This window comes from Eumetopias jubatus, unplaced genomic scaffold (assembly GCF_037043125.1).
Source record: "Eumetopias jubatus isolate StellerSeaLion01/CBP00866 unplaced genomic scaffold, mEumJub1_p1.0 scaffold_8, whole genome shotgun sequence".
NCBI lineage: Eukaryota > Metazoa > Chordata > Mammalia > Carnivora > Otariidae > Eumetopias > Eumetopias jubatus.
Window position 1 is genome coordinate 77455582 of NW_028274814.1, and position 72089 is coordinate 77527670.

Consider the following 72089-nt stretch of genomic DNA (forward strand, 5'->3'; position numbering starts at 1 on the left):
ATGGCTGGGTTTCAAAACTCCAAGTTTTAGGGACCAACTTGGCTGGACCCATGCTGATCCTCTGGGGGAGGGTCTCGCTGCACTGTGGCTGGTGCTAGTTTGTCCCAGAAAAGCAGTCACAGGACTGCACAGGGTCTGGGAGTTTATGGTAAAGCAGAGCCAAAAGCTGGCTTCTAGGTTAGCTGCCTTCAGCAGGTGTCTCTGCCACTATGCTAATTAACAGGTCTGCTCAATAGTGTCTACTGTCTCTTTTGTCCCCTGAGAGGCAGTGCCACCTCTCCCAAATGCACTCCAAAAAAGGGAACTGTCTCTCTCGCTGCAACCCAGGAGATCCTCAGATCATGCAGTCTGCTCCCAGGCCTCTGCCCTCCTTCCCCACAGGAGCACCCCTAAGCCCTCCAGCATAACCCCGGTGATGGCATGAATTTCTAAAACCTCAGACTTTGAGCTCTGCTGCTTGTTAAAACTTATGATAAACAGCTCACCTCCTTTTCCCAGTCAATGGTTTTAGGGAAGAGTTTTTCTTGTGCAATTTCCTGCATGCAGCTATCTTTCTTTATTCTCTCTCTCTCTCTTTCTCTCTCCTCCTGTGATCAGGGGTCCCCCCCTCTGCAGTACCCACAATTCTTTTCTCTCCCAAATCAACTCTCCACAGCTCCTATCTTCCACAATGTGGCTATTTTTCACCCTCTAGATGTGCAGTTTGTTCTCTCAGTCCTCAGATCAATTTCTTAGGTGTTCAGAATGATTTGATATTTATCTAGCTATGTTTAAGGGATGAGGCAAGTATAGGGTCCCACTATTACTCCACCATCTTAACTCCCCCCTGGTTTTACCATTTATTTATGTATCTGTTTGCCTTTAGTTGACTTTTATATGAACAGAGTAATTTTTTACATATCATTTTGTTCAATATTATATTTGAAATTCATTCATGCTATTCCATGACTATAGTTAGTTCATTTTCAGTGATTATATTCACTTCACAGTATGTATATATAAAATTTTATCTTTCTATTTCTATTGTACATGGCCATTTGAGTTATTTCCCGATTTGGGTTATTACGAACAGTGCTACCATGAACATTTTGTACATTTATTTTGGTGCAGTGAGTATGAGTTTTTCTAGGATAAATACCTAGTATGGAATTCTGGGCTGAAGTAACTTTACCACATAATGGGTAGCTAAAATTTTTCCCAAAATGAGAGTCCTCATTGTTCTACATTATTGCCAGTGCTTCATTTTATTGGGTTTCTTAATTTTTGCCATTCTGATACCCGTTTAATGGTACTTTTCATTGTGGTTTTAATTTGTATGATTACTATTAAGGCTGAGGAACTTAGAGATTTGGATTTCCTCTTCTGTCAAGTTCTTGTTCTATTCTTTTGCTCATTTTCCTGTCAGAATAATTTTTTTCTTTTTATAATGTAGGATACTAGGATTTTGCTGTTCATGTGTGTGGCAAATGTTTTTCCTATTTTGTGGCTTGTCTTTTCATTCTCATGAGATTTTCGATAAGGTTCATAATTTTAATACAATTGCATATATATAAATTACATATATACATATAATTGTATTTATCATTTTTTTGTAGTGAGTGCTTTTCATATCTTGTTTTTAAAAATCCTTCTTTACCATCAACACATTGTCCTATGATTTTATTTTTTAATTTATTTTTAAGATTTTATTTATTTATTTGACAGAGAGAGACACAGTGAGAGAGGGAACAAAAGCAGGGGGAGTGGGAGAGGGAGAAGCAGGCTTCCTGTGGAGCAGGGAGTCCGATGCGGGGCTCGATCCCAGGACCCTGAGATCATGACCTGAGCCGAAGGCAGACACTTAACGACTGAGCCACCCAGGCGCACCTGTCCTATATGATTTTCTGAAAGATTTATAATTTCCCCTTTCATATTTAGTACTTTAGTCTAATGGGAGTTGACTTTTGCCTATGGTGGGTGAGGATAAAATTTCAATAATTTTCTACCTGGATAGCTAATCATCCATCTGTATTGATTGAAAAGTCCACCCTGAACAAATTTATATGTCTTGCCATCTCAGTATTTGGGGCCCATTTCTGAGTTCTCTTTCCTTTTCCATTGCTGTATTTGTCTGTCTCTGTGTTAGTAATAGAAAATCTTGATTAGTTTTATAATAAATCTTGATATCTAGTAGAACAAGCTCATCTACTTTGTTCTTCTTAACTTCAAGAGTAGCTTGGCATTTTTTGGACCATTTTACTTCTTGATAAATTTTAGAATGGACTTTTTAAATTTATAAAAAGGGTACCTTGTCTGGAATACTATTCCAGATTTTTGACTGACATTATTCTGAATATATAAATCAACTTGGAACAATTGACATCTTTAAAATACCCAGTCTACCAATTCATAAGCATAGTATATTAGTCTCCATTTATTTAGGTTGTCTTTAACATTTCTCAGGAAGCTGCTGTTATATATTTATGTTTATTAAGTAGACCCAACAGGTACCTTGTTGATCTTTTAATTTTGCTTCTAGAATGATTTATATCTATCCCCCTCTCCATGTACTGGTATACAATATGTATTTGGATCAAATTCACAGACTATATTTTTATATTTTTATTTTTCAAAATTTTATTTAAGTTCAAGTTAGTTCATATATAGTGTAGTATTAGTTTTAGTGGTAGAATTTAGTGATTCATCATTTGCATAAAACACCCAGTGCTCATTACATCAAGTGCCCTCCTTAATGCCCATCACCCAGTCACCCCATCCCCCCATGCACCTCCCCTGCAGCAACCTTCAGTTTCTTCCCTATATTTAAGAGTCTCTTATGGTTTGCCTTCCTTTCTGTCTTTATCTTATTCTTCCTTCCCTTCGCCTATGTTCATCTGGTTTGTTTCTTAAATTCCACATAAGAGTGAAATCATATGGTATTTGTCTTCCTCTGACTGGCTTATTTTGCTTAGCATATACACTCTAATTCCAGACACATCATTGCAAATAGCAAGATTTCATTCTTTTTGATGGCTGAGTAATATTCCAGTCCATATACATACCACATACTCTTTATCCATTCAGTAGCTGATGGACATTTGGGCTCTTTCCATGTTTTGGCTATTGTGGATAGTGCTGCTATAAGCAATTGCACTAGTAGGTATTTATCCAAAGGATACAAAAATAGTGATTCACAGGAGCACATGCACAAACTATATTTTTAGATGTAAGCCCCCAGGTAGGAGAGTTTAGGGCAAATAAAATAGGCACAATATACTGATCTTCAATCTGACAATCTATTAATTTTTCTTTTTCACTTTTCCTTGCTGTATTCGTTGCTCTTTTCCAGAAAACAGAATGAATAGACTAGACTAGACTAGAATAGAAAAGAGATTTATTATGAAAGATTGTCTGGCATGGTTATGGAGGCTGAGAAATCCCATGATCTGCTGTCTGCAAGCTGGTGGCCAAGGAAAGCCAGTGGTATAATTCCAGTCCAAACCCAAAAGGCTAAGAACCAGGGGAGTCAGTGGTGTAAGTTCCAATCTGAGTCTGAAGGCCCAAGAACAGGAGCACCAATATCTGAGGGCAGGAGAATAAATGTTCTGTTTCAAGCAGAGAATGCAAATTCACCCTGCCAATCCAGTTTTGTTGTATTTGGGGCCTCAACAGATTGGACAATACCCACCCGCATTGGTGAGGGCAATCTTCTTTACTCACATCATTGATTCAAGTTTTTTTGGAAATACCCTCAAAGACACATCCAGAAATAATCAATTTGGCCAGACACCGTGCTGTGCTCCAAATACACTTCACCTGCCATCTTCTCAGATGAAGCCAAGATCCCGAGATTATTTTGCAAAGCGCTGCTAGATAGAAGCCTATACATCAAACTCTTTCCCCCCAGCGCCCATTTTTGTTATATTCGCTTTGAAGTCCAGACAAATACTTGAATTTAATTGAAATGAAATTTCCCCAAGTGCTCTAGGCCTATAAAAATCTTTCTTCTTTAGAAATAATTTTGTTCTATTTCCTGAGCAGAATCACACAGGTTTTTTTCTACCCTAAGGCACACTTTTGTTGTTTCAGCATCCTCTGCAGAGCTGCCTTCACCTCCTGGTTCTTGAGGCTGTAGATGAGGGGGTTCAGCAAGGATGTAATCACACTGTACTGAATGGAGATCACTCGCTCCAAAACTGAGCCTGAGGCGGGGCTGATGTACCTGAATAGAGCTGTCCCATAGAACAAGAGCACCACAATGAGATGGGAGGAGCAGGTAGAGAAGGCTTTGGCTTGGCCTTTAGAGGAGCGGATGCTCAGAATGGCAGAAATGATTCTGGAGTAAGAGAAGAGGATCAGAGGAAGTGTCAGCAGCCCTAGAAATGCACATGACACTGCTAGAAGAATCTCGTTGACAATGGGATCAGTACATGACAGAGGAAAGAGTGGAGGTAGCTCACAGCTGAAATGGGGGATGATGTTGGACTCACAGAAATGTAACTTGTGGATGAAGAGACTATTCATCAAGGAAATCAGAAATCCCATTGTCCAAGCTATGCTCACAATCACAATACAGAGAGGTCTGTTTATGACCATGGTGTAGACGAGAGGGTGGCAGATGGCAGCATAGCGGTCATAGGCCATGGCAGAGAGCAGACAAGCTTCTGTTCCCCCAGAGAGAGTGAAAAAGAAACTCTGAGTGATGCATCCCCACACCGAGATGCTTTTCTTCTGAGATAGGAAGTTCTGTAGCATTTTGGGCACAGTGACTGAGGAGAAACTGAGATCCAGGAAGGATAGGTGTCCAAGGAAGAAGTACATGGGGGTGTGGAGGTGAGAATCAACCCTGATCACCAGGATCATCACCAGATTACCCATCAAAGTCAGAAGGTAAATCCCCAGGAACAGCACAAAGAGCACGGTCTGGATCTGGGGGTCACTAGACAATCCCAGAAGGACAAACTCAGTAATTATACTGATATTTTTCATGGTTGCTTAGAGATTCAGTCCCTCAAAAGAAATGAATGACTTTTCCACTTGGTAAGACATCAATCTGAGTCTTTCTCAGTGAACAGGAGTTTCCTACTCACAGACAATATACCTCCTTACCTATAGACCAAAACAGGAAACTCAGGATAAGGAAGTGTCTTCTCAGATACAATCTCTTCACTTGCCCTTCTTTTCTAACTAGTAGCACTATCTTGTCATGATCCCTATACTTTCACCCTACTTCATCACTCTTTTAATAAAAAGACCATGCACATGCAAGTCAGGTATGTCCTGGAGTCAAAAGAAGGGAGAAGAGCCCTAGTGGTTAAACCTGGAAAACCTTTTATGGTTAAAGGCTAGGAGGCCCATGGAAAAGTGATTCCTTCTCAGAATAGTAAGGTCATAGACTCACAGTGAGGGTGGTGTCATAGTGGACTTTAAAGTCTTTATTTTACACATGATGAGAATGCATTGCCTAAGGTCTCATAGCAAAATCATGTTGAGGTAGGTACTAGACCAGATGTTCCAACTAGTCTGGTATGCTCCCAGTGCACAACACTTGGCTTTGAATTGATTGTTACAAGCTGAGTTTTGTGTGGTTTTGGGGTCATAAACAACTTTGCTAGTAGGGAGTTCACCTAAAATATATTTCAATATTCCTTGGCTCTGATACTTAGACAGTGGCCTCTACAGTTGTGTGTCAGCTGCTATTGAAGTGGAAAAAGAACCAGTCTTAGAGTAGTAACCTTAGTTTGAATCTTAGCTCTAACATTCTAATAGTATCATCTGGTTAAACATTACTCAGTTTCTTTAAGCCTTACTGTATTCATCTATGAAATTGAGCAAATGAAACATAAACTTTTATAAACCATATAGCTCATAACATGCTGTGCAAAAATCAATTTTTGTATGTATGAACAAAGATTGATATAGAATACTGAAAAATAGAAAAGATGTATCTATTGGGTAGTAGGCTTATGGGCCTTTTTTCTTTTAAATAGTTTCTCTAATATTGTAAAATTATTTTTCCATTGAATACTTCTCTTTTTTTGTAAAGAAATGACTTGGAGACTTTCAGGAAACTCTCAGGCTAGCTTTGTTTTCTCCAGAGAGGATGGCAAAAAGAAAACTGGACTGAAGTGAGAGAAAAGCCCCAGGGCACAGGAAGCTGAACTCCTAAAGAGAAATGGTTTTGTGGTCTCTTCCCCATCACTGCTGGGCATCCCAGTAGTTTGGTTCTGCTTGGGTACATGGGACTGAAACTGATGCCCCCTTGAAATCCCTCATACCTAGGATCCCAGAACACTACCAGGGCTGTGTTTTCTAAGTGTGTTGAATGAAATCCTATATATTCTGTTGTAGTGCCTTAGGGGCCACTCTAAGTGTTGAGGGGGTGAGGAATTAGAGGCATCTTTGGGCCCTCACATCCATCTCAATTGCCTCATCTCTTCTTTCATTTGTTTATTTATTTTTTACATAGAAAAGCAATTTATTCCATTATAAGCACTTACACAATTAGTCATGGAGAGTAACAGGCCTGCTGGTGAAACAGGTCACCCAAAATAGAGATGGTACCAAACTGCGGTCAAAGACTAACTCCTAAAAAAAACAACTCTTGTCCAGGATTAATTTAATTTTAAAAACAAATACAAGCTATCAATTTACTCTTCTCAACTCAACTGGACAATCTACCTGTGGTGGTATAACTGTCAGGTAAAAACATACATCTTTACAACTTGGTGGTCCCAAGTTTTTTAAAAAACCATTTCACAGAAAGGAAAGAAATATGAAAACAGCTCAAGAAATACACTAACAAGCAAAAATATATGGGGAAAGAGGAACACATAGTTTTGACTTAACTGAAGAAACTGAGAGGAGACTGGTCTACATAGGAAAATGTGCATCCTGGAAAGTCAGGTGTGAAAAATTTAGAATAGGAATTTATATGACTTGAATCTCCCATTTCCTGAATAAAAATGACATCTTGTGGTATTTATACTTCATGGCTCAGACACCTACCTCACTTGGCTTTACTCCTTCCTTACTTTAGCCTTTACTTAAAGGAGTCTGAAAAACTCGGGGATATAGCCTAAGAAGAAAAATAACCACACATAATATTCCCCTTTCTGTGGCTATTTAGACCTTTGTTACTAGAAAATTCCTAAAGAAAATTTAAATATAAGTCTGTGGCTTTACTGAATCAAGTCCCCCAGTTAATATTTAGAAAACACCCTCTGTTTGGGCTAATAACATTGTTGATGCTACCTATCATAGAGGGATAGCCAAACAAAGTCTGTGTCTCAAAACCAGTGTTAAATCTATCTCAGGGTTGAGAAGGAAAAAAAGGGGAGTCTAAAAATCACAAGAAGTACAGACATATCTAGGACCCTTGTCCTTCTGGATCCACGCTTCCTTCAGGATCTTCATCATTATAAATGTTCTCTGCCATTTGCCACACTTCCATGATATTGTCTTCTGATACAAAACAAATCACCCAAGGTTCATTGGGATTCCAGGAGAAATCAGGTATCTTGGCAGTGTGACCCACCATGAAAAAACAACAATTCTGGTAGCCCATCTTCTGCATCTTCCGGGGATTGTTCCTCTCCAATTTTACTTAAATCCCAGACATTCAGTCTGCGATCAGTACCACTGGAAGCCAAAATAGTCTCATTGTGAGGCAACCACTGAACCTGGAATATTTCATCCTTATGTGATTCAAAGGAATGCAACTTAAGTTTCGGATTTCTCAGATCCCACAAGGCAACAGTCTTGTGGGCTGATCCTGTGGCCAGAATGAACTCACTATAAGGATTGAAAGATAGGCAGTTCACTTCAGCAGTGTGAGCATCAACTGAGTGGCTTGGTTTGGAAGTATTGTTTGAATGAGTGAGTATCTCAGATCATAAGTTTCTGGTCATCAGCAACTGGCCCAAACAGAGACTCATGGAGTAGATGCCAGGAAACATCTACTACCGCTGTATGTCCTGTAAAGATGGTCTTCGCATCCACCACTTTTCCTTCCTTTGGAACAGCACTGATGTCCCAGAGGCAGATGGTTTGGTTGTCTGAAGCACTAAGTAAGTGCCCACTGAGATTTGAGTTCCAAGAAAGTCCATAGCCTTCCTTCTGATGTTCACACAGACGCAAGTCTGGGTTGCACTCTCCAGAAGGGTCTGGTTTGGAAGGATGTTTTGTATGGTCAAAAACAAGAACATCACTGGATGGAGTCTTTGTTGCAATGATGCAAGGGTTCTGGGGCATATAATGCGCCCGGTTTACTTCTCCTTCATGGTTGATCTTGATTTCTATTTCATTTTTTCCACTAACTGAGCCAAAACCTCCAAATTCTCCTTTCTCACTGTCATAGTGTGAAGGATCAAACCGAGCATCATTGTTAGGGACCTGCACATGGCTATCACAACATGGTTTTGTTCATCTGACGTGTGTGTTCCCAGGACAAGTTGATGAATGCTGAAGTCTTTCCCTTCTGGTCTGGTTATATCTGGAAGTCACTGCGCAGTTAGGCTAGGCCACTCCAGAGCATGTGTCATCACCAAATCATAGAGAAAAAGGGTATTCTTTTTCCCTATTTTTTACTCTTCATTGATCACATGTTCTTCTACTGCATCATCAAAGGCTGTTTCCTTGTTGGCCATGGCAGGCAGGTAAGTCAGGAGGATCCCAGTGTTGAGTGTTGCAGGAGGGGTGGGGAGGCTACGGGCCTCTTCTTTCTTTTATTTATCATACTTGATTTGGTAGTAGGATTTCACTGAAGCAAAGGGTTCCATTACTAAAAACTTTTTAAAACACAGAGAACTCGGGATTCCATTGCCAGAGGCACTAAGAATGTCTCTCTCTCTATTCTTCATCCTTTTCATTTTCAATCCCCCAGAGAAATCTCCTTTGTGCTCTTCATCTGGCTTTGTAGCCAGTAATGCATTCCTATTTAAAATAACAGCCTAACTTTGTGTGTGCGTCCAGAACCTGATACATAAAGAAACAGAACAGGACGACCCTACATGGACAAAGAAGACTTCATCTTCCAGCTCAGCTATTATCTGATGAGAAGTAACTATGTCTGACTTTGAGAAAGATACTACCCTAATCTAGGTCCTGTGTTAACTAGAGGGGCTTGGGCCAGAGGTCCCTCTACTAGATCTTTCCCAGTTACATATATCAATGTGCCTCTAAGGCTTTTACCAACCTTACTGAGCAGGACTGCTCTTGGTCTGATGTAACATCTGGTTTTCCAGCCAGGCTGCCTGCCACAGGACACTGTTACTCGAAGGAGATGTAGTTCCAACAGCTTGAGATGAGAGGCCTCAAACCAGGTCCCATGAAAAGTGGGCTTTGTTTTCCAGCCAATAATATGAACAGAGATAGATATAGACAGGCAGTGGTTAAAAGCCAAAGTATTCTGGTGTGGGTCTTTCTGGAGGTGGTTCTCTTAAGACTTGGATTTTTCTCTTCTTTTTTCCTTGAGTACTGATGAGAGCTCCTGGCCAGTTTGTGTGACTTGTATTTCTTCTTTCATTAAATCTCTGAGATCTTGTGCCAGGCGGGCCCTGAGGAGGTGGTGAAAAGAGTCTCTGGAGAGTCAAGAATTGTTCACTGCCCACGGGAAATGCAGCATTAACCACAGCCAAAGGGGCCACTGGTCCTAGGACAAAGTGGCTACTAATATAGCTATTGCCAAAAGGGGTCTGTCTGAGAGTACAGAAGTGCAGAAAGCTCCTAGCCACAAATTGCTTTACTAACTAAAAATCAGGGGATCAGGAGGTTCTGTAAAGGATTTGTCTTGTCTCTAATAGCTCTTGGATTTTGAATGTGAATATGTACACACACACACAAACAGGTCTACACAATTTAAAAGTTCATTACTTCTATGAAGACACTTACTCCTTTCTCAACCCTTGCTTCTCCAGCTTTCAGCTCAGGCTCTTGCCTCCTACTTAACTGAGAAAATGTTCCTTTCTCTAATTTTGTTGTATTGCTCTCTATTGGGCTTCAGCACTGTTATTGCTCAAGTTTTTCCCACTTCAAAATAGAGTGGACAGAATTGGTATCCCTTCCTCCTCCAGAGGGAGTCAGCTTCCCTAGAGCCAGTGCTGTAGCAGGAAAGGACTTACTCTGCTAAGGAAACAGGTGGTGAGTACAGACACAAGTAAAGGTAAAATGAAAACTTTGGCTTACCTCCACAAATTAGAATTTACTCCTCTGTAACAGGGAATGAGAGAAGCCAACTATCTGGAGTATACAAGCAAGCATATCAGACTCCAGGCTGGTGGAGTTCCCAAGAACTTCCTTGTCTTTCTTTCTCTTTATAGCCAATTTTTTCTTTTTGAGGGGGGTAGGAGTATACTCTATACTGTAGTCTCCTCCTCATTCACTTCTCAGTACACCATCATCTCTCTTTTTCTGTTACCTCTATTGCCCCCAGGGACAATTTACCTGCTATATTCAGAAGCCCATGAGAGACATAAAGACTGTGGTTGATTGGTGAGCATTGGTGGACTCAGTGAAGGCTTTGCTTTGACCCCCAGAAGACTGGATGCCCAGGATGTTTTGGATTAGGAAAAGAGGCTTAGGGATACTTTATGAGCCCCACAAATGGAAATGACCTCACAAAAATTACCTGTTAACAGTAAGATCTATATTGGATGGAGGAGGAGTGGAGGCCGCTCAGAGTTGGAGAGGCTAATGGACCTACAGAAGGAGAAGCTGAATGTATCAGCCTAGACCAAGTTATCCTGTGATAACAAGTGACCCAAAATTTCAGTGGCTAACAACAATAATTCACTTCTGATGCTACATGTCTATTAAGATAGCCGTGGCTTTGTTACTACATAGTCTTTACTTCAGGACCTAGCCTTATGGAGCAGCCTTTATTTTTATTTTTTATTTTTTGGATTTTGTGGTTGTATTTAATATGATTTATAGGATGTTTAAGAAGAAGTACATGAAATCTATGCAACTGTTTGAGAAACAACTGTAAAATCTTGAGGAGTTATGTTTCATATCTTTTTATAAGAATAGCTAAGTTACACTTTCTTTTTTTTAGGTTTGTATTTAAATTCCAGTTAGTCAACATAATATCAGTTTCAAGTATACAATATAGTGATTCAACACTTCCATACAACACCTGGTACTCATCACAACTATACTGTTCAAAGCAAGCTACACATTTAATGCAACCTTTATCAAAATACCAACAGCATTTTTCACAGAGCTAAAACAAACAATCCTAAAATTTGTATGGAACCACAAAAGAGACCGAATAGCCAAAGCAAACTTGAAAAAGAAAAGCAAAGCTGGAGGCATCACAACAGTTTATTTTTACTCATTTTCTTTGCCTCAGGAGACATATGTAGAAAGAAGTTGCTATTGCCGCTGTCAAAGAGGTTACTGCCTGTGTTCTCCTCTAGGATTTTTATGGTTTTAGGTCTCACATTTAGGTGTTTAATCCATTTTGAATTTATTTTTGTGTATCGTTTAAGAAAGTGATACAGTTTCATTATTTTGCATATAGTTGTCCGGTTTTCCCAACACCATTTGTTGAAGAGACTTTTTCCCATTAGATATTCTTTCCTGCTTTGTCTAATATTAATTGACCATATAGTTATGGGTTCATTTCTGGGTTTTGTATTCTGTTCTATTGATCTATGTGTCTATTTTTGTGCTAGTACCATACTGTTTTGATCACTTCAGTTTTGTAATATAATTTTAAGTCCAGAATTGTGATGCCTCCAGCTTTCCTTTTTCAAGATTGCTTTGTTTATTTGGGGTCTTTCATGGTTCCATATAATTTTTAGGATTTTTTGTTCTAGTTCTGTGAAAAATGCTGTTGGTATTTTGATAGGAATTGCATTAGATGTGTAGACTGCTTTGAGTAGTATAGACATTTTAACAATATTTGTTCTTCCAATCCATAAGAATGAAATGTTTTTCCATTTCTTGTGTCATTTTCAATTTCTTTCATCAATGTTTTATAGTTTTCAGAGTACAGATCTTTCACCTCTTTCGTTAGGTTTATTCTTAGGTATCTTATGATTTTTGGTACCATTATAAAATGGGATTCCTTGATTTCTCTTTCTGCTGCTTCATTATTGGTGTACAGAAATGCAACAGATTTTTGTATGTTGATTTTTTAACTTGCAATTTTACTGAATTAGTTTATCAGTTCTAGCAGTTTTCTGGTGGTCTTTCAGGTTTTCTATACAGAGTACCATGTCATCTGCAAATAGTGAAAGTTTGACTTCTTCCTTGTCGGCTTGGATGCTTTCTTTCTTTTTCTTTTTCTTTCTTTTCTTTCTTTCTTTCTTTCTTTCTTTCTTTCTTTCTTTCTTTCTTTCTTTCTTTCTTTCTTTCTTTTTCTTGCTTGCTTGCTTGCTTTCTTCTTTCTCTTTCTCTCTTTTCTTTCTTTCTCTTTTTCTTTCTTTCTTTCTTTCTTTCTTTCTTTCTTTCTTTCTTTCTTTCTTTCTTTCTTTCTTTCTCTCTCTCTCTCTCTCTCTCTCTCTCTCTCTCTCTCTCTCTCTTTCTCTTGCTTGCTTGCTTGCTTGCCTGATTGCTGTGGCTATGACTTCTGGTATTATGTTAAATAACAGTGGTGAGAGTATACATCCCTGTCTTTTTCCTGACTGCAGAGGAAAAGCTCTCAGTTTTTTCCCATTAAGGATGGTATTGGCTGTGGGTTTTTCATATATGGCCTTTATTATGTTGAGGTATGTTCCTCTAAACCTACTTTGCTCAGGGTTTTTATCATGAATGGATGTTGTACTTTGTCAAATGCTTTTTCTGCACCTATTGAAATAATCATATAGTTCTTATCCTGTCTTGTATTAATGTGGTCTGTCATGTAAATTGATTTGCAAGTATTGACCCACCCTTGCAACCCAGGAATAAATCCCACTTGATTGTGGTGAATGATTTTTTTTAATGTATTGTTGGATTCAGTTTTCTAGTATTTTATAGAGAATTTTTACATACCTGTTCATCAGACATATTGGCCTGTAGTTCTCTTTTTTAGTGGAGTCTGTCCAGTTTTTGTATCAGGGTAATGCTGGCCTCATAAAATGAATTTGGAAGTTATCCTTCCTTTTCTATTTTTTTATTTGATAGAATTCACCTGTGAAGCCATGTGGTCCTGGACTTTTGTTTGTTGGGAGTTTTTTGATTACTGATTCAATCTCTTTGCTGGTTATCAGTCCATTCAAGTTTTTTATTTCTCTGTGTTTCAGTTTGGGTATTTTATATGTTTCTAGGAATTTATCCATTTCTTCCAGATTGCCCAATTTGTTGGCATATAATTTTGCATAATATTCTCTTATAATTGCATTTCTGTGGTGTTCATTGTTATTTCTCCTCTCTCATTTGTGATTTTATTTATTTACGTCCTTTCTCTTTTCTTTTTGATAAGTCTGGCTAGAGGTTAACCAATTTTATTAATTTTTTCAAGAAACCAGCTTCTGGTTTCATTGATCTGTTCTATTGTTTTTGTTTTGTTTTGTTTTGTCTTTTAGTTTCTATATCATTTATTTCTGCTCTAATCTTTATTATTGCCTTCCTTCTGCTAGCTTTCTCTTTTTAGCTCCTTTAGGTGTAAGGTTAGGTTATTTGAGGTTTTTCTTGCTTCTTGAGGTAGGCCTGTATTGCTATATATTTCCCTCTTAGGACAACTTTAGCTACATCCCAAAGGTTTTCATTTTCATTTGTTTCCATGTATGCTTTTAATTTCTTCTTTGATTTCTTGGTTGACCCATTCATTCTTTAGTAGCATGTTGTTAAATGTCCATGTATTTGTGGTCTTTCCAAATGTTTTCTCAGGGTTGACTTCAAGTTTCATAGCATTGTGGTCAGAAAAGGTGCATGGTACGATTTCAATCTTTCTATATTGTTGAGGTTTGATTTGTAACCTCATACATGCTCTCTTCTGGAAAATGTCCCATGTGCAGATGAAAAGAATGCATATTCTGCTGTTTTTAGGATGGAATGTATTGAATATATCTGTTAAGTCCATCTGGCCCAATATATCATTCAAAACTATTGTTTTTTTGTTTATTTTCTGTTTAGGTGATATGTCCAATTGGTGTAAGTGGGGTGTTAATGTCCCCTAATATTGTACTATCAATGACTTCCTTTATGTTTGTTATTAATTATTTTGTATATTTGGGTGCTCCCATGTTGGATGCATAAATATTTATAATTGTTATATCTTCTTGTTGGATTGTCCCCTTTAATATGATATAGTGCCTTTCTTTGCTAGATTCATTTTAGGAAATTTTTAGTTGGGACCTCCAAGGAGTTGCACCCTAGGAGTAAGGGTAAACTGAAAATAGACCAGCTCTCATTAAAGATTAACTAAATGTCGGTTTCAAAGCAGCACAAATCTGATTGGATTAAGGTCATCTTTCATCTTCTTCACTATATCCTCTCTGAAGGAAGAAGACACCTATACGTTAGAATTATTTCTACAATTTGTTACACAAAATCAGAATTCAGTTTTATACACACACACACACACACACACACACACACACACATATATATATCAGGCATGCCAAAAGGCAATACCACATGATTGGAAAACCAGATCCAGATACTGAAGTGGTCAGATATGGATTCCCATATTACTAATTAAGAAGTTTAAGAAATTTGATGACAAAGTAGGTAGACCTTTTCAGGATAAACTGGAACCTATAAAAAAGAATCATAGGAGAGTTTTAGAAGTGAAAAACAAAACTATCTCACCTTAAGAACTTAATGGATGTGTGTAACAGCATATCAAGCATAACAGAAGTTTCATGAAGATGGGTTAGAAGAAAACATCCAAACTGAAGCACTGAGAAAAATAGGATAAACAACACAGAGAAGAGCATAAAAGGCATGTATGTAATGGTGAAAACATAATGCACAAGTAATTGAAACCACCGGAGAGGGAAGAGAGAACAGGCAAATGCAATATTTGAAGAAAATTATCCCAAACTGACCAAAGCTGCCATCGATCTCCTGAATGAAGAATAGCTCCAAGGTCCAAGCATGATAAAACAAAAAATCCCACAACAAGACATGTCATAATGAAACAGCTGTCAAGGAGAAAAATAATAGAAGAAGCCGGGGTGGGGGGGGGGAGATATATTACCTTCTAATTAGCAATATGAAACTTACAGTTAATTTCTTAATGGAAGCTGAAAGACAAAATCATGTGATCCTTGAAGTGCTGGAAGGAAATAACTGTCAAGAACTCTACAGCCAGTGGGGTGCCTGGGTGGCTCAGCTGGTTAAGCATCCGACTCTTGATCTTGGCTCAGGTCTTGATCTCAGGGTTGTGAGTTCAAGCCCCATGTTGGGCTCCACATTGGGCATGGAGCTTACTTAAAAAAAAAAAAAAGAATTCTATAGTAAAAATGTTCTCTAAAAAGAAATGTTAAGTTAAAAAAAGGTTAAATAAAGATATGTTTAGACCAAAAATATTCCCCCAAAAAACAAAAAAAAAGAGAATTCATCAGCATATTTAATGAGAGTCCTTCAGGAAAAAGGAAATGATTCGAGTTGGAAACAGAGAAACAAGGAGGAATGTATTGCTTCTGATTACTGATTCAATCTCTTTGCTGGTTATCAGTCCATTCAAGTTTTTTATTTCTCTGTGTTAGGAAAATGTAAATACATGGGTAAATCCAAAAGGATATTGTTTGTATAGAACAATAAAAACAATGTCTTATATGTATAATGTATGTGTATATATAATACATACGAGCCATAGCACAAAAGATAAGTGTGGAAAATAGAGTTAAATGGTTTTAGGGTCTTTGCCCTGTTTAGAAAGTAGCAAAAGTACTGTTTACATTTGACTTTAATAAAACAAAAATGCATGTTGTAATCTCTAGGGCCACCACAATAGTGAAAAAAATAGTGAAATAGTGAAAAAAATGTAAAACAAGTTAGTGGAGGGGAAAAATAGAATAATAATTCTTAGTAAATTCAAAAGAAAGAAGGAAAGGAGAGAAAAAGGAACAGAACAGATGGGACTTAGAAAACAGTCAGATGGTAAATTTAAACCAGAATATATGAATAATTGTATCAAATGTAAATTGACTCGACAGCCCAATTAAAGGTAAAGATTATCATATTGGATTAAAAAACAAAACCCAACTATATGCTACTTATAAGAGACATATCTGAAATATAAAGATACTTAAGGATGACAATAGGATGGAAAATGATATACAAATCAACATTAACCAAAAGAAAGTTTGTGAAACTGTATTAATATCAGAGTAGATTTAAAGCAAAAAAAATTACTGGAGATAAGACACATTTAATAATGATAGAAAAATCAATCCAACAAGAACATAACAATTTAAAATTTTTAAGCACATGTAGACTAGATCACTGTTCAACAAATATCCACTAACCCTCTTTCCCACCACCTCCATGGAGAAATGCACTTCATTCTATTGAAGTTGGGAATGCTATGGCTATGTGAATGGACTGCTTTGGCCAATGGAATGTAAGCACAAGTGGTAGCTGCCAGCTTTGAGCCTAGGCTTTAAGAAGCATTGCATGTTTCTATTCGTCTTTCAGAGAGTTTCTAACCTTCATGATGAGAATAATGACCCTGGGTAGGTATTGCCTACTTAGAATGAGACATGTGGAACAGACTATAGCCAGGAAGTAAGTTCAGCCAATCTGCAGACCTCAGCCTAATGCTTAGCTACCTCAATTGATTTGTGTACCTGTAAATGATAAACCTAGTTACTGCTATCACAATAATTTTGTGGTTGTTTCTTATGCAGCAATAGCTGACTGATAGAGCACTTAACAAAGCTTCAACATATATAAAGTAAAAAATTAAACTATAAGAAAATAGACAAATTGCACCCTTGATAACCATCTGATAGAAAAAGCAGACCAAAAATCAGTAAATATGTGAAAGTTTGGAAAAACATGAGTAATATCTTGACCTCACTGAGATACAATACATAAATCACGAATGCATTCCACAACTGCAGAATGCTCACTGTATTCATATGTATCTGAAACATTCTATAAAGTGCATTATATACCAGGACATTAAAAAATCTCAGTAAATTTTAAAGAACTGAAATCAGACAGAGCATGATGTTCTCTAAGTAGAAATAGTCAGTTCAATATTATTTCAGTATTTCAATAAAAAATAGCTAGGATATCCTTAAATGTTTGGAAAATAAGCAATACTTTCATATACTCACAGATTAGAGAAGAAATAACAATGGAAGTTAAATTTGATGCATTAAGCTGTCTGGCTGCTATTAGGTTGGTATTTCTAATGTAGAAATCCTACAATTATCTTCTATTGTTTTATTCATGTTTAATTATTTTAATAGTTACTAGTTAGAATGTATTTCTCTTTTGCAGTGATAATTTAAAGTTAAAAGATCTTTCCACAGGGATGGGCCATTTTGATTGTTACAGGCAAATGACAAAATTCTAAAGACTAATCAGTTCTTGGGCTAAGTGGAGGGTAAAAGACATCAAAATGCAGTGAAAGAACTAAAGGTAATCACCAGTAACTGCATTATTAAATACAAATGAAAGACTTTTCATTAAACAATTTTTTCAGTATTTTACTGCAATAGCATTAAATTGACTGTTTCATTAAAATAGCATATGACGGGGTGCCTGGGTGTCTTAGTTGGTTAAGCAACTGCCTTAGGCTCAGGTCATGATCCCGGGGTCCTGAGATCGAGTACACATCGGGCTCCCCCTGCTCTGCGAGAAACCTGCTTCTCCCTCTCCCTCTGCCTGCCACTCCACCCACTTGTGCTCTCTCTCTCTCTGTCAAATAAATAAATAAAATCTTTTTAAAAAAATAACATATGGTAGGGGCATCTGGGTGGCTCAGTCAGTTAAATGTCTGCTTCGGCTCAGGTCATGATCTCCTGGTCCTCGGATCAAGGCCTGTGTAGGGCTCCCAGCTCAGCAGGGAGTCTGCTTCTTTCTCTCCCTCTGCCCCTCCCCCTGCTTGTGCTCTCTCTCTCTCAAATAAATAAATAAAACCTTTTGAAAAATTAAAATAGCACAGGGTAGATAAAAAGAGTCAATTGATAAAAAGAAAAATAAATGACAGTGATAATTACAGTGATTCAAATGATAATCCATTACGCTCAGAATCAAATGGATAAAAACGGCCAAACATAAAGCAAACAGATATAGCTTTGTATTACTAAGCCAAACATAGGTAATATAGTAACAGCAAATGGTAGTATCTATCCCATTAACATAGTTAATTTCATTCTTTATAACTTTTGTAATATTGTGCATGTTTAATTCATAAGTTTGGTTTGGTTTCACAGTGTATTATATGCCATAAAGGTAAGGAAGTTACATCTTGTTTGAAAATATTTTTAATGTTAAAATAATGTAAGAGAATATTGATAATATTAAGAGTTTTTTTTTATTTAAAAGGGTATATACACTTTTTGAGTTAGAGAAGCAATGCCATGTAAGTGTGTGTGTGTGTGTTGTGTGTGAGATACCTACTTGTGAAATAATAAATATATGTATATTGGTTTCTGCTCCTTGTTCCTGCTAGTATTTGGTCTTGGACCCCAGTTACTGACACAGAGCTCCTAAATCTTTGTAATTTCTTGAGTGATAAGAGCATGTGACACAGAGCTCCTAAGTCCCTTACGATGTCCTGAATGATAAACATATCAACTCTTGGTGGGCTCCTGGATGGGGGCTGGTCACTAGAAAAACCAAGCCGTGATTAGAGACTTGGAACTTTCAGTCCTACCCCTCATCCTCTGGAGAGGGGAGAGGGGCTGGAAAACAAATGAATGGATCATGTCTATGTGATGAAGCTTTCATAAAAATCCCTAATGTATGGGGTTTGGAGAGCTTCCAGGTTACCAAGCTTATGGAGATGCCAAGAGTGTGGCCCCAGAATGAACATGGAAGCTCAGTAACTCTTCTCACATATTTTGCCCTATGCATCTCTTCCATCTGCCTCTTCCTGAGTTGTGTTCCTTTACAATAAACTGGTAACCTAGTCAGTAAATTGTTTTTCTTGAGCTCTCTGAGCTGCTCTTGCAAATTATCAAACCCAAGAGGGGATTGTGGGAACCTCTGATTTATAACTGCTTTGTCAAAAGCACAGGTAACAACTGGACTTGTGATTGGTGTCTGAAGTTGTGGAAGGGGGGCAGGGCAGTCTTGTGGGACTAAGCCTTTAACCTCCAAAGTCTGTGCTAACCCCAGTGTCAAAATTGAATTGAATTATACACCCAACTGGTGGCAGAGAATTGGTCAGTGTGGGAAAAAAACCCACACATTTGGCTATGGAAGTGTTGTATGAGAGTAAAAGAAAACACAGTGTGTTTTTCCAGCATACATTTACTTGTCAATATATAACAAATATCACAAATATGTGGTACGTGCATCATAATTTTCATTATTATATATTCTCTTTGCCAGTAATAATCACTTAAAAGATATAATAGGAAAAGAGATTTCATTTACATTATCTGTAAAAATAAACAGACTAATTCTGAAGAAGAAACATAATCAGTATGAAGAAAAATCACCTGTTTCCCAAGTAGAAAATCTCAGTGAATAAAGATTTCATTTTTTTAGATCAGAATCCTGAATATTGCAAAATATCCAATCTACCCAGTTACTGGCATAAGTAGTATTGTTTAGGGCCATTTCAGTATTTCCTATGCAAGTGCTCTTGGCAGTTTACGGAAATTGAGAAGACATGCTTAAAGAACCAAGAAATACCCCTGGGGTTTCCCATAAATAAAGGCAGGTTATGAGGGAGGGAACAAACATCCAATAGTAGCTGATGAAAGTGAGCCTCCTTCCCCCAGATACTTTTGGTTATGACTCCATCTTTCAAGCCCTGGGATGGCCAGAAGCAGTAAGGATGGCACATTAATACAATTTGACCTGGTGAATCTACTTTTGGGAATCTTTCCTAATGAAATACCTGAAAATGAAGACCAGTGTTTAAGCACAAAGACATTGGTTACAATATTATTTATAATAGAAAAACCTGACAAAAATTCTAATTGTTCCATAATTATGAAATAGTTCACATTAACCCAAATAAAATGAAATCAGATTTTTGCTTTTCCTTCATTCATCATATTTAATAGGTCACCAAGTTTCTTAGTTCTACTTTCTAAATATATCTCAGGTGTTACCTTCTTAAAGATGAAGTTCTAGGGAAATAAGTTATTCTAAATGAGACATGTGGCTGGTTATGCTCTTTACCAAGACCCTTTTTCTCTGAAGGAATCAGACAGTTTGTTACTTCCAAAATAAACCAGGAGCTTACTCCAAAGGATATATTTATATTTTTGAAACAATTAGTAGGAGCATCATAACTCAATATAATGGAGTTATTGACTTTTATAGTTTATTGAAATTTTTTTTGAAACAAGGTTCTGATATATCTTAATAAAGCATAAAATACTCAAGATGTTGATGACAAGTTTGGAAGTTAGGCGAGGCCTGGGTCAGAAACTGTGTTGGCCTGGTGGGCATGAAGGTATCAAGATCTCTTGACTGAGGAGGTGACTTCTACTTCTGACCAGTATAGCTGATTGTCTCACAGTATTCTTTGCTTGAATAATTAACATACTGAACTAGAAAAAATTAATGGCTTACCAAGATGACATTTTTGGATCTTCAGAGCTCACAAATGAAGTGAAAGAAGAAATCCTAGGAGTTAAGCAAGTACTCTAACCAGCTTGATACAGAGGGCAAGAGATAAAACCTAGAGACCAGCTAGGCTAGGGAGTCTAATAGGAGAATTCTAATAGAAATAATTCCAATAAGAGAACTCTAATAGTGAATTTGACACACATTCATTGGAAAAAATCCCAGAAGCAGCATAGCCTAGTAGTGTGAGCATGGACTCTGTACACAAACTACCTGGGTTTAAATCCCAGCTCTCCCACTGACTTTGGGAAAGTCACTTTCCTCTCTGTGCATCGTTTTCTAAGTCTGTAAAATTAGGAAAATAATAGTATCTATCTCTCTAGTGTTGTTCAGAACATTAAATTAGTTAATATATATAAAGTTCTTATAATGCCTGGTACATAGCAAGAATTATGTAATTGTTAGAAATAAGGTGCTACAATCTCAGTGTAAGCATAGATAAGAAATAATCTACCATGAGGATGGGGGCCATGAGAGAATTGGCATTGGCATCTTTTGACATTGGAGTTGGGTAAAGAGGGAAAGGGTATTTCCTGCAAATTCATAACTACAGCTGGTGCTCAGGCAAGTGTGAAGTTTGAATTCATGCTGTCTGTGTGTGTGGTGTGAAACACCTCAAGCAGAGAATTTCATTTAAAGTGGGGCTGACTCAAAGATAACAGACAGAAGGAAATATATATCCTTTCTATGAGAATAGAACTTAACCTAGGCTACAACTTAGAATTTTATGGCCAGAAAAATTACCTTTCAAGAAATAAAGTAATTTTCAGGCAAACAAAAACAATTCATCACTTACATACTGACACAGAGAATTTTTTTTAAAGATTTTATTTATTTATTTTACAGAGAGAGAGAGCACAAGTAGACAGAGTGGCAGGCATAGGGAGAGGGAGAAGCAGGCTCTCCGCTGAGCAGGGAGCAGGACGTGGGGCTCGATCCCAAGACCCCAGGATCATGACCTGAGCCGAAGGCAGCCGCTTAACCGACTGAGCCACCCAGGCGCCCCTGACACAGAGAATTTTTAAGGATCAGCTATGGACATGAGAAAATGGTCACTAACAGAAGATCTGAGATGCAGAAAGACATGGCAAGCTTGCCTGCATTTCATTAAGGTTTCAAGAGCAAGTGGGCTCGTGGCTACTGCCATAGGAATTAATTATTAATGTGTCATTTGTCACTGATTCCCAAAATTATATTCAATATTTATAAAATGTTTTCAGTCCCTTCTATAAAAGATACATACAGGGGGGCCTGGGTGGCTCAGGCATTAAGCGTCTGCCTTCAGCTCAGGTCGTGGTCCCAGGGTCTTGGGATCGAGCCCCGCAACAGGCTACTTGCTCAGTGGGAAGCCTGCTTCTCCCTCTCCCACTCCCCCTGCTTGTGTTCCCTCTCTCACTGTGTCTCTCTCTGTCAAATAAATAAATCTTTAAAAAAAAAAGATACATACAGATTCCAAGTATTATGGTTTAATAAAAGATCCCAAGTGTTATGGTTTAATAAGACAATCTCAAAAGTAATGATAAATTTCATCATAAAAGTCAATATTTGTAATTGGTAATTCTATTATAAAATGTTTTGTTGGCATGCAGAGGCAATATTGATAAAAATAACCTCTAATTTTATACTGTAATACAAAGGATTTTTTTTAATTTAGTAAGGTATAGTGATCTATAGAATATATAGGGAAAATATGAAACATTTAAAATCTGTATTTGTCTTACAAGTTATGAAATATCATTATGATGTTATATATAATCTTCTGTTTTGTCTATAATTGTACCTTCATAAATATACTTTCCATAAATAAAGTTCTTCAGCATACTGTAAATACTATATAAATAACAACCATATTATTTTTAAAAAAGATGTGAGCCAAGATATGATAAATATATGGGTAAATCTAAATAAAAACTGATTGATTAAATAATATAGTAATATTGTCTAGTGATAATGTCTAATTTGTGGGGTAAAGGGAAGAACTAAAATACTGGATTTAAATGGCATATAAATTTGGGATGTTGTTGCTTAAAGTATTTTATGATCTTTATATTGTTTTGGAAGAGGATAAAGATGCTAACTTTAGATAGATAGGTAATTAGATAGATACTTTAGTTAGATAGGTACTAACTTTAAGACCGCCATCAAAAAATAGACAAGAAGGGATGCCTGGGTGGCTCAGTCGTTAAGCATCTGCCTTCAGCTCAGGTCATGATCCCAGGGTCCTGGGATAGTCCTGCATTGGGCTCCTTGCTCAGCAGGGAACCTGCTTCTCCCTCTCCCTCTGCCTGCCACTTCCCCTGCTTATGCTCTCTCTCTCTCTCTCTCTCGGATAAATAAATAAATAAATAGATAGATAGATAGATAGATAAAAATAAAATCTTTAAAAAAAATAGACAAGCAGAGGAAAAAGGAGTGAGAAATAAAAGGAAGTTACAGAAGAAGTGGGAAACATAGAAACGGATCTGAACACACCAGTAATTACTGTAATAATTGTTGATTAAACTCTTCTCTTAAAATAATTTTCAGACTGGAATAAATAATCAAAATGCAGCCAGGAACTGCTTACAAAGATGTACATAAAAACACAAGAATAAATAATGTTAAGTGAAAAAAGCAAGTCGTAGAAAAAAATTTACAGTATGATTCTACTCATACAAATTTCAAGAACAGGCAAAACTCAACAATCTTATTTAGGGATCACAAATAAGAGGTAAACTTTAAATAAAACAAATGAATGAGTATGGTGCAATTCAGGACGGTGGTTACCTCTGGGGAGAGAAAAAGAGGTGATGGGGCTACGCATGGAGCTTCTAAGGCTCTGGGAATGCTCTATTTCTTAAGTGAAAGATAAAAATAAAGGTAGTCTTGTGACAAAATATATAGAAGCAAGAACTCAGCCTTCAGAGCTCCTGACAGCATGGCCCAGGCAACCACGTCAGGAAGCAAAGGTTCCCAGTGAAAGCGCTTGCACAGAAAGTGCTATCTCATCTGGTCTGTTCCTTCTGCCATAGCCTCAGGTTGTCTTTACTTTTGAGGACAAACAAGTGACCACTACCCAGGCACACTGGCTATTTGATGGCCTCAAGTGCTCTCAGGTGAGGTGAAGGAAGCTTGTGAGTCACTGTTTTGGAACATCTGTTCTTGGCTTTATGCTGTGCTAGCTTCTGGAGAATCTTTTAGCTCCCAAATGGTGGTGGAAGGAATGGGCTGGTCTGCCTTCAGTAGACAGTCCAGCATTTTCCCTCTTTCCAATGTCTTAAAATAATGTAGGTTTTTATTTTTCTCTTTTATAGTCTTGCAGAAGGTGTGATCATAAGATCACACAATCAAATGTTCTCATCTTGACTACTGGACAGACCAACTCTCTCATTTAATAAGAGATTCTTCAATTTGAGATGTCAGTATTGTATCTTTCACCAAAGGCTGTTTTCTCAAACATTAGTTGTCCTAGAACATTTTTTTCTCATACTTCTCACACTCACATGGCTAACTAATTAAAACATAGATTGTTGAGCTCTAATGTTGATTCAGTAGATTAATGGTTGGGCCTGAGAATCTGCCTTTCTTGTAAGCTCACAAATAATGCTGATTCTGCTGGTTTGTGGATGACAGTTTGAGAACCACTGACCTCAAATGTCTTATCCTCTCAAGGTACTTCTGAAGATCTCCCCTCCCATTCTCTGACTGAACACCACACAGAGAATCCCTCATCTGAGGAGCACATTTACTGCCTCAGCATCCTTTGCAGAGCTGCCTTCACCTCCTGGTTCTTGAGGCTGTAGATGAGGGGGTTCAGCAAGGATGTAATCACACTGTACTGAATGGAGATCACTCGCTCCAACACTGAGCCTGAGGCAGGGCTGATGTACCTGAATAGAGCTGTCCCATAGAACAAGAGCACCACGGTGAGGTGGGAGGAGCAGGTAGAGAAGGCTTTGGCTTGGCCCTCAGAGGAGCGGATGTTCAGAATGGCAGAAATGATTCTGGAGTAAGAGAAGAGGATCAGGGGAAGTGTCAGCAGTCCCAGAAATCCACTGGACCCTGACAGAAGGAATTTGTTGGCAGTGGGATCAGTACATGACAGAGGGAAGAGTGAGGGAAGCTCACAGCAGAAGTGGGAGATAATGTTGGACCCACAGAAATGTAACTTGTGGATGAAAAGATTATTTACTAGTGAGTAGAGAAACCCCATCACCCATGCTGCACTAACCATTACCATGCAGAGAGGCCTGTTCATGACCATGGTGTAGAGCAGGGGGTGGCAGACAGCAGCATAGCGGTCATAGGCCATGGCAGAGAGAAGACTGGCTTCAGCACACCCAGAGAGAAGAAAAAAGAAACTCTGGGTGATGCAGCCCCACACTGAGATGCTTTTCTTCTGAGATAAGAAGTTCTGTAGCATTTGGGGCATAGTAACTGAAGAGAAGCAGATATCTAGGAAGGACAGATGTCCAAGGAAAAAATACATGGGGATGTGAAGGTGAGAATCCCCTATGATCACCAGGATCATTACCAGATTCCCCATCAGGGTCAGGAGGTAAATTCCCAGGAACAGCACAAAGAGCAGAGTCTGGATGTGGCAGTCAGCAGACAGCCCAAGGAGGATGAACTCAGTGAAGAAAGTGAAGTTGTTCATGGTTGTTTATAAATTCCATCCCTAGAAAGAAATCAACTGTATTACAGAATCTGAGTAGTTTCTAGCAATCAGAATATCATTCCCACACCCTAAAACTTTTCAGGAAATACTCCTTTCAGCTTAAAAATAGAAAAGTAAACAAGTTGAGTATTTTCAGTTGTGACTGCTATGGGTTGAACTGTATCCCTTCCTCTCCAAAAAATATGTTGGAAGTCCTAATCCCCAGTACCTCACAATGTGATCTTACTTGGAATTAGGATAATTGCAGATGTGGTAAATTAAGTTTAGCTCATATGGAATGGGCTCTTAATCCAATAGGACTGGTATCCTTATAAGAAAGAAGACAGTACCATGTGAAAACAGACACACAGAAGGAAGACAGCCATGTGACAAAACAGGCAGAGATTGGAGTGATGCAGCTGCAAGCCAAGGAATGCCAATGATTGACAGCCACCACCATAAACAAGCAAGGAAAGGTTCTTCCATAGTTTGGAAACTTGAAACTTCCAAGTTTCAGGAGGAAGCGGCCCTACTGACACCTTGGTTTCAGACTAACAGTCTCTAGAACTGAGACAATAAATTTCTATTGTTTTAAGCCAGTGTTTGGTACTCTGTTATATCAGCCCTAGGCAACAAGTAACAGTAACTTTCAAGGTTTCTGCCCCTTGGTCCTTCCCAACTGATCTCATTAATTCTGTCAGTGAATATAGCAAACATCTTTGGAACCTAAATCAAATTACATCCTTTGACACTTACAAGTATACTTATGAAAACAAATAAACAGGATCCTTCAAATGAAACTGTTCCAGAAAACAGACATTAGTTGCAAGTCTTTTTATATTTCGGTTTGGATCATAAAGCCAAAAACTACAGAACTCACCATCTTATTGTAGACAGTCTGAGTTTTGGATAAAGATGTGGAAAAGGGACTTGGAAAATGCTACTAGGGGATGTATGGGGCTTTCCAAACATTTCAAGATCCTTCAAGGGTACCCTGTCTCTCCAAGCCCATACTGGCAAAGCTGGAGAAATGTTTGTGGGAATGGGTGGATATGCCTCAGGAAAGCTTGCTCTGTCCTCAAGCCCAGGAGGTCAGGTTTTCACAGCATCTCAGAGTGGGGAGATGAAGGCCCACAGACACGAGGTGACTTGTTCTGCATCACAGCTTATCAGCAGAACAGCCAAGAATGAAACAGAACACTCTGCTGTCAGTCCTATGCTCTTGCCACCACAACACAGCCAGCAGAGGGATGATGTATTTTTTTGTTGTTCAAAGTATGCTTAGAGGACTATATGGTTGTGTCTTAAATATAGCACTGTGCTTAAAATTAAAAAGCTGGACCTGAGAGCTATATGAACTTGAACAAGTCACTTAACCCTTCTGAAGGACAATTTTTCTCATCTTTAAATTTTCTAGAGGGGAGGGGGTAGGGGGATGGGTTATCCTGGTGATGGGTATTAAAGAGGGCACATACTGAATGGAGCACTGGGTGTTATACTCAAACAATGAATCATGGAACACTACATCAAAAACTAATGATGTAATGTATGGTGATTAACATAATAAAAAGAAAAAAAAAGAAACAATTTGCTTTTAAAGACATATACATGGATACCCACATACACACAAACATATTAAATAAAAGCTCACCAAAAAAACCCCCACATACCCAACTATATGTGATAAAGTAAAAATATAACAAAGTTAACACCTAATATAATTGCCTTAATATTTAAACACAACACAGCAAATAATTTCCAGTATAAAAACATTCGGAATTATTTTACTGAATATTGTGGCTATGCTTTCCTGTTTTTTAGTTCAAAGGTGGAACATATATAGACCGGATACATGCTAATCTGATTCAGTACTGAGTCTATTTTTTGTTGTTTTTAACGAAGTTGTGGTTGAAAATCCTAATTTACACAAACAAGTTATTGTGAATAGTAATAATACAAATGCATTCTATATAACAAGAAAATTCTTTAAAATTCATCAAAACTTATGGTAAAATTAAAGTCTTATGACCATTCTTCAGTGTATTTGGAGAACAATGCCACAATATTCCATTTGTATTTCAGGAACCAAATTTAACTGAATTATTTGTTCAGGAGTATGAAAATCAAGTATATGTTTTATCTCAATGTTTCTCTTAATCTTTCAAATACCTCTTTTGGAATTAATAATTAAAAGGCTGAGATAGAGAAGTGAAATGTAATAACTCTAATTTTACTTTTTCAAGTTGTCTTTAATAAGTTAAACAATGCTGAGGTGCCTGGATGGCTCAGTCGGTTGAGCACCGGACTCTTGGTTTCAGATCAGGTCATGATCTCATGACTGGTGGGATGGGGATCAAGCCCTGCATCAGACTCCCTCTGCCCCTCCCCCCACTTGCTCACTCACTATCTTTCTAAAATAAATAAATTTTTGACAAGAACAAAAATAAAATAAAATAAAATAAAATAAAATAAAATAAAATAAAATAAAATGGCACAATTACATCTGTCTCATGTGGTTGACATGAACTTATTTAAAAAGGCTTTTTGGTCTGCATGGAGCACTGGGTGTTATACGCAAACAATGAATCATGGAACACTACATCAAAAACTAATGATGTAATGTATGGTGATTAACATAACATAATAATAAAAAAATAAAAATAAAAAGGCTTTTTGGTGGTTGAAGACAAATTTCTGAAGAAACTGTTCTGCGGAGCTTTCATGGAAAGGAACTGACTACTAAAAGAAGGGATAGAAAGAAATGGGTGAGCCCTGCCCTTCTTTGGGAATACTTATGGTTAGTGGCATTGCCTTTTCAGATCAAGAAAACTTCTCATTCCTAGTTCTGACAATCATAGCAAAGGCATTGTTGGGGAAAATCCGCTTCCGAAACTTTCTAAGAGACTGAACTCCCAGTCTGTCCTCTCTGCCAGTTATTCTTGTTTGGAGACAAGGAATATAATTTAATGATGTCTTGCTATCCCTAAAGCCATAATATCTTGGAACTCTTAGTGAAAGTCAAGTAAGAGGGGATGAGAAGGACTCCTTCTGTTTCCTTTCCTCCTGCCATTGTATACATTTGAGAGAATGCTCTCCAGTTTTCCATCTGAATGCCCTCCCAACAGCTCCTCCATGCCAAAAGAAGGCCTGCCTTAGTGTCAGGGACCAGGGACATGAAGAGAGGAGACAGAGAGATCCCATACGGACAGAAGTACACATAGATCAACATCTCACAAGATTCTACACCCGGGAGGAATAAATTGGTCTATTTATTTACTTTAGGAAAGATATTTCTCTTATGCTTGACTTTTACTTCTTTTTCAATACCATGAGGGATCTGGGTCAGAATAGGATTCCTCCCGGTTGTGCAAACCCATGAAAATTGGACCTTTTTCATCCCTATTGCTGAGCTAGATTATTCTAAATCTGGCTCCTGTTGGGGGTTCTGAGCCAGACTGCCTACTCCCTCACACAGTTGGGCAAGTGGGATGAGAGGGTACTCTAGCTAGGCCTTGGACAAAGTCAATTTTATAACCTGACATTTTCTAAGATCAGACACTGTGGGGTCAGTTCTAGCTAACACCTAAAGGGCTGGCATTCTCTGCACTGGGACTTTCTGGGCCTTGCTGAAAGCCACTAGTTTTTGTCAGTCTTCCTGTAGTAACCTACCTGAGTCCTGAGAAAAGCTCCTGACCAGTTTGTAGGAGTCTTATATTTCTCCAGCCCTATTCTCTTTGGCTATCTCTTTGCCAAGATAACCCCAAGAAGGAGCATGAGGAAAGATCCCAGGGAACCTGCTCACTGCCCATGGGGCAGTGTCAGAGTCATTTGAGATCTCATGATGACTTTGAAGGGCTGGCTGTAATTTGGAAGTAGGGTTACAGAAACATTTCCAGGAAGAGCACAAGGCATGATGCAGAATCTGACAAATAAAGCTCAGTTTAGGGTTTCTCAACCTCAGCTATATGAGTATGTGCATAGAGAGGTATGAGTGTGCCTGCTAGCATGTGCACGTGTGGGCACACACACACACACACCCTTACATACTCATATAAAGTCTAACATTCCCTTTTCTCTTTTGGATTTACTCCAAACTCTATAGTCTTCAGATGTGTTATGTTTTTTCCATCACATTCTCCTCACATGGCCTTGCAAGAGCAAATAGAGCTATGAGGTAGAAACTCTAATTTTCTTGATTTCCCACTTACAAATGTATTCTCTGTCCTTTCTTTAGTAGAGGTATCTGCCTTGAATCCAAGACTAACACCTGTATATGTATTTTAACTACCATTTCATCTTAGCCCTCTGGGTCCTTCTCCTTCAACTGTGCCAATTATCTGTTTTTAACATCAGTTTCTTTCTTTTTAAAGGTTTTATTTATTTATTTAAGATACAGAGAGAGAGAGTACACAGGAACAGGGGGAAGAGTAGAAGGACAAGAATAAGCAGACTCCACACTGAGCTCAGAGCCTGACGTGGGGCTCAATCCCAGGACCCTGTATCATGACCTGAACCAAAATCAAGAGTCGGATGCTCAACCAACTGAGCCACCCTATTATCAGTTTCTGTTACTCATTTGTACTAAGAACATGTCTCATATTTATTTTTTCTTAATTTTATTATGTTGTTAGTCACCATACAATACATCATTAGTTTTTGATGTGGTGATCCAAATCCACTGTTTTTGTATAACACCCAGGGATCCATGCAGTACGTGTCCTCCTTAATACCCATCACCCGGCTAACCGATCCCCCCTTCCCCCTCCCCTCTAAACCCTGTTTGTTTCTCAGAGTCCATAGTCTCTCATGGTTCACCTCTCCCTCCAATTCTCCCTGCCCTTCATTTTTCCCTTCCTTCTCCTGACGTCCTCCGTGCCATTCCTTATGTTCCACAAATAAGTGAAACCATATGATAATTGACTTTCTCTGCCTGACTTATTTCACTTAGCATAATCTCCTCCAGTCCCATCTATGTTGATGTAGAATTTGGGTATTCATCCTTTCTGATGGCTGAGTAATATTCCATTGTATATATGGACCACATCTTCTTTATCCATTCATCTGTTGAAGGGCATCTCAGCTCTTTCCACAGTCTGGCTATTGCGGACATTGCTGCTATGAACATTGGGGTGCACATGGCCCTTCTTTTCACTACATCTGTGTCTTTGGGGTAAATACCCAGGAGTGCAATTGCTGGGTCATAGGGTAGCTCTATTTTAAAATTTTTGAGGAACCTCCACACTGTTTTCCAAAGTGGCTGTACCAACTTGCATTCCCACCAACAGTGTAAGAGGGTTCCCCTTTCTCCACAACCTCTCCAACATTTGTTATTTCTCTCCCTGTCCATTTTTGCCACTCTAACTGGTGTAAGGTAGTATCTCAGTGTGGTTTTGATTTGAATTTCCCTAATTGGCTAATGATGATGAACATTTTTTCATATGTTTGCTGGCTATTTGTATGTCTTCTTCAGAGAAGTGTCTTTTCACATCTTCTGCCCACTTTTTGACTTGATCATTTGTTTTTTGGGTGTTGAGTTTGAGAAGTTCTTTATAGATCTTGGATACCAGCCCTTTTTCTGTAGTGTCATTTGCAAATATCTTCTCCCATTCTGTGAGTTGCCTCTTGGTTTTGCTGACTGTTTCCTTTGCTGTGCAGAAACTTTTTATATTGATGAAGTCCCAAAAGTTCATTTTTGCTTTTGTTTCACTAGCTTTTGGAGATGTATCATTTTTTTTTAAGATTTTATTTATTTGACAGAGAGAGACACAGCAAGAGAGGGAACACAAGCAGGGGGAGTGGGAGAGGGAGAAGCAGGCTTCCCGCGGAGCGGAGAGCCTGATGCGGGGCTTGATCCCAGGACCCTGGGATCAGGACCTGAGCCGAAGGCAGACGCTCAATGACTGAGCCACCAAGGCACCCCTGGAGATGTATCTTGAAAGAAGTTATTGTGGCCAACGTCAAAGAGGTTACTGCCTATGTTCTCCTCTAGGATTTTGATGGATTCCTGTCTCACATTGAGGTCTTTCATCCATTTTGAGTTTTTCTTTGTGTATGGTGTTTGAGAATGGTCGAGTTTCATTCTTCTGCATGTGGCTGTCCAATTTTCCCAGCACCATTTATTGAAGAGACTGCCTTTTTTCCATTGCATGTTTTTTCCTGCTTTGTCAAAGATTATTTGACCATAGAGTTGAGGGTCCATATCTGGGCTCTCTATTCTGTTCCATTGGTCTATATGTCTGTTTTTGTGCCAGTACCATGCTGTCTTGGTGATCACAGCTTTGTAATATAGCTTGAAATCGGGCAACGTGATGCCCCCAGCTTTGTTTTTCTTTTTCAACATTTCCTTGGCGATTCGGGGTCTTTTCTGATTCCATACAAATTTTAGGATTGTTTGTTCCAGCACTTTGAAAATGTCATTGGAATTTTGATCAGGATGGCATTGAAAGTATAGATTGCTCTGGGTAGCATAGATATTTTAACAATGTTTGTTCTTCCGATCCATGAGCATGGAATATTTTTCCATCTTTTTGTGTCTTCTTCAATTTCTTTCATGAGTGTTCTGTAGCTCCTAGAGTATAGATCCTTTACCTCTTTGGTTAGGTTTATTCCGAGGTATCTTATGGTTTTTGGTGCTATTGTAAATGGAATCGTTTCTCTAATTTTTCTTTCTACAGTTGCATTGTTAGTGTATAAGAAAGCAACCGATTTCTGTGCATTGATTTTATATCCTGCCACATTACTGAATTGTTGTATGAGTTCTAGTAATTTGGATATGGATTCCAAAATCCTCAACCAAATTCTAACTAATAGGATCCAACAATACATTAAAAGGATCCCCCACCACGACCAAGTGGGATTTATCCCCGGGATGGCAAGGGTGGTTCAACATTCACAAATCAATCAATGTGATAGAACACATTAATAAGAGGAGAGAGAAGAATCATATGGTCCTCTCAATTGATGCAGAAAAAGCATTTGACAAAATACAACATCCTTTCCTGATTAAAACTCTTCAGAGCATAGGGATACAGGGGAACATTCCTCAAGTTCATAAAATCCATCTATGAAAAACCCACAGCGAATATCATCCTCAATGAGGAAAAGCTGAGCGCCTTTCCCTTAAGATCAGGAACACGACAAGGATGCCCACTCTCACCACTACTGTTCAACATAGTACTAGAAGTCCTAGCAACAGCAATCAGACAACAAAAAGAAATAAAATGTATTCAAATTGACAAAGAAGTCAAACTCTCTTTTCGCAGATGACATGATACTTTATGTGGAAAAGCCAAAAGACTCTTTTAAAATTTAAATTCAATTAATTAACATGTAATGTATTATGGGTTTTAGAGGTAAAAGTGTAATTCATCAGTCTTATATAATATCCAGTGCTCATTACATCACATGCCCTCCTTAATGTCCATCACCCAGGTACCCCAAATCCCCACCCCTCCCCTCTAGCAACCCTCAGTTTGTTTCCTATGATTAAGAGTCTCTTATGGTTGGTCTCCCTCTCTGATTTTGTCTTGTTTTATTTTTTTCCTCTCTTCCCCTATGATCCTCTATTTTGTTTCTTAAATTCCACATATCAGTGAGATTACATGGTAAATCTCTTTCTCTGTCTTACTTTGCTTAGCATAATACACTCTAGTTCCATCCATGTTGTTGCAAATGGCAAGATTTCACTTGCTGATGGCCAGTCAGGTGCAGCTGTGGGGGTACTTTTCAGTGGCTTGAAAGTGTTGTACTCTAAGACCTCAAATTCTACTAGGTATCACTGTTGAACTCTTGACCAATTCCCTAATTTCATACATGCAGTCCAATATGATAGTTAATTCTAATAGGGTTGTAATTCAGCAAGTCAGAGAATGAACTTCTAAGTTTGGCTTTAGATCACCTCTAAGCCGTAAGTAAGGTTAGAATTTCCAGATTTGAATTTGTCTTGCTTGAAACTATCCTTGAGTATTAATATTCTTATCCCCACCATCCAATATGAGAGCAGCAGCTTCTTAATCATTATAACATCATTATCAATGGGTGCATAATTTGAGGTGATCAGGGTGGTAAGTACACTTGCCATTGAATACACTGAATATATAAATAGATTTCCTGTCTTTTGCACCTCCTCATATTTTAATTTTAAAAGTCCATACATTTTACTGGGCATGAAGTGAAGAACATAATTTACTTTTTAGTGCTAATTTGAATACCAGTTTGGATTCTTTGGTTCCAACCAACATTAATTTTAATTTGATTCACACTAGTATAAGTATTTTATTCTCATTTCCTTTAATACAAATTAGTTTTATTTATTTTTTATTACATTCAATTAGCCAATATGTAATACATCATTAGTTTTTGATGTAGTGTTCAATGATTCATTAGTTGCATATAATACCCAGTGCTCATCACCACATGTGCCCTCCTTAATATATAGAATTTAAAGAAAATTTAATGAAAAAATTTCAGCCAAGATAATCAGTCAAGTTATAACCCTAGTGTGCTGTTGGAGGAAACTCCTACTTGCATTTGATCAGAGAAGCTATTCCCCTGGAACAGGATAATATCTGGTCACATATCCCATGTCTAAACCAGACAATGCTCCTGTCAATGTTGCAGCCAGCCTGGAAGTCCACATGCTAACCCAACCCATATTTTCACACTCTTAAAACTTGCCCATGTTCGCCTGCTTTGTTCTGACACACATGACTTGTAACCTCAGACTCAGGATAAACTACTGTTTAATTCTTTTTTTTTTATTTTATTATGTAATGTTAATCACCATACATTACATCATTAGTTTTTGATGTAGTGTTCCATGATTCACTGTTTGCATATAACAACCCAGTGCTCCATGCAGAACGTGCCCTCTTTAATACCCATCACCAAGCTAACCTATCCTCCCACCCCCCTCCCCTCTAGAACCCTCAATTTGTTTTTCAGAGTCCATCATCTCTCATAGTTCATTTCCCCCTCCAATTTCCCCCCTTCATTCTTCCCCTCCTGCTATCTTTTTTTTTTTAATGTATAATGTATTATTTTTTTCAGAGGTACAGATCTGTGATTCATCAGTCTTACACAATTCACAGTGCTCACCATAGCACATACCCTCCTCAATGTCTATCACCCAGACACCCCATCCCTCCCACCCCCCACCACTCCAGCAACCCTCAGTTTGTTTCCTGAGATTAAGAATTCCTCATATCAGTGAGGTCATATGATACATGTCTTTCTCTGATTGACTTATTTTGCTCAGCATAACACTCTCCAGTTCCATCCATGTTGTTGCAACTGGCAAGATTTCGGTTTTTTTATGGCTGCACAATATTCCATTGTATATATATACCACATCTTCTTTATCCATTCATCTGTCGATGGACATCTTGTAGAGCCTCCATTTTTTATTGCACCTCATTAATAGCCTTTTTGATTTCGACTTGGTTAGATTTTAGTTCTTTTACTTCTCCAGAAAGGTTTTCTCTAATATCTTCCATGCTTTTTTCAAGCCCAGCTAGTATCTTTAAAATCATCATTCTGAACCTAGTTCTGACATCTTACTAATGTCCGTATTGATTAGGTCAATGGCAGTCGGTATTGTCTCTTGTTCTTTTTTTTGAGGTGATTTTTTCCATCTTGTCATTTTGTCCAGAGGAGAATAGATGAATGAGAGAACAAAATGCTAACAGGGTAACAATGACCCCAGAAAAATATACACTAAACAAATCAGAAGAGACCTTCCAGAAAGCGGTCGCTTTTCTGTTCAGAGAGTTGCTGCTATTCTTTTCTTCAATCTCCTGTTGAGTTCGTAGGTATTCAGAATGGTTTGATCCTATCTAGCTGAATTCCTGGGACCAGATGAAATTTAGGTCTCCTACTCCTCTGCCATCTTGCTCCTCCCCCCACTACTGTTTAATTCTGTCCAAGTCCATCCCCCCCAGACTTTCCTTCTAACTCAAGACAACGAACCATATTCAGTTGATCAAAGACTGGTCTCTCTTCCCTTGACGTTAACCAAGCACTGGATGACTAAGTTCAATTACCTATCTGAATAACCAGTAACACCAGGTGGTGGCAGCTATACTTTGAGATCCACTGACAAATTATTCATATCCAGGGAAAATAATTCAACTTTTTCAGGTAGTATTGAGAATCCTGTACTAGGGCAGATTTGGGAAGAATTCTATTGAAAATTTGTAGTGAAATATATGTTGGCAATAAGAAATGATGAATTATGTATATTATTTTTCTAATATATGCATATTTATTTTCAGTTATTGGAGCATTGGGTTATGAAAATAATGGCTAAAATTTTCATATTTCACTCATTAATTTAGATCTGATCAGTGTCCATTTGGGCTCCTGCTGTCCAGATCACCGCATCATCTCCAAAGGATATGGACAAAGTAGCTGGTAGAGAATTGAAGCAGGAAATCCTTTATGTCAGGCAAAAGGCCCATGATACCCAGGGTGTAGAAGGAAAGGGACTGCCATGCTTCTGTGACATGATTTTAGGGCAATACAAAGAAAAACCTCTTTCCTATCTTCAACCTCCAAATACTCCCGACTTATTAACTGCAAAAGATTTTATGAATTATGGGATAAAGTTTATCCTTGAAACAAGTGAAGACAGGAAAAGCTTGCATAGTGTATTTGCACACATAAAATACAATGACAGGAAGAAAAGTTGCCATCAGGGGTTTGACCTCCACAGAAGTGGAGCATCAGATTTCTTTTAAGCGTATCTGTAAAGTGTCAGAGGGATTTCCTCAAAAATAAGTAAATAAGTAAAATAATAAAAACAAACCTTTTTACTGTGGTTGATGACCAAAATGTTACCATTAGTGATTTCTTTCTTCTGCTGTTTCTAAACATAAAATATCAACAAATTTGGAAAACAAGACACAGTAGTTTTGTTGACAGATAGTAACATCATTAGAGGGAGAGAGTTAATTGGATCCCATCCAAAGGAAAAATAGCTAAAGACTGGTCAGTGCAGAATGAAATATGAAATGACTTTATTTCACAATGTTGATCAGAAAGTATTAGCAGAGAACATTATTAAGTGCATGAATGAATAAGAAGCAGAAGGAGAAAGTGGTCCCATATTTTATTGATTTTGAAAGACAAGGTTGGTCACAAAGGAGCCTAAAGCCCTGGGTTTATGAAGAGGCACTTCGAATGAAAAAAAACAAAACAAAACAAAACTAAAACCAGAATTAAGTGTGTATTGGAGATAAGCATCACTTAGTTCATCATTTTTGCCCAGATTTTGCCTCAATCCTGCCCCACATGTCTCAGGGGTGGGCCATCTAAAGATTATTGTAACTGCAAATAAAGTAATTCTCTGAAGCTCAGAAGTCATTGATGAGGAGACAGTTTAAGCCATGAAGAGTGGGAAATAGGCTCCTAATGTCCTACCATATCCCTATTCACACTGCTTTCAGATGGTGGACTCAGGTTCTCCAACATAAAATAAGGGCTTTATGCCTGAGGTTCAGTAAGTGCAGCACAATGTTGCCAACATTCTGCAATTCAGACAGGCATATGTGTGGTATAACCCAATTATGTCACTTACTAGCTGTTTAACTTCAATGATATTGTTTGATTTTTTAAACTATAATTGCTCCACCTGCAAACTTAGTAAATTTGGGGGAAATAATATGTCTTACATTTGATTGAATTAGCTTGTACATAAAGAGCTGGAAACAGGATTTCTGATCTATTTTAATTGTTAATGTATCCCAGGAAGAGGAAGAAGAAGGGTATTTCAGAGGAGTAAACTAGTGTGTGTTAGGGAAGAGATAATTTGAGGCCATACTGCAGAAGAGCTATCTCTAGACCTGGAGATAGTGTCTAGACTTGAGAACAGTGAGAACATGACAGGATTCAAGGAGAAGCTAAGCCTCTTAGAAAGAAAGAAGAGAGGAAGGGAGTGAAGGGGAAAAGGAAGCACTCAAGGAGTAGGTTAGGAGGAGACAAAATCATCAGAGGATTCAGAGGAACATTTTCATGCCCTTGAATTCTCTTAGTGGAGAAAGTATCCTGGAGTTTTGAGTCAATAGGTGACAGGATCAGGGATCAGGTGATACTCATTAAAAGAAGATGTACCACAACTTCCCAACTCTGGGAATTGACATTTTCACATATTTTCCTTGTAACTCTAAATATTTCGCTGATAGCATTATCTGAACAAAGGACTATAATGCCCCACCAATCAAAAGACCAGTTGGTTTAGGCTGAACTAAGGAACCCAGGGGACTGGCTCAATAATATATTCCTAGGAGGTACATCTTGAAGCTACAGTCTAGACTAGGTGGTTAAGAAGCTTGAACTTTTAAGAAGACATTAGGGATTTTCTCACATGTGACCTTTGCAACTTGTAAACTGAAGCAATCAACTTGAACTCCTACATGTGCTTTCCTGCTAGTCTGCTGGTAACTGAAGAGAGGTAGGGTTGGAAAAGAGAATTTAGAATCTTTTCCTTCAGGAATACACAGGTCATACGGACCTTCAGAGAATTCGCTTGGGGTCTGAAAAGAGAATCACAACTAACCTCCAGATTATCCTTTCAGGTGTGTGTGAGATTATTTTATTTATTCAACTGGGTTTAACATTAATCAATATTAACATTAATCAAGTGAGGTAATTTTTTAAAATTTTAAAATAACTCATATTAATTTGTATCTTATCATATAACAAATAGATGGTCATGGTAAAGTATATAAGCAGAATGTAAGTTTCAGTAGCTTTCCTGTGATCTCTCCTATTCTTATGTTACCTCAAAGATCAGGGAGCCAGAAGGGGAGAAGTTGTTGTTAAAGATATTTGATCTAATTATACCTGGTAAGTAGGGAAGTATCCATAGGAATCAGTATGGTGTTGGCTATATATGTCTGTGTCTGTGTGTGTGTAAAACAAATTTTATATATATAGATATGTATGTGTACACACACACACATATATAATTTAGTTTTCAAAAAATATTTTAATTATAAAATAAAAATAAGAATGATTACATATAGGAGGATGGAGAAAACAAACAGGATGGGTAAAACAGGGAAGAAAGTGATGTTGTTTTTAATGTAATTTGTTATATAGTATTGACTTCTGAATAATCTATTTGACCAAACAAAAAAGATTAAATTCTTTAATCTTTAATCTAGACTTTTAAAATATTAAAAATAAATTCAAAATTCTAAAAAACAAAACTAAAACAAACGAGCCTAGCTATATATCAGAGAAGTAATATAATCACCACAGAAAAGAATTATTTCAACTGATCTTAGGATTTTGAGTGGGCTGCTTCTGTGAGAGAGACACTTCATTCAGTAGTCTTATTGTGAGTAATAATATTGATAGTTTTTTGAAATTATTATAGGCATATTTGAAAGATAAAGCAAATTATTATGCAAATAAGGTTAAAAATATTTAGTCAGCACAAGAGCAAAGTAAGAAAATATAGAATCAAAGAAGTAAGAATTTGTGATTTTAAATTTGAATTTGAAATATTTATGAACTTGTTACTTTTTTTTCTGCTTTCAATGGCTCTGTCTATTGAAAAAGCCTGGGAGTATTGATAAAGTAGTAATGATCACCTATGGTACCCTGAGTTTGGCTTCTAAATACCATTAAAGGAACCAGAATTCCTTAGGAAAATGGCTGATTACAAGTTTAGGGCTTAAAAAAATCTGGGATTTTTTTTGTACCAGAAAGTAAGGAAAGCATCAAAACCTATTGTGCTCATCAAAAGGACACAGCAATAAGCCCACAGGCCAAGAATGGAATATTTTAGTAAAAAATAATTAATACATTGAATATATAAAAGACATGATTTAATGACAATGCACATTCAATTATTCAACCAATCAACTGATAAAGGACAGAAAGAAAAATCTCAGTTGGACATCAATAGAGGTGTACTAATTAAAGGGAAAGAAAGAAAGTAGTTGTCATGATTTCTAATATGAATTATATTTCAGGGTAATCAAATAAACACTAATTGATATGAGAACTTAATTTTATTCAGATTTATTCCAGCTAATAAATGCAGAAGGAAAAGAAAATAAGAGAATTACCAGTTTGAAACTTCAAATAAAATAAGTACTTCAGGCAATTGTCATCAGTGGTTTGTAAATATATTTAAGTAAAAGAAGGTTGGAGAACTCTACAGTGAAGGGATACAAGTGTAATCACCTGGATCCACTGATCAATCTTGTCATAAAAAAAGTGGAACAACCAGACATCATTCTTCTCTTGATGTAATGCAACATGAAGATCACAACTCCACTTACAAAGATTTTCAGAAAGGACTCAAGTCAAAATTTGGGATCAATGGACAAGGTAAGTAACACAACTAGAAAGACAATTGGCTAAGTCCGGAGTGTAGATATTCCACAGGAATACTGTATGGATTTCTTCAACAACTCAATGGCAGTCACAATTTTCAGATATGCTCAGGAGCTATGAAGACTCCTGCCTTGGCAGTAGAGTAAGGTTGTTGTAGCATACATGACAGCCCTGGTTCTCCTTTTGGGTAGGATGATCTCCTGAATCCATCATTTTTTCTAGCATTTAGCTCTACTCTCAGGAGTATTCCTTGTCCATTACCCTGCGTGGTCACATCTGAGATGAGCAATGGAGAATACGTCCTTCTTAACATCTTCATAGCTTTCACTGCCTGCTTTTTATTGGGCTTCAACATGTAGAATTTTCTTTAGGGATTGATCAAACACTGGTTTTTGCAGGGCAGGCTTCTTGTCAGTTCTCTGTGTAGGTAATCATAGCCTTAAATCTTGAATAGCCTTCATTTTTAAGTCTGAAGACCCTATTATCTTTTTTTAAAGATTTATTTATTTGGAAGAGAGAGAACATGAGCACACAGAGGGAGAGGAAGAGAATCTCAAACAGACTCCATGCTGAGCATGCTCTGCACTCCCCTCACCCCTATTTAATTGGGACACTTTGAGGCTATCTGAATCAATGGATTTTAGTGAGAAAGTAACACTCAAAACCTTGCTTTGCCAGTATGTTTTTGCCTTTTGGTGTGAGAGGAATTTAATCTCATCTCCTATTATGGCCTTTCATCAAAGCCAGTGCTTATAACTGTATCAGTTTCAGATCAGAAGCAATCAACATTTCATTCCCGTTAAAACTCTCAGTTACAGAACTCTCAGTTAATACAGATTGTTAACTGTAGGCAAAAAGTAACTCGGTAGACTGTATTTCTTTCCATTTCTGCTTGTGGGCAGGAATTCTAACCATAATTTATCTTTCATAAGACTTTGCTAAAATAAAAAGAAGGCAGTCAACATCCACCAACATCCTGTATTTTTACTATCATTTCCTCTAATGTTATGTTGTCAGTAAGCACATGGGTTGCCTTTCAGGGTACCATGTATGAAACTTTGATCAAATAATTTATTATAACTTAACTAGGGTGTTGGATTTTCTAGTATTCAGGGTTTGGTTTTTTTTTTTTAAGTAGGCTCCACACCCAGCATGGAGCCCAACACTGGGCTTGAACTCACAACCCTGAGATCAAGACCTGAGCTGAGATCATGGGTTGGACACGTAACCAATTGAGCTACCTAGGTGCCCCTAGTATTCAGTTTCTAAATCCCTACTGCCTGTTGCTTGACTGCTTGCACCAAACCCCACATATTATAGGTTTTGTTTCTCCATTTCCTGGAATCACATTCTATATCCTTTAGGATAATATTTATTTATAAGTATCTGAGACGAAAACAATAATAGCTTAAGAAACACAGAATTTTATTTTTGTCATGTAAAAGTCTGTAGGTATTCAGGGTTGCTATTATGGCTTTATTTCCCAAAGTCTTCAGCATCCCAGCAACTCATATTTGAGTGGCTTCCATTCCCAAAGTCATGTGGTAGACAACATGAGTATCCCTGCTCCTGCATTATAAATGCAGTCGAACAAGCAATAAGGAGAAAGGGATAAGAAAAAAGTGGGAAAATGCAAGAGACAGTACTCTTTCAAGAATGACTCCTTAAAACTTTCACATTATACCTCACTGGTCTGAATTTAATCATGTGGTCACACATGGCTGCAAGAAAGACTGGTTAAAGAATTATTCTGCATATACATGTGCTTGGATAAAGAACTGTAATAATAGGTATTTGGTGACAATGAGCAATCTCTGCAGTCCGTTAATATAAAATGAGAAAAGATAACCAGAAAACTATAGAATAAAATTATTATTACTGATGCAAATATTCTGAGTAAACTATTAGTGAATTGAACATAGCAATGTATCAAACTAAAATTCAGTATGACCAAACAAGGATTAATGCCAAAATATAAGGACGGCTTCATATCAGGAAGTTTACTACAAAAACATTACAACAAGATGGCCTAATGTGTCCCTCAGGTTGACTAGTCTTGAGATGGGCTTTTTTCTTTTTCCTGATGCTAGACCCCTGACTTCTCTTTCCTTAGAACATTTACTTTAGAAAACTTGTTATCATAAATCATTTCTCTATCTCTTTGAGATGTAATCTTTTAAAAGGCCTGTTGCCAATTTTACAACTCAGGAATGTCCTTCTGAAAGAACTGGGAAATATCTTTTTGAAATGCAATCTCAAGAAAGATAAGCACCTTGGATCTCCCAGATTCTGTGGGAGGGTAGGAGCCAAATTTCAAGGGCACATTGGTCTAAGTTGTAAAACTACCACCTGTCATGAAGATACAAGAGAGTTTACTTTTCCTCTGGGTAAAGCCAATTAGCAAACACAGATAACCTAGGATCTTCCGATTAGCAAACACAGATAACCTAGGATCTTCCCCTCACCATAGTTCTTAAAACCCTATCATCTTTTGTTTCAGTGGAGTTGAGTTCAGACTCAGTTCTGGACTTTCTACTGCAATAGTCTTGAACACAGTCTTCTTTATTTCTTTATTTTATCTAGTGCAATTCTTGCTTTGACAATATCAAACAATCAAAGAAGTAAAACTGTGGCAATAGTAGTAGATGCTGAAAAGTAATTTATAAAATTCTGTACCCATTGCTAATAAATAGCAACCTAGTCCTAAAATAAAATATTATAGGAAATATTATCTCAAAAGTGAAATACTAAAAAAAATTCAGTTAAATTTAAGAATAAGCCAGGGATGCTCATTGATATCATTATTAAATATTTTCATTTTCAAAAAACTTTTTCACAAATTAAAAAAAAGAATGAAATTACTATATGGATATGAGAAATAAACACTATAAAATTTCTTTTCTTGGTTGTATAATTGCATGTCTAGGACACTTAAGAGATTATTATAGTAAAAGAAAAAAGAGTTAATAAGAGATTTTGGTACAGTGGCTCATTGCATCCATCTGGGTTCACCTGAAACCACAGAAAGGAATTTGATACAGGTCTCAGTTGCTTATGAAAATTTTTAAAAATATTTTTATTGATTTATTTGAGAAAGAAAGAGAGTGAGCATGAGAGGGGGAGGGTCAGAGGGGGCAAAGAAGAAGAAGACTCCCTGCTGAGCTGGGAGCCCAATGTGGGGCTTGATCCCAGGACCCCGAGATCATGACCTGAGCTGAAGGCAGACGCTTAACCGACTGAGCCACCCAGGTGCCCCTGCTTATGAAAATTTTTAAGAAGGGCTGGAGGAGCAGGCACCAGGATGATCTTCTAGTTAATAATCTACACAGATCCTAGAACCACTCCCTTGTCACAATAGGAAAAGCTGGGGCCACTGGTACAGAAAGCCAAGGAATTAGGAAATTTCTACTGCTGCAGTTGACTAAAGAGCCATGCTACTTTCAACCTAGTCAAAAGCTGTCTCTACTATTGTAGAAGCTTCTAAATCACGGCGTCTTCACCACAGCTGCTGTCTGCAAAGTCATGCTATCTCTACCATGATCTAGGTCAGAAAAAAGGATAACTCACATCTTGCCATTGTTCGTTCTCCTAGGATTAAGGTCCAAATTATTATTTCATATGAATATGTCTGAAACCTAAGAAAGATTCTTAAAGCTAGATCCAATGGAGTTTGCAAATATAGTTGTTACTCTTCTAGTTTCTGCATTCTAGAATAGGATAGGAAGGGATTCAAACAAATGCAATCCATAGAATCTTCTATACTGGGTAAAACAGTAATTATTTAAAACTTGCCATCTTTCTCTGTACTATTAGTAAGAACCTATAAACAAAAATGGGAAAACAACCCATTTATAATAGTGACAGAATTTTTTTATACTTATGGGTACATTTAAGAAGAATGGCACAGGACCTACATAATGATAATCTGTGAAATTTTATTTAGGGATATAAACAGTGTCTGAACAAATTCAAAGATATATTCTTGTGAGAGTATTCTTATTGGGATGACTAAATATCATTAAAAGTCTACTATCCCCAAACTAGTTTTTTTTTAATTACGTTATGTTAGTTCCCAAACTAGTTTCTAAATTTGATGCCATTTCAGTTGTAATGCCAAAATTGTATTTCTTTGAAGTTGAAAAAAGGATACTGAAGCTCATTTAATAGAACTGAGGAGGAATGATAGTGGTGGGGAGGAAGATATTGAAGGAGCCTTATCTTGCCAAATATCCACATAATATTTTAATAAAAAGAGATAAGTAGGACATCATTAAAATTAAAAACCCATAAATATATCTCAGATTTAGTGTGACTCATTTGCTATTTTAGTTCAGTTAGAAAAGAATGAGTCATTTATTAATGTTGCTGTCACAAGTTGTTATCCAACATGTTCATGAATTTAGACATCTATTTCACACCAAGTACAAACATGAATTCCAAATGATTACAGACTTAAATGTAAAAAGTTAAAAATTAAAGGCTAATAAGAAGGACATCTAGGAAACTTTTTAAAATCAAAGCTGAGGCAGACCTTTACATAGATGGGTAAAGAGACTTGATGTTTAAAGAAAATAAATTATGTATGAATATATAAAAACAAAAACTTTGGCATGGCAAAAGATACCATAAAAAAAGATAAGAGCAAATAATAGAGCTGAAAAAACACTTGCTGCGTGGAATACAAATGGTTAACATACCTGAAATGTAAAGTGCTCTAAAACATTAATAAAAACCGCAAACAAGCCAAAAGTAAAATGGGCTATGGTTATGATCATCACAAAAGATCAAATGCAAATAGTGAACTAATATGTGGAAAGGTGTTAATATTGCCTAGTAGTCAGAAGAACACAAACTGAAATAAAAATATCATTATATAATAAACTATAACATATTGCAGGCTCAGTAGGGGTTAAAGGGCACTCTTACTCTGCTGGTGGAAATGTAAAGTATACCTGGTAAACAATTTGGCAACATCAATTAAAATTAGAAATACACATACACTTTACAATTCTATTTCTGGGAATCAATTCTAGATAAATAAAAACATTAAATTTCATGTTATGTACTGAAAAATGTTTATTGTAGCATTTTTTGTAGTGGTTAAAAATGGGAAGCAAAGTTGTTTCCATATTTTGGCTAGGCAAAACATGTCAGACTGAGAAAGACATATACCATATGATTTCACTTTTACATGGTCTAAAAACAAAACAAATAAACAAATAAACAAAAAGCAGAATCAGACCTGTGAACACAAAGAATTGATGGTTGCTGGAGGGGAGATGGGTCAGGGGATGGGCAAAATGGGTGGAGGGGAGTGGGAGATACAGGCTTCCAGTTATGGAAGGAATAAATCCAGGAATAAAAGGCACAGCATAAGGAACATGTCAATGATATTGTAATAGTGTTGCATTATGACAGATGGTAGCTACACTTGTGGTGGGCCTAACATAAGGTATAAAGAAGTTAATCACTATGTTCTACACCTGAAACTAATGTAATATTGTATGCCAACTATACTCATATAAAAAAATTTTTTTAAATGGAAGCAAAGTGAATCCATACGTAGGGGAATGGCTTGAGAAACTATGACACAGTCACAAGATGGGATTTAATGCTGACACACAAAAAAATGAATTAGAGCTATGCCATTTGACATGTAGTAAGTTTTATAAATTATTAATGAATGAGAAAAGAAAAATGTGTATTATATATAGTGTTTAAACAGAGATAGAAAAGTTTCTATATATACATATATATATGACAGAATATGCATGCAGAAATTTGAATATGAATATATAAGCCAAAGAAAGTTAAGAAAGATAAATACTTTGTAGTTAACATGGTTTACCTTGAGTGGAAAATAAGTAGGAGAAAATGTTGAAAGGGTGGCAAGCCCCCTGCTCCCCGGGCCCCAAATCACCAGGAAATAGACTGTATGATATGATCTCATTTAGGTATTTATATAAAATGATGTCTGGATTAATATATATGTAAAATTTTTTTTAAAAAACACCACCACACAGCAATTAATTATACACTCCTTAGTTAAGAGAAAATAAAATTCATTCCTAGAAATATTCCCTAGATTATTGGAGATAAAAATTTATCCATTACTATCATTTCTTCTATGTGTAATTCTTTCCTCCTCTGATTCTGATTTTAGCTTTCAGGCCATGTTAGTTTGAATTCTACGCCTCAATAGAGCATCATGGAAGAATATAAGATAGGAGAAGTTCCTAACTTTCTTCCATTAGGGAGACAGCATGCTAAGCAAGGTAGACATTGTAGCTTTAGCGAGATTAGAGGTTCGTTGTTTTCCAGGTCCTCCAAATTCTCCACAATGTCATTATTCCAATTATTCAGATGATACAATTCCCTGATAAACATCTAATTCTCCCATAAGCAACCTGTTGTGATAGCAAATTCATGGAATCAATCTCTGAGTTATTTTGTATAGCCTCTGCTCTATATCTGTAAAATGAAAGATATTGTTTCAGCATAGGGAAAGAAAGGCCCTGAAGTTCATTCTGTACTTTAAGGTCAAAAATCAAGAAATGAAATAATTATCTTGACAACAGAAGACCTGTGGTCTTGGCATTCCTCTTTCTCTTGGACTTGCTTAATTTTAGCACTTTTTCCTTATTCAGAGGCTTAGCACAATATCCACAGTCTCGGGCAATCATGGGTCTTAACGGTGGCAATTACACATCATGAGCAGAAAAAAATGGAAGGACAACTCACTTCACTGTACACATCTTAGCACAATAACTAATTCTACATATCCTCACTTCCCTGAGAGGTGTTGTCTACAAATCAATCTCCAGTTCCAATTTCAAAACTAATTTGCTTTCTTTGAAAACAACAGAAACTGACTGTGGATGACCTGATTAAAGGCAGAAAAGGAACTTTTGGGGGAAAAAAGGATGATTCACAAAGCAGAAGAGGAAGGGTAGCATACAAATTACTTTCTTTTCTCAAATCTTAACCAAATAACTAATTCTAAACACTTTGCATTTCACTAAAGTTCAGTTGACTTAATTTCACCTTTGATACCTATATCAGTTACCATTCTTTAGTTGTAAGCAACTGAATCTGATAGTAAATAATTATAAAAAGGATCATCTGAATGAATCAGATAGCCTTCTTTTTTAGGGGATCATTTTATAAAAATATTATTTTTATATCTATGTGGACATCTATTGCTATTGGTTGCTCATTACTCCTTCACACTTCTTCAAATAATTACACCCAAATCCTTAGGAAAACTAGTTCTCTCAAATTTATGTCTGTAATACGGGGTGATCCAATAACCTAGGAGAGGCTCACTTTCTATCCCTTTCTCCTAACAGTACACTGAGGCAAGGATTAAAACCAAGATCCAAGTGAGGTTATTCAGAATCTTACTCTAGGAAATTCAAGTACTTAGCAGGAATAAACAACAAAAAAAGACAGCATTTGGAACAGAGTCAATCTGACTGTAGTGCCTAAAGAGACCATGAAATCTGGCTCCCCTAGCAGTTGTCCTTCCTGAGGTCATATATTTAACAAAAATAGTAACAATAACTAATTTTTTACATTTCTTAACTCATGTCAAGAAGTGTGCTAAGTTCCTGTGTTAGGCAGGCTGCCCCCCAAAGAGGTCCTCCTAAATCCCTGGAAACTATGAATATGTTATATGGCATAAGGGATTGGGCAGATGTATAAAATTGTAGACCTTAAAATAGGGAGAGTATCCTGGATTATCCAGGTGGGCTCCGTCTAATCACATGAATCCTTAAAAGCAGGGAAACTTCTCCAGCTGTAGTCAGGAACAAAAGCCAGAAGGGAAGGTCAGAGATAATATGAGCATAAGTAGAACTCAACTGACCATTGTTGGCTTTAATCATGGATAAGGGCCATTAGCCAGAGACTGTGTGGCCCCTAGAAACTGAGAACAATTCCCAGCCAAGAGCCAGCAAAGAAACAGGAACCTCAGTTTGTGGAACTCAGAGAACTGACTTCTGCCAACAACCTGTATGATGTCTCCTCCAGATCCTTCAGGTAAGGCCTGCTGGCTTGATTTGGGCCTTGTGTGATCCAGAAAAGTGGAATCAGTTGAGCCTATCCAGATTCTGACATAAAGATCTCAGAGATAATGTATTTCTGCCATTTTAAATCACTAAGTTTGTGGTAATTTGTTATAGCTGCAATAGAAAACTAATACAGTACCTTACCTTTATTATCTTACTTAATCATCTCAACAGGTATGAGATACATTTATTGTTAGTTTTCCTTTGCTGGTGAGGAAATGAGGATGTTTGCAGACATAAATTTGAGAGAACTAGTTTTCCTAAGGATTTGGGTGTAATTATTTGAAGAAGTGTGAAGGAGTAATGAGCAACCAATAGCAATAGATGTCCACATAGATATAAAAAATAATATTTTTATAAAATGATCCCCTAAAAAAGAAGGGTATCTGATTCATTTCTCCTTTTCTAAATACAAATTCACCCTAATCAGCCTGAGATATTAGTTTTCTGTCCTCTTCATGAGCATTTTCAAGGAAATAAATGCCACTATGTTCTCTGTAGCATCTAGCATCATGAACAACCAAGAAACTCTACTTAAAATCCATTATTTGATCATGTAGCATAATAGTTCAGTTTCCCTTTAGTCATGATTTTGTGTCTACTACATGAAAGAATGCAAGTATTTTCTGAATATTCTTCCCATAGCTGCCTTCACCTCCTTGTTCTGCAGGCTATAAATGAGGGGGTTTAGCATGGGAGTGACCACACTGTACTGTAAGGAGAACATCATCTCCATAGGGGAGCCTGAAGTTGGCAAGAGATAGCTGAGGAAACCTGAGCCATAGAACAAGGTCACAGTAGTGAGGTGGGAGGAGCAGGTGGAGAAGGCCTTGCCTCTGCCTGAGGTGGAGCTGATACTCAGGATGGTGGAGACAATTTGGGCATAGGAGAAAACAATCATAAAGAAGGTTCCAAAGAAATGTAGGACAGAGGAGCAGAGCAGGAATGTGAAGTTGGTGGAGGTATCAGAGCAAGACAGAGAGAAGAGAGAAGACAGCTCACAGCTGAAGTGGGGAATAGTCTGGTCCTCACAATAGTCTAAATTGACAGCCAAGAGGATATTGATGAGAGCATCAGCTAAGGCCAGGCCCCAGGAACCCCACACCATCCCAACACAGAGCTGGTTGCCCATCACTTGGCCATAGAGCAGAGGGGAGGTGATGGCTACATAGCGGTCATAGGCCATCACAGCCAGGAGACAGGCCTCAGCACCCCCCGTGGCAAACACAAAAAAGGCCTGAGCCAGGCAGCTCTCTACAAAGATGGTTTTGCTTTCAGAAAGTAGATTCTCCAGCATCTTGGGGACTGTGACAGATGAGTGGCAGAGGTCCAGGAAGGAGAGCTGTCTCAAAAAGAAGTACATGGGCATGTGGAGGTGGGAATCAGCCCTAATCACCAGCAGCATCAAGAAATTTCCCATCAGAGTGAAGAGATAAATCAGAAGGAATAACACAAAGAGCATGTCCTGAATATTAGGGTCAATGGATAGTCCAAGGAGAATGAACTCACTGATAGCACTGTAGTTTTTCATTGCCACATAGAGAAGTATTCTCTCTGGAAAACAAGAAGATCCACCAAAAGTCTTTCAGTGCATCTCAGTACCCCACTACCTAGATCTTATTCAATATGAATATCTTTTCATTACTGTTCCACAATCCACATTCGGGTATTTAAAAGTTAATTTCTTGGTCATCATCTTGCCATTGGTATTTTAAATAAGCCAAGATCCTATTTTTTATTATGATCTTTTTTAGAGCCATAATGTAGTTTAGAGTGATACATTTGAAAAGAAGTTTCCTGATATGAGAAGAAGGTAGAGAAGAAAATCTCAGGAGTGAATTACCTGAGAAATTGAGGTAGGATTAAGTCTAGATTCAAAGGACTTAGGTAGGAGCAGGGATACTTTCTGTATTCTATGTCTAGGAGAGACAATCAAGAGTACAAGAAGTGAGTTTCCATTTGACTGCTTCCATTTGTTTTCAATAAAGTGTAAATGAGATTATTGGTTGTTCATGTGGCTGTGTGCAGGCATGCCCACATGTACACAATAAATTATAAAGGTATTGATAATGATAAAAGTATGTGCACGATCATGGGCATAGGGGTCAATGTGAAGTGTAAGAAACTATTACAGGATAGGAGGACAATAAGACATCAAGAAATTAGAAACTAGATGTGGAATTAGATTTTTCTGGATTCTTATACTTTTAAATTTCCTTCATTTTATTTAATGGCATCACATTGTAATTTAATTTTAAAATACACTCACAAAGTAATAATAAAGTTTTAAAAACTGGTAGCCTAGATCATGATGCCCAGTGATATTTTAGGTGGGCAATGCTATGACTACAATCGGTCATGAGAAGCTATTTCCACTTAATAGGACAATGTTTTGATTAGATCATCATGCTAACCCTAAAACTCACATATCCAGGAATATATGTAGTCACCACTCCTGTCGAGGCCATTATTGCAGGTTTTAAGGCCCCCATATGGTTATCTAAACTCTCTCCTCATACTTTGAAACTTGTGCATATATCCTCATACTGGCCTGATATTTTAGACTTCACCTAAGTCTCAATATAACTGCTCAATATTCTTGCCTCAAACTGGAGGTGCTCCCTGGCCCTTGCTATTCTAATTCAACATTACTTCATTTACTCCATCAGTGAAGACTGAGGGATCTATCCTGTTGTTGATTCACTGACTGAACAGCTAAGCATCCCAGTCCATGTAAGGAACAAAACCTAATTATCTGAATTCTTAGTTGGTAGTACAATGTTTTGTGGCAACAATACTTTCAGATCCAGTAAGTAATAAAACTCTTCAGCTTGTGAAGTCAACATTAAGAATACTATTTTAACAAGACAGAGGATCATAGGGGAAGGGAGAGAAAAATGAAACAAGATGAAACCAGAGAGGGAAACAAACCATAAGAGACTGATTTTTTTTTTTCATAAGAGACTCAATCTCAGGAAACAAACTGAGGGTTGCTGGAGTGGAGGGGGGTGGAAGGGATTGTGTGGCTGGGTGATGGACATTGGGTAGGGTATGTGCCATGGTGAGTGCTGTGAATTGTGTAAGACTGATGAATCACAGACCTATACCCCTGAGACAAATAATACATTATATGTTAATAAAAAAAAAGAAAGAAAAAAGAATACTGTTTTAAAGGAGAAGTAGAAAATCATAAATTGGAAGTTAACATTTATGATGGATTCAACACTAGCAATGAAAAATAATAAATTGTGGGCAACATATAGGTATTTATTTATAATTACTTGGGGTCAGACTATGGAGATGATCTCTTAAATTCTTACTCTTTCACTCTTTAGATATAGCAATATTACACATGGGGGCTCTCAGTGCTCATCCTGAGATCACCCCATCACCCTAAGAGCAAAGCAAGAGAACCCAAGTAAGGATTCACAGTAGCCAGGAGTGAGGTTTGTGCTGTATGACTTCAGAGCCAGTACATACAAAATAAAATTCCCTTTCTCTTGGCTACCAACAAACATAGTCCAACTAACTAGATCCAGAGATTCCATGAACTGCAGAGAGAATCCAAACCTTGGATCAAGGCAATACCTTGCAAAGAAACAACCATTGTGATAAAAGTCAATGCTAGGGGTTTGATTTCCTGGTAAGTTTCTTCTTTAACATAATTTAGAGGTTCTCAGAACAATCTTTTAAAAATAAAATTAAGGAGTGATGCTAGTAAGATGGTGGAATAAGAGGTCCCAGCCCTAATCCCCCCAAAGAAACAGCAATTTAACAATCATCCATGGATGAAAATACCTTTATGAATGATCTGGAATCCAGGTGACAGATTACAGCACTCTGGTGGAACACAGAAATGAGAAAAGACACATTTGAAAGGGTAAGAAATACCTTTACCCATGTCAACCTTCTCACAACAGCATAGAGGACTGCATAAAGATCCTTGACCCACAACTTCTCCCATGGGGGAAAGACAGAGCAAGCATACCCACAGATGCCAGTCCCAGATTTACCTCCCCATATATCCCAGCACCACCTGCCTGCCTGTGAACCCCAGCAAAGGGCACAATACCAACCCACATACCCCATCAGCCAGCCTGCTCATGGTCCCCATCAACCAGCCTACCCAGAATCTCTGGCCTGGCTGATAGTGAAGGACTTTCTTTGTTAAAGTTTCCTCTTGAAGAAATATGTGCACTCCAATATTCACTGCCACATTATTCACAGTAGCCAAGACATGGTAACAACCTAAGAGTCCATCACAGATTAATGGATAAAGAAAGTGCCATATATACATGTAATAGAGTATTACTCAGCCTTAAAAAAGGAAATCCTGCCATTTGCAACAACATGGATGAACTTGGAGGATTATATGCTAAGTGAAATAAGCCAGATGCAGAAGGAAAAATACTATATGATAACAATTATATGAGGAATCTAAAATAGTCAAACTCATAGAAGCAGAGAGTAGAATATGGTTACCAGGGGCTAAGAGGAGGAGAAATAGGGAGGTATTAGTCAAAGGGTTCAAAATCAGTTACACAAGATGAATAAGTCCTGAGATCTACCATATACCATCATGACCATAATTAGTAATACTGTATTATATACTTAAAAAGTGGCTAACAGGATATATCTTAAATGTTATTTTCAGACACAAAAAGTTAATAAAGAGGGTGGGAGGAAACTTTGAAGGTGATGGATATATTATGGCATAGATTATAGTGGTGGTCTCACCGATGTATACTTATCTCCAAACTCAGCAAATTTATACATTAAATATTTTCAGCTTTTTGTCAATGTCATCTCAATCAGGTGCTTTAAAATTTATATTAAAACTTCCATTTTTTTATTGTGGTTCATTCCTGAAACATGACCATTATTGATTTATTTCTTTAGTCTCTATTTCAAAATTTAAAGTAAAGCTCTGGAAACATAACAGAATAGGTTTGTTTCTAGATATTAACACCATTATGTGGAGGAAATTAGTTGGCTCTTGCCCAAACTAAAAGTTCCCCGAGAAGTGTTAATTTCAGAGTCAGACAAAGGGTACGAAGCATAATAAATAGCCCATAAGGGTTATTCAGAATGTGATAGTGAAAAACGTGAACAAATGAATGAATGAATGAGCAAGAGACTGCTAGAAAGAAAGAAAGAAAAAAAGAAAGAAAGAAAGAAAGAAAGAAAGAAAGAAAGAAAGAAAGAAAGAAAGAAAGAAAGAAAGAAAAAGAAAGCAAGAGAAAGAAAGAAAAGACAAGCCAGTCAATGTAACCAAGATACAAGTTTCTAATAGTCTGTATTAGTTGAAGTCCCTTACTTTATAAGGGGCACTTGGCATTGGGGGGAAATATAAAATAAGAAGTGCCAAAGATAACCATCACCTTTTTTCTATATGTGTCCTGCTTTTGCTTTATGTCTCGCTCCTTGAGTGATGAGATACCTCATATGCTCTGGGGTGGGTTAAGGGAGGTCTTTGGTCTGGTTTCATTTCACAAAGCTTTACTAAACAAACCTGGAAATCAATAGTATTATTACATAAATTATACTGCAGTAAAACTTCCCAAGGATTTATATACAAATCACAATGATTCCTATTAAGCAATTGATTGACAAGTTTTTAAACAGTACTTCTCCACATGAGTGAGGACTAGCTGTATACATCGCACAGTAACTAATATCACCTTCTGGAGTTTCCAGTTCCAGCTTGCCAGGAAGAGCACCAAATGACAAAGCTTACTACCTCACATCTCTGGTACCCTATAGCAGTCACATTTGTCCTAGAAGCATGGACAACATGGTGAGGCACCAAAAGAATGACACTGTAACAATTCTTTAGAGCTGAAATACTATCTTAGAGGCAAGGAAGCACTACCTACATTTCAAAAGGTTTCAAATCCCATCTGTTAAAACACAAACTCAGTATTAGATATTTATCGAGTTACTGTTATTTATCTCAGGTCTGTCAATGGGATTGTGATTATGTAAGAGAATATCCTCATTCATAGGCGATGAATGCTTAAGTATTCACAAGTGAGGTGCTGCAGTGTCATAACTTACTTTCAAATGATTCAGCAGATCAAATTAGATACATACATACATACATAATACAATACTATATATAAATAAATTAATAAAGTATATGTAGCAAAATGCTAACAATTTGTGGATCTAGGTGAAAGTTATACTATCATATTACTCTTTCAACTTTCCTATATGTTTACAATTTTTCAAAACGAAAAATGTTTTTAAAATTCTTGAATAACTCCCCCTCCACACAAATTGAATAACTATGTTTTACTTAGAATTTTCCACTGTGGAAGATCAAATTAAAGCTAAATGATATTTCTTAAAATATAAAAATTTATAGAAAACAATTACAGTGTATTTCCCTTAGTTACAAGGCCATTGTGTTTACAATATAAATCTGATAGTAAAATGTTATTCTTGGTTAAAACACATTCCCTCTATGAATCGTGGATCACCACATCAAAAACTTATGATGACTAACATAATAAAATTAAAAACAAATAAATAAATAAATAAACACACTCCCTCTATACCCACCATACACATGCCAAATAAACAAATTATGTATTCAAATACATAATTAAGACAACTATTCAAGAGCTTTTCCTTTGCTTTTAAGTGAAAACTGTGAATTCTTACTTCCATAAGAAATAAGAATATATAGAACTTGACCAACATATGTAAAATATATGCTAGGTAAAGTGACCAAAATCGAAAAGCAAATGAGGAATCATACTTCAAATCCCTATAATTGAAGCAACAGAAAATCTAATATTCTGTTAATGCAATGTAAAATCAGCTGGTTAGGGTAGAAATCCAACAAGTTATTTGCCCTGCACATGTCAACCAAGTAGCTGGCCCAGTTGTTCAGGTGTGATGAGTGCCCAACGTGCTCGCTATGTTAGCCCTCTCTACCAACATGATTATGCCTTGAGATCTTTAGTTAACAGCATTAAAGCCATATTTTCACAGTCAAAATGGTACAAAAAAAGCAACTAGAGTCAAACAGAAATGGAAAACACATCTTGAATTACTGAACTATTTGGCTTTCTTGATGATTTTTAAATATTTTAAATAACTTAATTTTTAGGTATAGATTTGCAGAATAAAAGAAAATGTTGAACTAGAAACTTATAAACAAATGATTGTGCATTTGCTCCACAAATATAGATCTGGGTGAGTTTTACAGTGTTGTGATTTTTTTGCAAGTATCCTATTGATTTTCTTTTGTTTATTGCTTTATGTTGACATCCAAAATTATGCACATTGTCAGAAATGGATAAGTTTATGCTGACAATAACTCAACAATTTCTGTTGTGAGGGAATTAGAAGTCTATTGATTCAAATGTACTATATGCTATATATAGTCAGCTTTGACTTTATTTACTTCTTGGTTTTATACATACATATGAAGACAAAGTGGCAAGATCTCTGCTTAAGAAAGCAAGATCTACCAAATATACTTATTGTTGCAATGTATGCATTTCTTAAAGATATTTTATAGTACTGATATTTAAGGAAAAGCTGACAACTCATAAAATTGCATAAAACAAATCTAACTTACCTGATACAAACTCTGTGACTTGTTTTTTAACTGCAAAAGTGCAACTCCCTGGATTTCAGGGCATAAAGAAGATTTTAATCTACAAAGATTAGAAATAATGTGCTTGATGTTCTTACCTGGTCAGGTAATCTCAGTGGCCCAACCTTTCCAGACCCTGATAAAATGCAGGCTCTATGCCAAAAGGCAAGGAGAAGCAGCAGACGCAGACCTCCCTGGAGGCAGACATATGTTGGGCCCTATCCCAGATCTGCTATTTTCTAGATATGCAGGCTTAAAAAGAAATTTCATCTTTTTAATTTCATGTTTCCCATCTGCACAGTGAGGATAACAACACCCACTTTGCAGTGTTATAATAATTTAATTAATTTACATAAAAGCTTTAACAAACTCAGTTTTCAATTTATTTAAAATGCTTAAATTTCAAAGGATGAGGAAGAGATACATCTGAAAAGCTGACCAGAACATCTTAGGGAACATATAAAAACTAGTGCATTGCAAAAGAGTTCTAAGACAGTGAAAAAGAGTTTAGATGAAAGGAATAAAAAATAAGTGTCTAAGAAAGCCATAAAGAGAGGAAAGGCAAGAGAGAAGGGAGAAGAAAGTAGCGCATGGAGCTGGTCAGAAGGAACAAAAACATCAGACAATTTAGGAAGGACATTATTAGGCTCTTGGCTTGTATTCTGGAGCTGAGCGTTAATAAGTGAAGCCATACTTGCTCAGGTGATTCCCACAAAGAGAGGATGTACCACAACTACTCTGTGAATAGGTATAATTTTCAGTCTAAAAAGCTGGATGAGAAAAAAAGAAGTGTTTACCCAGTCTCCAAAAGACCCTATAGATAAATCTTCAGAAACCTTTTCTAATTTCTGCTTGAGAATCATCTCATTTGAGCAATTTCTTTCATCTTTCTTAATCCTGATCACACAATCATTTGTCCACTTAAATTCCTTTATGATAAATACCTTGCTGTTTGCACTGTCCAAATAATGGATCCTCCCATGTAACCAATCAGAGGTAGGCAGCTGGGTTTTGTCAGTTGATGGGTTTTAGAATTGAATGGGGAGACTAAGAGGCAGCTGGCTAATGTTAGGCAGTCCCTAGGGTCACACTAGAAGTTTGACTTTGGACGCATTAACTAAAAAGAACTTTTGGGAGGGCAACAGGGGACTTTATTATGCAACATTGCTGGAAATTCTGGGTTGAAGCAAGCACTTTGAACTACTGAATGACAAATCTTACCATTCTTTTTTAAATTCCATTCACCAACATATAGTACATCATTAGTTTTTGATATAATGTTCAATGATTCATTAATTGTGTATAACACCCAGTGCTCATCACATCATGTGCCCTCCTTAATGCCCATCACCCACCCAGTTACCCCATCCCCCCATCCACCTCCCTATCTGCAATCCTTAGTTTGTTTCCGGGAGTCAAGAGTCTCTCATGGTTTGTCTCCCTCTCTAATTTCTTCCCATTCAGTTTTCCCTCCCTTCTCAAATCCTACCATTCTGATGAGAGTTCCATAGGATCAGGGAGGGAAAAGAAAATCTAGTCCCTGTGTAGGAAGCCAGGATTTTCCCACAGACCAAATACAAGGTGGATGAACCCTCCTGGGATTTACTATGGAAACTGAGAAGTGACTGAGTTTATCTCCTGATCATCTTCCCATGTGTATATGAAATAGGTTTGTAAATACAAGTGAGCTGAATATCAGGATAGTCAAATGAGTAAAAACAAGACAAACTTGCTTTTCATTAGTCTTTCATTATGTAAGAAACTATGAAACAATCTTCTGCCATATCATTAAACACTATACCACCTTACCTAGATATAATGATTTAGCAGATATGCTCAGAGGCATTTTTCTATACATATATGAGATCCATTTGTATGCTCCAGCTTGTTTTCATCATTTAATTATGTGCTTTGGAGTTCTTTTCATGCCTACATGCAATACCTATCTTTTTCCTCTTTATGCCTATGGGATATTCATAATACGTAATTTACTTAGCCATTCTCCCATTGATGATTATTCAAGCTGATTCCAAGTCAAATCTATTATAATTAGTGCTATATTGAGCAAAAAAATTATTGCACCTATGTCTTGGGTATGTGTGCTAGTACCTTTGTAGTCTAGAACACTATTTGCAATTGCTGCATCAACATCAAAGAGGTATAAATTTGAAATCTGGTTTGATAGTTTACATATTCCAATTCTCAGTTATATCAACTTACTGTTGTGTATTGACTACATGAGGTATCTATTTGACTATGTGGACTCAACAAGACTCCAAATCAATGCTAATATCATGCTACATAACATGTAAAGGGGAATGTGAGAACAAACAAGATCAGAGCCATGCATTTAAGTCATTCAGCCTCTCAAAGGACTTCCTCATCTCTGGGGGAGAACAGTAAAATTGTTTATCTACAGTTGCAGCACAAAATCATTTTGAGAAGACATGTAATCTAAAGCCAATAAATTTTTTTTAAGATTTATTTATTTATTTGACAGAGAGAAACACAGCGAGTGAGGGAACACAAGCAGGGGGAGGGGGAGAGGGAGAAGCAGGCTTCTCGCAGAGCAGGGAGCCCAGCCCGATGCAGGGCTCGATCCCATGACCCGAGCAGAAGGCAGACACTTAACAACTGAGCCACCCAGGCCGCTCCTGGAGGTGTTGACTTTAATATGTTCTTTATGTATTTTGGATACTAGCCCTTTATCTGATAGGTCATTTGAGAATATCTTCTCCCATTCTGAAGGTTGCCTTTTAGTTTTGTTGATTGTTTCCTTTGCTTTTTATCCAAAAACTTTTTATTCTGATGAAATCCCAATGGTTCATTTTTGTTTTTGTTTCCCTTGCATTTGGAGATGTGTCTATCAAGAAGCTGCTACAGCCAAGATCAAAGAGTTTGCCGGCTATGTTCTCCTTTAGGATTTTGATGAATTGGTGTCTCACTTTAGCTCTTTCATCCATTTTGAGTTTATTTTTGTGTGTGGTGTAAGAAAGTGGTCCCATTTCATTCTTCTGCATGTGGCTGTCCAATTTTCCCAACACCATTTGTTGAAGAGACTTTTTTCCATTGGATATTCTTTCCTGCTTTGTCAAAGATTAGTTGACCATAGGGTTGAGGGTTGAGGGTCCATTTCTGGATTCTCTATTCTGTTCCATTGATCTATGTGTCTGTTTTTGTGCCAGTACCATACTGTCTTGATGATTACAGCTTTGTAATACAGCTTGATGTCTGGTATTGTGATGCCACCAGCTTTGGTTTTCTTTTCAACAATCCTTTGGTTATTCAAGGTCTTTTGTGGTTCCATATGAATTTTTGGATTATTTGTTCCAGCTATGTGAAAAATGTTGATGGTATTTTGATAGGGGTTGCATTGAATGTGTAGATTGCTTTGGGTAGCACAGACATTTTAACAATATTTGTTCTTCCAATCCATGAGCATAGGATATTTTTCCATTTCTTTGTGTCTTCCTCAATTTCTTTCATATAACTGTTCTATAGTTTGAGTACAAATCTTTTACCTCTTTGGTTAAGTTTAGTTGTAGATATCTTATGGCTTTTGGTGCAATTGCAAATGGTATCAATTCCTTGATTTCTCTGTCTTCTGACTCATTTGTATATAGAAATGCAACTGACTTCTGTGCATTGATTTTATAACCTGCGACTTTGCTGAATTCCTGTATCAGTTCTAACAATTTTGGGGTGGAGTCTTTTGGGTTTTCCACATAGAGTATCAGGTCAACAGCAAAGAGTGAAAGTTTGACTTCTTTGCTGATTTGGATACCTTTTATTTCTTTTTGTTGTCTGATTGCTGAAGCTAGAACAGTGGGGAGAGTGGGCATCCTTGTTCTGTGCCTGACCGTAGGGGAAAAGCTCTCAGTTTTTCCCCATTGAGGATGATATTTTCTGTGGGTTTTTTGTACATGGCTTTTATGATACTGAGGTATGTTCCCTCTATCCCTACACAGCAGAGAGTTTTTATCAAGAAACGATGCTATATTTTGTCAAATGCTTTTCCTGCCTCTATTAAGAGGATCATATAGTTCTTGTCCTTTCTTTTTTAATGTGGTGTATCATACTGATTGATTTGTGGATGTTGAACCACCCTTGCAGCCCAGGAATAAATCCTACTTGGTCATGGTGAATAATGTACAGTTTTTAATGTACAGTTAGATCCTATTAGTTCATATCTTGATGAGAATATTTGCATCCATGTTCATCAGGAATATTGGTCTGTAATTCTCCTCTTTTAGCGGGGTTTTTGTCTGGTTTGGGGATCAAGTTATGCTGGCCTCATAGAACGAGTTTGGAAGTTTTCCTTCCATTTCTATTTTTTGAAACAGTTTCAGAAGAATAGGTAATAATTCTTCTTTAATTGTTTGGTAGAGCGGTGCCTGGGTGGCTCAGTCACTGGGCGTCTGCCTTCAGCTCAGGTCATGATCCCAGGGTGCTGGGATTCAGCGCCGCATCGGGCTCCCTGCAGGAAGTCTGCTTCTCCCTCTCCCACTCCCCCTGTGTTCCCTCTCTCGCTGTGTCTCTCTCTGTCAAATAAATAAATAAAATCTTTAAAAAATAATAAATGTTCGGTAGAATTCCCTGGGAGGCTATCTGGCCATGGACTCTTGTTCTTTGGGAGATTTTTGATTATTGATTCAATTTTTTTGCTGGTTATGGGTCTGTTCAGATTTTCTATTTATTCCTGTTTCAGTTTTGGCAGTTTATATGTTCCTAGGAATGCATCCATTTCTTCCAGATTGCCTAATTTGTTGGCATATAATTGCTCATAATATTCTCTTGTAATTGTATTTCTGCAGTGTTGGTTGGGAACTCTCTTCTTTCATTCATGATTTTATTTGGGTCCTTTCTCTTTTCTTTTTGATAAGTCTGGCTAGTGGTTTATCAATCTTGTTAATTCTTTCAAAGAACAAGCTCCTAATTTCACTGATCTGTTCTACTGTTTTTTTTTAATTTCTTTTTTTTTTAAGATTTTATTTCTTTTCAGACAGACAGAGAGAGAGAGAGAGAGAGAGAGCATGAGCAGGGGAGAGGGGAAGAGAAAGAAGCAGGCTCCCAGCTGAGCAGGGAGCCCAATGCAGGGCTTGATCCCAGGACCCTGGGATCATGACCTGAGCCACTTAATGACTGAGCCACCCAGACGCCCCTTTTTTTATTTCTATATCATTGTTTTCAGCTCTAATCTTTATTATTTCCCTTCTCCTACTGGGTGCAGCGTTGGTGGTATAGTGGTGAGCATAGCTGCCTTCCCTTCTCCTACTGGATTTAGACTTCATTTGCTGTTCTTTTTCCAGCTCCTTTAGGTGTAAGGTTACCTTGTATATTTGAGACTTTTCTAGCTTCTTGAGAAAGGCCTGTATTGCTATATATTCCCCTTTTAAGATTGCCTTTGTTGCATCCCAAAGGTTCTGAACTATTGTGTTTTCATTTTCATTTGCTTCCACATATTTTTTAAATTTTTAATTTCCTGGTTGGCCCATTCATTCTTTAGTAGGATGTTCTTTAGCCTCCATGTATTTGAGTTCTTTCCAAATTTTTTCTTGTGGTTGACTTCAAGTTTCATAGCATTGTGGTTTGAAAATAAGCATGGTTTGATCTCAGTCTTTTTGTACCAGTTGAAACCTGATTTGTGACCCAGTATGTGATCTATTCTGGAGAATGTTCCATGTGCACTTGAAAATAATGTGTATTTTGCTGCTTTAGGATGAAATTCTCTCAATATATCTGTGAAGTCCATCTGGTCCAGTGTGTCATTCAAAGCCCTTGTTTCCTTGTTGACCTTCTGCTTAGATAATCTGTCCATTGCTGTAAGTGGGGTGTTAAAGTCTCTTAACATTATTGTATTATTATAAATGAGTCTTTAAGTTTGTCATTCATTGATTTATATATTTGACTGTCCCCAAATTAGGGGCATAAATATTTACAATTGTTAGATCTTCTTGTTGGATAGACCCCTTTATTATGTATAGTGTCCTTATTCATCTCTTATTACAGTCTTTAGCTTAAAATCTTGAAAAAAACATAGAAGACACTAAAGAAGCCTTACCGTAGAGATAAAGAACTAAAATCTAGTCAGGCTGTAATTAAACATGCTATTACTGAGATGCAGTCCCAAGTGGAGGCCACAAAAATGAGGATGAATGAATCAGAAGAGTGAATCAGTGATATCGAAGATAATATGGAAAATTAGGAAGCTGAAAGGAAAAGGGAAAGAAAACTATCAGATCATGAATATAGATTTAGGGAACTCAGCAATTCCATAAAGTGAAATAATATCCAGATAATCGGAGTCCCAGAAGAAGAAGAGCGGGAACAAGGGGCAGAAGGTTTATTTGAACAAATTATAGCTGAGAACTTCCCTAATCTGGGGAAGGAAACAGGCATTCTAGTCCAAGAGGCACGAGAACTACCCTCAAAATCAACAAAAGTAGGTCAACACCTTTACATATTATAGTGAAACTTGCAAATTACAAAGATAAAGAAAAAATCCTGAAAGCAGTTCTGGACAAGAGGTTCTTAAACTACAAGGGTAGACACATAATGCTAGCAGCAGACCTGTCCACAGAGACCTGGCAAGCCAGAAAGGACTGGCATGATATATTCAAGGTGCTAAATGGGAAAAATATGCAGCTAAGAATACTTTAACCAGCAAGACTGTCATTCAGAATAGGAGAGATAAAGAGTTTCCAAGACAAACAAAAACTAAAGGAGTTTGTGAACACTAAACCAGCCCTGCAAGAAATATTAAAGGTGACCCTTTGAGCAGAGAGACCAAAAGTAACAAAGACCAGAAAGGAATAGAGACAATCTATAGGAACAGCTACTTTATAGGTAATACAATGGCCAAAATTAATATCCTTCAAAAATTACTCTGAATGTAAATGGACTAAATACTCCAATCAAAAGATGTAGGGTATCAGAATGGATAAAAAGAAATGACCCATTGATATTCTGCTTATAAGAAACACATTTTAGACCCAAAGACACCTCCAGATTGAAAGTGAGGGGGTGGAGAACCATTTATCATGCTAATGGACATCAAAAGAAAGCAGGAATAGCCATCCTTATATCAGACAAACTATATTTTAAGCCCATTTTTAATTGGATTGTTTCCTTTTTTGCTATAGAGTCGTATGAGCTCCTTATATGTTTTGGATAGTAACCCCTTATCAACCCCTTTAGTTGCCTTTTCATTTTATACATTGTCTCTTTTGCTATGCAGGAGCTCTTTAGTCTGATGTAGTCCCACTTGTATAAATATTTTAGCTTTTGCTGTCTGTAGTTTTGGTGTTTTTTTTATTTTTAAGATTTTATTTATTCATCTGACAGAGAGAAACACAGCAAGAGAGGGAATACAAGCAGGGTGAGGGGGAGAGGGAGAAGCAGGCTTCCACAGAGCAGGGAGCCCATGCGGGGCTTGATCCCAGGACCCTGGGATCATGACCTGAGCCAAAGGCAGATGCTTAACGACTGAGCCACCCAGGTGCTCCGGTTTTGGTGTCTTATTCAAAAATTCATTTTCTTTTTTTTCCCATCAGGGAAATACAAATTGAAAGTACAATGAGATATCACCTCACACCTGTCAGAATGGCTAAAATCAACAACCAAAGAAACAACAGGTGTTGGCCAGAATGTAGAGAAAGGGGAACCCTCTTACAATGTTGGTGAGAATGCCAACTGGTGCAGCCACTCTGGAAAACAGTATGGAGGGTCTCAAAAATGAAAAATAGAACTACCTTATGATCCAGCAATTACACTATTGGGTATTTACCCAAAGGATACAAAAATACTAATTTAAAGGGACACATGCACCCTCTTGTTTATAACAGCATTATCTATTATTGCCAAACTATGGAAACAGCCAAGTGTCCACTGACTGATGAATGGATAAGGAAGAGGTGGTGTGTGTGTGTTTCTATTCTATTCTATTCTATTCTTTTATATATATATATATATATATATATATATATATATATATATATATATATATAATGGTATATTACTCAGTCTTTAAGAAGAATGAAATCTTGACATTTGCAATGATGTGGTAGGAGGTAGAGAATATTATGCTAATTGAAATAAGTCAAGACAAACACTATATAATTTTACTCATATGGGGAATTTAAGAAATAAAACAAAGGAGCATAGGGCAAAAAGAGAGAGAGAGGCTAACTAAGGAACAGACTCCGAACTATAGAGAAAAAACTGATAGTTATCAGAGGGGTGGTGGGTGAGGGGATGGATTAAGTAGGTGATGGTGATTCAGAAATGAACTTGTGATGAGCATCAGGAGTTCTACATAGGTGTTGAATCACTAAATTGTACACCTGAAACTAGTATTACACTTTATGTTAAGTAACTGGAATTTAAATAAAATCTTTTTTAAAAGAGTTCATTTTCAATACCAGTATCAAAGATCTTTTATCCTGTTTTCTTCGATGAGTTTTATGGTTTCATGTCTTACATTTAAGTCTTTGATCCATTTCAAATTAATTTTTGTTAGTGGTATAAAATAGGGGTCTAGCTTCATTCTTTTGCATGTGGATATTTACTCTTCCCAGGACCATTTATTGAAGAAATAATCCTTTCTGCTGTTGTCTGTTCTTGCTACCTTTGCCAAATATTAGTTCACCATATACATGTGGAATTAATCTAAGCTTTCCATTCTGTTCCACTGATTTTTGTCCCTGTTTCAATGCCAGGATCATACTGCTTTGATTACTGTAGCTTTGTAGTACAGTTTGAAATTAGGAAGTGTGAAGCCTCCAGTTTTGTTCTTCTTTCTCAAGATCGCTTTGGCTATTTAGGGCCCTTTCTGGTTCCACAGACATTTTAGGATAGTTCTTTCTCTTTTTCTGAAAAATGCCATTGGAATTTTGATAAGGATTGCTTTGCATCTGATCGCTTTGTGTAGTTTGGACATTTTAACAATATTAATTCTTCCAATCCAAGAACACAACACAGAATATCTTTCCATTTACTCATGTCTTCTTCAATTTATTCATCAAAGTCTTATAGTTTTCAATTTACAGGTCTTTCACCTCCTTGGTTAAATGGACTCTGTTATGTTGGGGAACATTCCTTCAATACCAAATTTATTGAGAGGTTTTTTTATATAATGAAAGAATATTATATTTTGTCAAATGCTTTTTCTACATCTACTGAAATGATTGTAAGATTTTTATTTTTCATTGTGTTGTTATGGTGTATCACATTGATTGATTTGCAGATGTTGAACCATTTTTGGGGATGAATCCCCCTTGATCATGGCATATGATCTTTTTAGTGTGCTCTTGAATTCAGTTTGCTAGTGTTTTTTGAGGATTTTTGCATCTATGTTTATCAGGGATATGGACCTGTAATTTTCTTTCTTGAAGTGTCCTTGTGTAGCTTTGGTATCAGGGTAATGCTGCCCTCATAAAATGCATTTGGAAGTGTTCCTTCCTCTTCAATTTCTTAGTAGAGTTTGAGAAGAATTGCATTAATTCTTTAAATGTTTGATAGAATTCACCTGTAAAGCTATCTGGTCCTGGGATTTTATTTGTTGGGAGATTTTTGATTACTTATTCAATCTTTTCTCATTATTGGTCTTTTCAGATTTTCTATTACTTCACAATTCAGTCTTGGTAACTTGTGTGTTTCTAGGAATTATTCATTTCTTCTAAATTATCTAATATGCTGGCATATAATTATTCACATAGTCTCTCATGGTTCTTATATTCTGTGATATCAGTTGTAATGTCTCCTCTTTCATTTATGTGTCAGTTCTTTATTTTAAGTCTAGCAAAAGTTTGTCAATTTTATCTTTTCAAAAAACCAACACTCAATTTTGTTTACCTTTTCTATTGTCTTCCTAGTCTTTATTTATTTTGATCTTATTTTGTTCTTTCTTTTCTATTTCTTTGACAGGTAAGTTTAAGTTGTTTGAGATCTTTCTTTTTTTCTCAATATAGGTGCTTTAAATTTCCCTCTCAAAACTGCTTTTGCTGCTTTCCACAAGGTATGGCATGCTGTGTTTTCATTTTTGTTTGTCTCAGAATTTTTATTGCCCTTTACCATTCTTTTGTAAGCATGTCTAGCAGTGACAAAATTTCCTCAGCTTTATTTTCCTCTAGGAAAGTCCATTAAAGCTTCATGTCAGGACCCGGGGGGCAGATTGCAGAGCAGTGGTGGCTGGGTCCAGTAATGGCAAGTCAAAGCCATAACCTGTGATCTGGGGGTGGGGCTCAGAGCAGTGGCAGCATGGCCCAAGTAATGGTGGTCAAAGAATTATTTGGGACCCAAGGGGTAGAACTCAGAGAAGCAGTGGCTGCCCTGGTAATGGTAGGACAAAGCTATGACCTGGGACTGGAGACAGGGTGCAGAGAATCATCAGCTCTGGTCCCATATATGACAAGGTACTGCAGCATCCTGATCCCAGAAAGTGGGGCCAACAGTGATTGGGGCCCCTGAGAGCAGGTCTCACCACAGCAACATCTCCAGCCCCAGGGGGAAGATGCAGTGGTGGGGATTCCAGGCAGCTCCATCAGTTGGGATAAGCCCTGGTGAAGACTATGGGAATCCTCAGTAGCAAAGGCTGCAAATATCCACAGCAAGGAGCCTTGCTGGGGTTCTCATGCTCTCCTTTTCATCATGGGATGAAATCCTCTGAGGGGATCCCTCCTGGAACTGAGCTGCTTGTCTCTCTCCAGATTTCAAGGGGATAGGGTGACACAGGTAAAATGCTTCCAGTGCTTTTCTATATGGCCATCCCCAATTTTTGAGCTCAGCAGTTTTTTCTTCTTCTTTGTTGTAGTCCAGAACTTTTGTAGTACAAAACTTAACTTCCTTCATTTTTTATACTCTCCATTTCTTTTTGTATGTCCAAAGTCTTAGCTTATATAATACTCCATGTACCTGAGAAACCTCATTTAACTTTTTTATAAAGTAGGTCTTCTGGCAATATATTCTCTCACATTTTGTTTGCCTAGAAAATCTTTATTTATTCTTTAATTTTGAAGGTTATCTCTGCTGGGTAGACAGTTATCAGTTGGCCATTTCTTTCTTGCAGAACTTTAAAGATTTCACTCTACTGTCTTCTTGGTTGCATGGTTTTAATGGGAATTCTGCTGTAATTCTTTTCTTTTCCCTTTTTAAAAAGGTTGTTAGTATTGAATTTCTTTTTTTTTAATTAGGCTCCATGCTGGGCCTGATTGTGGGACTTAGACTCACAACCCTGAGATCAAGACCTGAGCTGAAGTTAAGAGTCAGATACTTAACAGACTGAGCCACCCAGGTGGCCCTCTTTTTTTTTCTTTTTATCTTTTGATGCCCACACCCATTTCTCCCACCTCCCAACCTCCCACCTTTAGCAACCACAAGAGGCTGCTGTAATTCTTATATTTGTAACTCTCTAGGTAATTATGTATTTTCTCTGTCTAGCACAAAATCCTGCTCTTTTCCCATGGGTAGTACTCTACATTTCCCTCTCTTTTCCATTACCCAAGGTACAAAGAAATTTTACCCTCAGACTAAAGGTTTTGATGATATTCTCTGTGCAGATTAAGGTTTTTGCTCCATAATGGAAACAGAGAAGCATCCAGGTGGAGTTTTTGCAATGACTGCTGTTCCCCTATCCCTACCACAGGGAGGCTTTTTAGGGTACTCTTTGTTTCTTTACATTTCTCACAGGAAAAGCCTGCAAGAGAGTGTGAACCTCTCTGCAGCCTCCAGAGGCTTCATATTCTCACATTAGCCCACACTCAGCCTTTAGGAATTCATTAAAAATGTTGTGTTTATTCTTCATACCAGTTTAGATGGCTTTTCATAGTATCTATCCTAGTTAAACCTTGTTACCCATGCAGGTGTTTGTCTCTCTCCAGATTTCAAATTAGCCATTTGCACTATAACCTGCTTATGGTTTCAAGAGTTGCAGTTGTTAATCTGCAGGGTGTCCAGCTATTTTCTTGTTGCAGTGATAGGAGTGGTGCTCTTTCCAGCTCTCCATCTGTGGCCTGTAATGGAAATTTCTCTCTTCACCAGTCATCCACCATTTCACTCTATCTTTTTTAATTTAAACTCAATTAGCCATCATATAGTACATCATTAGTTTCAGATGTAGCATTCAATAATTCATCAGTTTCATATAACACCCAGTGCTCATCACATCATGTGCCCTCCTTAATGTCCATCACCCAATTATCCCATCCCCCTTCCCACCTCCCCTCCAGCAACCCTCAGTTCCTTTTCTATAGTTAAGAGTCTCTCATGGTTTCTCTCCCTCTCTGATTACTTCCCATCAATTTTCCCTCCCTTCCCCTATGATCCTCTGCACTGTTTCTTATATTCTACCTATGAGTGAAACCATATAATAATTGTCTTCCTCTGACTGACTTATTTCGCTTAGCATAATAGCCTCCCGTTCCATCCACATGGATGTAAGTGGTAAATATTCATCCTTTCTGTTGGCTGAGTAGTTTTTCATTGTATATATATATACCACATTTTCTTTATCCATTCATCTGTTGATGGACATCTGGGCTCTTTCCATAGTTTGGCTATTGTGGACATTGCTGCTATAAACATTGGGGTACAGGTGTCCCTTCGGATCATCACATTTGTATCTTTGGAGTAAATACCTAGTAGTGCAATTGCTGAGTTGTAGGGTAGCTCTATATTTAACTTCTTGAGGAACCGCCATACTGTTTTCCAGAGTGGCTGTACCAGCTTCCTTTCCCACTAACAGTGTAAGATAGTTCCCCTTTCTCCCTGTCCTTGCCAACTTTTGTTGTTTCCTGACTTATTAATTTTAGCCATTCTGCCTGGTGTGAGGCAGTATCTCATTGTGGTTTTGATTTGTATTTCCCTGATGCCAAGTGATGTGGACCATTTTTTCATGTGTCTGTTGGCCATTTGTATGTCTTCTTTGGAGAAATGGCTGTTCATGTCTTCTGCCCATTGTTAATCGGATTATTGGTTTTGGGGTGTTGAATTTGGTAAGTTCTTTATATATTTTGGATACTAGCCCCTTATCTGATATGTCATTTGCAAATATCTTCTCCCATTCAATAGCCTATCTTTTAGTTTTGTTGATTGTTTCCTTCACTGTGCAGAAGCTTTTTATTTTGATATAGTCCCAATAGTTTATTTTCGCTTTTGTTTGCCTTGCTTCAGGAGACAAATTTACAAAGATGTTGCTATAGCCGAGATAAAAGAAATTGCTGCCTGTGCTCTCTTCAAGGATTTTTATGGTTTCAGGTCTCACATGTAGGTCTTTAATCCATTTTTAGTTTATTTTTGTGTATGCCATAAGAAATTGGTCCAATTTCATTCTTTTGCATGTAGCTGTCCAATTTTCCCAACACCATTTATTGAAGAGACTGTCTTTTTCCCATTGTTCATTATTTCCTCCCCTGTGAAAGATTAATTTACCATATATTTGTGGGTTTATGTCCAGCTTTTCTATTCTGTTCCATTGATCTGTGTGTCTCTTTTTGTGCCAGTACCATACTGGTTTAATTATTGTAGCTTTGTAATATAACTTGAAGTCTGAATTGTGATACCTCCAGTTTTGCTTTTCTTCCTCAAGGTTGCTTTAGCTATTCAGGGTCTTTTGTGGTTTCACACAAATTTTAGGATTGTTTTTTCTAGCTTTGTGAAAAATTCTTTTGGTATTTTTGTAGAGATTGCTTTAAATCTGTAGATTGTTTTTGGTAGTATAAACATTTTATTTTATTTTTTAATTTAATTTAATTTTATTATGTTGTTAGTCACCATACAGTACATCATTAGTTTTTGATGTAGTGTTCCATGATTCATTGTTTGCGTATAACACCCAGTGCTCCATGCAATACATGCCCTCCTTAATACCCATTAATACCCATCACCGGGTTAACCCATCCCCCCACCCCCCCTTCCCTTTGAAACCCTCAGTTTGTTTCCCGAAGTCCATAGTCTCACATGGTTCATCTCCCCCTCTGATTCCCTCCCCTTCATTTTTCCCTTCTTTCTCCTAATGTTCTCAGTGTTGTTCCTTATGTTCCACAAATAAGTGAAACCATATGATAATTGACTTTCTCTGCTTGACTTATTTCCTTAGCATAATCTCCTCCAGTCCCAACCATGTTGATGCAAAAGTTGGGTATTCATCCTTTCTGATGGCAGAGTAATACTCCATTGTACATACGGACCACATCTTCTTTATCCATTCATCTGTTGAAGGGCATCTCGGCTCTTTCCACAGTTTGGCTATTGCGGACATTGCTGCTATGAACATTGGGGTGCACATGGCCCTTCTTTTCACTACATCTGTGTCTTTGGGGTAAATACCTAGGAGTGCAATTGCTGGGTCATAGGGTAGCTCTATTTTTAATTTTCTGAGGCACCTCCACACTGTTTTCCAAAGTGGCTGTACCAACTTGCATTCCCACCAACAGTGTAAGAGGTTTCCCCTTTCTCCACAACCTCTCCAACATTTGTTGTTTCTTGCCTTGTCAATTTTTGCCATTCTAACTGGTGTAAGGTAGTATCTCATTATAGTTTTGATTTGAATCTCCCTGATGGCCAATGGTGATGAACACTTTTTCATGTGTCTTCTATCCATTTGTATGTCTTCTTTTGAGAAGTGTCTGTTCTTGTCTTCTGCCCATTTTTTTGACCTGATTATTTGTTTTTTGGGTGTTGAGTTTGAGAAGTTCTTTATAGATCTTGGATACCAGCCCTTTGTCTGTAGTGTCATTTGCAAATATCTTCTCCCATTCTGTGGGTTGCATCTTTGTTTTGTTGACTGTTTCCTTTATGAGCACGGAATGCCTTTCCATTTCTTTGCGTCACCTTCAATTTGTTTCATCAGTGTTTTATAGTTTTCAGAGTACTGATCTTTAGTTAAATTTATTCCTAGGTATTTTATTAATTTTGGTGCCATCGCAAATGGGATTGTTTTCTTAATTTCTCTTTCAGCTGCTTCATTATTAATGTACAGAAATGCAAGAGATTTCTGTCACAGAGTAATTTGAATTTGGATTTTGTTAGTTTGCTTCCCCCCCCTTTCCTACTCCTCTATGCGCTTATCTCTCTATCTGGCAATTGCCTTCACTGGACCTTTGTGACTTCTTCCCCAATCAGTTAAGAGTACTCAATAGGGTATTGTCTCAATGGTAGGGAAAATTAAAACTTGATTAAGCAAAGCAAAAAAAAAAAAAACTTGATTAAACACCACTCTGGTTTTATCTAACAAAGTTTTAAAGCAAGAACTGAAAGTAACCTAACTTCTCCCAGAATGAAGCTCAATAATACTTTTAGGAATTCAAAAAATATCAAGCATGGGGCAGGGTAAAATTCATCATATCTGATATCATAATATCACAATAAAAAAACCCACAGGCATGTAAAGAGAAAGGAAAGTGCAACCCATAATGAGTAAAAAAAAAAAAAAAATCAGTCATTTGAAGCTGATCCACAAATAATAGAATTTGTAGATTACTGGAATGTTGGCCAGGGGTGAGAGGGAAGGATCACAAAGCGGCATAAGGAAATATTTGTAATGTGGTCACAAACACACACATATACACGTCAAAGTTTATCAAATTATACAGTTATTGTAAACAAATTATGCCTCAATAAAGCTCTTAAAATTTTAAATTGTGGGGCGCCTGGGTGGCTCAGTTGGTTAAGCGACTGCCTTCGGCTCAGGTCATGATCCAGGAGTCCCTGGATTGAGTCACACATTGGGCTCCCTGCTCGGCAGAATCTGCTTCTCCCTCTGACCCTCCCCCCTCTCATGTGCTCTCTCTCTCTCTCTCATTCTCTCTGTCTCAAATAAATAAATAAATAATCTTTTTAAAAAATTTTAATTGTGTAAGACTTTCACCTAGGAATTTTACTTCTATAGATCATTCCTAAAGCAATACCTACATATATATGAAACGTATATGGTCAAAGTACAAGTTTAATAAGAACAATTAAAAACTACCTAAAAATATGAGAAGTATAGTACATTAATTAATTACTGTATATCCATGTAAGTGTATTATGCCGTTATTAGGAAAATTGTTCCTGATCTATATGTGGATGAAAACATTTTTATAAAAAATTGTAATGGTAAATAAAGGAATTTTAAGAATCCCCTTTTCTTGCTGTACAGCAGCCTAGATGCCCTTAATGACCATTGTAACTGGATATAGTATTTTTAAAACTTAACATTTTAAATACATTTCTGAATTTGCAAAAAGAGGATTCTGCAAAGTCAAAAAAAATTAAAGCTGAATCTCAATGAGTTAAGTGAATACCAAACCTGACTTTTACCCCAAAGGTTTCTGTTGAACCCCATAAGCTCCACTTCAATGACTACCCTTACCCAAGAGTCTTTCCTCGGTGGGGATTTTAATTTAGACTCCTGTATAAACTGGGACCCAAAGATGGTGAGTAAGCAACAGTATTACCATTGGTTCTGAGTGGAAAAGAAAATTTTATCTTCATAACATCAAAGCAGATTTCTAAATTCCAGCTTCTTACATGATTCTAAACACATCAAGTGGGGAATTTAATTTAAAATAATTCCTTCAAGTGCACATAGGACATTCTCCAGAAGAGATCACATACTGGGTCACAAATCAGGATGCAACAAGTACAAAAAATTGAGATCATACCATGCATATTTTCTTTTTTTTTCTTTTTTTTAAAGATTTTATCTATTTATTCATGAGAGAGAGAGAGAGGCAGAGGGAGAAGCAGGCTCCCAAGGAGCAGGGAGCCCGATGCA

At 37.2% G+C, this 72089-nt stretch overlaps 3 protein-coding genes and 1 pseudogene across 3 annotated transcripts; all 4 read right to left on the minus strand.

Annotated features, from left to right (window-relative positions):
* Nucleotides 1-4038: 4038 nt before the first annotated feature.
* Nucleotides 4039-4968, minus strand: LOC114224081 (olfactory receptor 5BS1-like). Its single transcript, XM_028123113.1, has one exon. It carries the CDS (start codon nucleotides 4966-4968, stop codon nucleotides 4039-4041), a length of 930 nt encoding a protein of 309 aa, XP_027978914.1.
* Nucleotides 4969-7327: 2359 nt separating this feature from the next.
* LOC114224106 (histone-binding protein RBBP4 pseudogene) lies at nucleotides 7328-8627 on the minus strand (annotated as a pseudogene).
* A 15773-nt stretch (nucleotides 8628-24400) lies between these two features.
* LOC114224045 (olfactory receptor 5BS1-like) lies at nucleotides 24401-25312 on the minus strand. Its single transcript, XM_028123079.1, has one exon. It carries the CDS (start codon nucleotides 25310-25312, stop codon nucleotides 24401-24403), a length of 912 nt encoding a protein of 303 aa, XP_027978880.1.
* A 23016-nt stretch (nucleotides 25313-48328) lies between these two features.
* Nucleotides 48329-51334, minus strand: LOC114224082 (olfactory receptor 8S1-like). Its single transcript, XM_028123114.2, has 2 exons — nucleotides 51316-51334; nucleotides 48329-49281 (listed from the first exon to the last, which is right to left on the minus strand). Exons 1-2 carry the CDS (start codon nucleotides 51332-51334, stop codon nucleotides 48329-48331), a joined length of 972 nt encoding a protein of 323 aa, XP_027978915.2.
* Between the last annotated feature and the right edge of the window lie 20755 nt (nucleotides 51335-72089).

Excerpts from the sequence above, each read along its gene's own strand:
- LOC114224081 (XM_028123113.1), bottom strand. The coding sequence starts at position 4,968 with ATGAAAAATATCAGTATAATTACTGAGTTTGTCCTTCTGGGATTGTCT.
- LOC114224045 (XM_028123079.1), bottom strand. The coding sequence starts at position 25,312 with ATGAACAACTTCACTTTCTTCACTGAGTTCATCCTCCTTGGGCTGTCT.